At 37.1% G+C, this 62,645-nt stretch overlaps 2 protein-coding genes and 1 pseudogene across 6 annotated transcripts in view; all 3 read right to left on the bottom strand.

Annotated features, from left to right (window-relative positions):
• Positions 1–308: 308 nt before the first annotated feature.
• LOC146464002 (eIF5-mimic protein 1-like) lies at positions 309–17,813 on the bottom strand. Its single transcript, XM_085083810.1, has 17 exons — positions 17,710–17,813; positions 16,842–16,913; positions 15,357–15,442; positions 13,136–13,229; positions 12,809–12,909; positions 11,808–11,873; positions 10,609–10,687; positions 9,929–9,985; positions 8,098–8,207; positions 7,016–7,102; positions 6,827–6,910; positions 5,196–5,261; positions 3,872–3,952; positions 2,694–2,765; positions 2,082–2,148; positions 1,159–1,281; positions 309–433 (listed from the first exon to the last, which is right to left on the bottom strand). Exons 2-17 carry the CDS (start codon positions 16,900–16,902, stop codon positions 396–398), a joined length of 1,272 nt encoding a protein of 423 aa, XP_084939936.1. The 5' UTR covers positions 16,903–16,913; positions 17,710–17,813; the 3' UTR covers positions 309–395.
• Positions 17,814–23,107: 5,294 nt separating this feature from the next.
• LOC146464003 (uncharacterized) lies at positions 23,108–40,235 on the bottom strand. Of its 4 annotated transcripts, none has more exons than XM_085083773.1 (5): positions 37,054–37,445; positions 32,271–32,874; positions 31,380–31,768; positions 31,109–31,271; positions 23,108–26,231 (listed from the first exon to the last, which is right to left on the bottom strand). In XM_085083773.1, exons 1-5 carry the CDS (start codon positions 37,066–37,068, stop codon positions 23,263–23,265), a joined length of 4,140 nt encoding a protein of 1,379 aa, XP_084939899.1. In that variant the 5' UTR covers positions 37,069–37,445; the 3' UTR covers positions 23,108–23,262. The 4 variants fall into 4 exon arrangements, with proteins under 4 accessions (XP_084939899.1, XP_084939898.1, XP_084939897.1 ...); XM_085083772.1 differs by having other exon boundaries at positions 31,326–31,768; XM_085083771.1 differs by lacking the exon at positions 37,054–37,445 and adding an exon at positions 40,045–40,235 and having other exon boundaries at positions 31,109–31,768.
• Positions 40,236–61,252: 21,017 nt separating this feature from the next.
• The window catches only part of LOC146464004 (uncharacterized), a 15,454-nt pseudogene continuing 14,061 nt past the window's right edge, over positions 61,253–62,645 (bottom strand). The window contains exon 4 of the transcript XR_014856741.1: positions 61,253–62,645. This exon is cut by the window's right edge and continues 955 nt beyond it. The product of XR_014856741.1 is annotated as an uncharacterized LOC146464004 (transcript).

Below are 62,645 nucleotides of genomic sequence, written 5' to 3' on the forward strand. Positions count from 1 at the left end.
TTCAGGGTTTTCATCAAGGAGGTACAAAGCATAACCCGTTTATTGTGACTTATCGAGGAAATACTTGCCATCCATTTCCATCCGAGTCATCTGCACCAAAAAAGAAATCAATAATAGTTTCCATGCAACGGTGGGGTGATGGCTAACAAAACTTGACCATTACTTTAACGTTTCCATCACAGAAATTTCAGTTTGTTTGTTTGTTTGTTTTTTGTCTGATTCCAATTGACGCTGCCTCTTTAATGAACGCCTTGTTTTTACAAGACGTGAAAACAAAATTGATCTTATGTATAAATTGAAAAAACACCTTTTGTGCCAATAATACTAGTTTGTTTATTCAAATTCATACACAGTACAATTGATTATTTTACGCCACTCGAGTGGTTTACAAAGCTTTAAGACCCTTCTTCCTCTTCCTCCTCTGATTCCGTTTCTAAAAACAAACAAACAAATGAATGAATAATCTAAACAAGAACAAGAGGGAATTTACGGTCAGGGAAATAAGTTTATCCAATATTTCGTAAGGCACGGCCTTTCTTCTTCAGGGTATTTTTGAGACTGATCCTAACAAAAGACTACAATTATAATTACAATAGATACCTTAGAAACAGGCTAAAGATACATAAACAAAAACGTTACAATTTGAAATATGAAAATACAACTGGTCAATGGGCATGAGCAAAATAATTAACGTTACAACGTTTAAAACGAAAGCAAACGTAACAACAAGAATTTTGAGAAGGAATGAATGAACGAACGAACGAATGAATAAAAATAAATAAATAACGAAAGACTACATTATATTATTGCCTACGGGAAAGTAAAGCGTGTGAACTACGCATGCTCGACGCGAGGCAATTTTGGCGCGCGTTCGTGAAAGTCGTTCGTTTTACCATCCCTAGCCAATCACAACAGACGAAAACAGCGCAATGAGCCAATCAAAATCCGAACTGAATGCATGAAAACGCGTGCGAACAAAGCATGATTGGTTTTGGTTTTGCTTCTGATTAATCGGCAGTGTTGGTGAAGCAAAACCAAACCGAAGGCATAATTACTTTTGACACTAAATCGTAAACCACGCTGTACTTTTTCAGGACTGCTGCTATCCCCAGAAATGTTTATCGGCTCAGTCCCACAAAGGACTGAAAAAAATCTTACCTTCCTCAGCGCTCTGCAACCACTCCACCATCTTCTTCATTTGTTCCAAGAAAACATTTTTGCCTTTTGCGGAATGGGCTCCCTTGTACCACTTGATGATGGTGTCTTCACTAAGAACGTCAGCTAAAGAAAGAGAGGAAAAAAACTGTTCAGTTTGATGCCTAAATCTTCTTAATCTTCATCATACAATAGTGCGGGGGACTATCTCTCGATCTACATGTATAAAAGCACCTGTCATAAGAACTCAAAAGGGTGTGTCAAATAGAAAGGTACATTCTGAGGCCCAACAGGAGCACGGTAGCCTGGGGAATCCAATAAACAGCTCCGGGCGCCTAAATCTTTTGCAAAGCCTGCCGCACACTTAAGGAAAGAGCTGAGAAAACTGTTTTGCGAGGAATCGCGACGCCACGCAAGGTAATCAGCTCAGCTATTTCCACACGTGTGTGGTTGACTTTTCATGAGAATTTCGCCTCGCGAGGCAAAATCTCAAATATCAAACACGACAGATATTTTCCTCACAGCCTCGCGAGGCGAAAAACTCAACCGCACACATGATGAAACAGCTGAGCTGATCGCCTCGTGAGGCAGTTTGCTCAGCTCTTTCCTCAAGTGTGTGGCAGGCTACATGTTAGACTTCTCCTTGTTGACTCCTTGGAATTTTTTTTAGGCAACAGTTTTGATAAGGCCTTGGTTGACTGTGAAATTCAAATACAAATGTTATATTTCCGTATCTATTTTAACCTTAAGCTTTGGATGGATGACATTTGAGCCAAAACAAAAGAATTAACCAAAAATAGGGTCCTCTTTTGTTTTCAGTTCCTCAACGTTTTAGAAATAAGGTACTGTAAGGTACTGTGGTAAAATGTTCAGCCTCCACCATTTTTTTTTTTAGTACAGTGGATTGTAATCACAGAAATTCTTACTTTTGTACAGTAGCATCACCATCTTCTGAAACACTTTCATAAAGGACATGTTGTCATAGCAGTATTCCTGAAAAAAAAAAATTGTATAAAATTGTTCAGGTTGTAGACAGACAGACAGACAGACAACATACGAATCATTGCAGCATCCCAAAACTTACCGCCCATGTTTGTAGGTGTATATAACTTCAAACACTCATTAATAATTTAGTAGCCCATTGACCTATCAAATGGTCGATAAAGTAACACGTGCAGTGGTTTTAAAACCCGATAAAACCTCCTCCTTAATAGTATGCGGTGTTTTTTAGTATGCTAATTTCCAACGTTCACAAAAGCATCATTGTTATGGACTCTCTTGACACACACTTTTCCAGGGATGTTTTTGAAGCAGTTCAAAAACTCGCAGCACGTGTTTTATCGGGTCTGAAACCTGCTTTAAATCCCAACAAAACACTGCTGCTCGTGTTTTAAACACTACATAAACTCACATTTGATCGTTTTTTGAGGGCTCAGATTTAACTGTACAATCAAACATGTGGCCTTGAATTTGATGAAGTGACACTGCTTCACATTTTCTTGCCTGGGGTTATAATGTGCATTAAATTTCCTGATTACCTGGACTTTGACCAAAAGGTTGATCTCAGACTTGGCTTGGGTAGTGAAAGTAGCCAAAAGAGGAGCATAAACCTACAACAACAACAACATATAAACAGATTAACTCCTAATACCAAAGAACAAATTCTCCTATCTTGTCTCAGGGGTTGAATAAGCATGGACATTACAAGGAGAAGTTTGATGCTGATCACTGTTAGGGTCTAAAGGGTTAAAAGCCCAGACAGACTTGACAAAGAAAACAGTAGACAAGATATATATTAAAATCCTGCAAATGGATTAAATAAATACACATTTATAAAATGTTTGCTTTCTGCAAAATTTGTGGAATTTATGCAATTTTATGCTATTCAATGAAAAGAAGACGTCAAACAGATCTTGTACTCTACAGTTGTTCTTAGCTTACATGTAGGGACAACCTGCACCATTTGCTATGTCTTACATGGTTGGTCGAGAGGAGAACGAACAATGAGAACAACGTTCCCAGCCTTAAAAAATAATGCTGCTACAGGTTGTAAGGGTCCAGTCAAAATAGAGCTTTTGGAAGGCGCAGGTCTATTGCACATGTATACACTCGATTGCAAAAACGTTGACACCTAAAAAGAATGAACCGTGAACGATGAGACCCAATTGCTTTGTGGGTATAAGTGTACTAAATTTATTTGCATAATATTCTATTCTCGTGCGACGGCTGACGACCAAAATAAGTTGCACATGGTGAATGATGAAAACTGTCCAAGCTTTCCTTAAAGTGTCCAAGTTGGCCAACAAGGGTCAGTTTGACGGATATACAATTCGCGATTTGCCTAAGTTCAAAACAGGCAATGAACTTAAGCAATATTTGATAGAAAATTATTCGGAAGAATCAAGTCAGCACTGTATTTTTTATTGCAAAGAACGAGAATAGTAAATTATTGATTATGGAAATGAGGTTATTGTTCAAACACTACCCACAAATCTGTTGGGTCTCATCGTTCACCGTTTATGCTTTTTAGGTGTCAACGTTTTTGCAATCGAGTGTATAAGGTGATTTAAACTGTAGACTGTGCATTAAACCATAAAAATGTCAGGTTGAGGTTTTTCTGCCAACTCAGTTGTGGGAGCGAAAACCTGTGTCTTGCCTTTCTCTAAAAGCTTGGGATGGTCACTCAGGGATCAAGCAAAATGTCTTTTCAACGCACCTTGAGATGTTTCAAAGCTTGATCATGCACCAGGTCTTCTTTCTTGTTCCATTCGACGGCTCTCATCAAACCTTTCCACACCTGAACACAAATGTTCACCTCTTTATTATTTTGTTATTTATTTTCAATCAAACCCTATCAATCCCACCACCAACTGGCCACAAAAAACCATGCCGTATGAACAGCCCTGCTAAAGAAGCTGGTTAGGCAACGAACAAAGTGTTGCAATGAGAAATGAAATAGCAACTTAAAGGAGCAAATGAGGATAAGAAGTGCATAATGAAAAAATGATGATCAACGGGATAACAAGGGTTTGTGGTGTAAAAAATAGAGCACCAAAGAGCTCTAACAAGCAGCTCGTTCAAAGGGGGCTGTTTGTTCAAGGTTAAATTTGAATAATTACATGTACTTGGAAATGTCGGTTTTTATGGAGGGAGGAAAACCGCAGAAAAACACTTGGACCAGGGTAGAAAACCAACAACAAATTTAATCACATAATAATGGTCCCATCTCTGGGAATCGAACCATAACAACATTGGTGGGAGGCAAGTGCTCTCGCCACTGCTCCCTCCCTGCTCTCCCAACATGTTTAGTTTCAGTGACCAACATTTTACTTTATTTACAATAGAAATAGCGACTCAGTCTTAATGAAACATTGCCCTTGGCGCTGTTAATTGGGTTGTGGCATTAACGAGGTTCACAAACATATTACTAAACATGAACTTTTTTCAGGCCAATATGCAACGAAATAACAATGTGACTCTAGACATGAGGTGGTTACAAGGAGAGGCTCTACAGAAAATTCCCATTTTGCCAGCCCCGGCCGGAGAGAAGGGAACATAAATCAGACGAAAACTGGGAATCAAGAAAGGAAGGAAATTTGGAAAACCTTTGCCCTTCCTCTTCCACAACTTGGTAACAGACATAATGACAAGGTAGTTCACTTGACAGCTGAAATTTCAAAGGCAATGTAGTCTACTGCCATTGAACCACCTTTCAGAGGGCATTTACATGTACATACAATGGGGCAAGACTCCGGAATGACCCAACTGAAAAACCCAAATAGAGAATTTCAATATTGTACACATGTACAGTCAAACCTCCTGTAAGCGGACATCCTCAGGCCCAGAAAAAGTGTTTAAGAGAGGTGTCTGCTTATGGGAGGTTAAAAATGTAGTGTTTGAATAGATCTGGGAACATGACCAAGTGTCTGCTTGTGAGAGGAGTCCACCTAGGGGAGGTGTCCATTAGCGGAGGTTTGACTTTATGTTTGTATGCATGCGTAAGTGTGTATTATTACTATGGTACGGTTTGTTTATCTTACCAGGTTAACCACGTCGTCTTCAGGAAGTTCTGATTTTTTCATTTCCTCCTTGCAGGTGGAGATCATCTGTGAACCAGATTAACTGATTAATCAGAACAAGCAGCAGAACATTCAAAAGTTGCAAAACACGATGAAAATGCTCTCCAACGTTCCTGTGCACCATTTCACCTTGGTCAGTGCAGGTGAATCTCACCAGTTCAACACATTTATCCCACCAAAATGGCCTTGATAAGTCTCAAAATTGCAGGTCCCCCTTAATACCTTTTCACCCTTCAGTTCTTACTGCAGGGCATATGATCTAAATCATATGTTCATGTCTTACTCACTGCAACTTTAGTTTAAAGGGACTATGTCAGCTGGGGCACATGTGCAGTAGAGTCTGGTTGAAACTAATCTGGATATACAGCGTAATTCATCGCGGGATTTTCACCTTTCCACCATTGCAGAAGCTTTGAAAAATACCGCAACAAACAACCTCTGCAATTAATAAAGAGTATTATTTTGAAAATCAAAAAAATTCAGCCAACTTTCAGAAGATGAATGCGATTCGAACAGACAATGGTATTTCAATCTCATACCTAGAGTCCTCAGGCTTTTTGGTCAGCAAGTGGGCGCCAGGAGAGACTCTGGAATTGTTTTACCGCAGAAATCCTGCGGTAATAAAATTGCAGTATCCAGAGTCTCTCTTGGCAACCAACCACTGGCTTAAGAGCCTGAGGGCTCTGGGTACTAGATTGATGGTATTTGAAAAAGTTGGGCCAAAAATGTCAAAGTGCTTCTTATCAACATGCACATGCACCTGGGGTGACATACATGTAGTCCCTTTAAGCCATAAGCTGAAACAAGGTTTTAGGTCTTCCTGAACAGAGTTTCCAAACCTCCAATGGACATCCACTCTTTGATAGAATTCAGTGAGTTGTTACTAAATTGTTAGAAACGTTGCTTGGATGCCCAATTTTCCATTTTCAGCTAAAGGTTGAGCAGGGGGTGTAACCAATATATTATGTGAGCCAAATTGCAAAACAAAAGTATTTCAGTCTGTGAAAGTTCAAAATTTTAGATAAAATAATTAATACCTTTCAAGTCACCTAGTATAGGTCATACGTGGGCACTGGTGTTTTTAACCTAAGGAGATTCGGGATATTAGCTCTTTAGACTCTTTTAACAAACAAATTAATCATGAATCGCGTTTTTTATAAATTCTTAGAAAATAATTAATGATTGCAATGTAAATCTTATGATGTTGTATTTTAATTCGTTGGTAGTTCTGAGGATGTGTAACATACGCATTATCCTTTATTTAGATATCACCTTATAGTATTTATATTGTATTTTGTTTCTTTTATATATCTCATTGTAATTGGTTTCTGAAAAACCATTAGTGGATGGAATCAATAAAGTTGTATTGTATTGTATTGTATTGTATAATTTAGTATTGTAAGTTCCTGGGGTGTGTACCCCCACCCCTTGGATTAATCAATCCATGGTTCTACCTGGAGGGTGTGGCAATACCCAGGGAATATAATAAACTCCCCCATGGAGACCCTAAGGGTTTGGTAATTCATGTGGAAGATACCCCCCTCCCCCCACCCGGGGAATCATAATTATTATCAACAGATAAAACTCAGTACCTCCTTAACAGGTGTCTCATTGTCAAGCATCTCTTTCAGCTGTTGTTGAAAAGCTCTTCGAGTGCCCACGGCCTGCTGGGCTCTCTAAAAATCAGCAAGTAAACAAACATAAGTGGATTACTCTTTATCTTAATCTGTTCACCCAAGGGGAAAACGTTCTAAGCTAAATTCTCTTTCTGATATACTCACCCGAAATTCTACAAGTTTTTCCAATCCATTAGCATTAAAATGCTTCTCAAACATTTCCTCGGTTTGCTTGTTGGGAGGAAAGAACTCCTGTTGGAAAAAGACAAGTTTAATTAGTTGACTTATAAGGCCCACAAAAACTTCAGCTCTCTCAATCTGTTTTTGTACCTGCAGGCAATGTAAGTCCAAAGGGGTTTGAGGAACATTAAAAGTGAACTTAGCGGAAAATAATCATTCTTGGGGCAAAAAAATTATCAGCTGTTAGAGCATTTGAGGAGGCTTCAGCTACACTATCGCTAGGTTTTCTTCCTCACTACTACCCAAATGTACTGGAAGTTGTTTGTCTAAAAAAGGAGGTTACAAGTCTTCAAAGAATTATCCATGTAAGAGAGGTGTCCATCTTGAGGCAAGTCTCTTTCTAAAAATAAATAAATACATGAAAATAAATGGGGAGATCAGTAGCTTCCACAGAGTTGCTCTTTCATCAACTGTTTCCAGATCGAATTGGAATTTGGGAATGTTGGTTTTAGTTGATGGGGGAAAACTGGAGTACCCAGAAAAAAATCCTTGGAGCAGGGACGAGACCCAACAACAAAATCAACCCACAATATGCTGCAACACCAGGAATTGAACCAGAGCCACACTGGTTGGAGCCCTGCTCCCCGTTTATCTTAAAAAGTCTCCATCTTGGTTGAGTGAAGTTATCTTTGAAAGAGGTTCAGCTTTAACTTTTGAAAGGTGCATACTGAGTGGATCGACCGCCATAATACCGTCAGGTCGCATTGTTCACTCTTTGCACAGGACAAGGTTTTTCTAAACCAAGTGTAATCACTCAATGATAGTATAAACAACAGCAACAACTTAGATAGATAGATAGATACTTTATTACAACCACCATTGCAGCCATAAGCTGAATTACGGGATATTTACAAAGAGATAATAATAACAAAGAGAAAAAAGAAAATTATCTACATCTTAAAAACATGGCTAAAATATAATAACAAAGAGGAAAAGAGAAAATATCTACATCTTATAGACAAGGCTAAAAATAAAAATTTACAGTTTTATCAGAGACAGTAATTTACCAATAGTTTGTTCTCCAACTCAGCCTTTCTAAGAGTTGAGCTCAGACAATTGAAATCCTTCTCCTTCACAATGCACTGGAAGACTTTGGTCACAAACTGCAGGGCAATTCCTGAAGAAAAGAGCCAAATCAGAGAACATGTCAAGGCTGTCGTTAATAGTACTAAGTAAACCTAACTTGGTCTGTGCTTAGAAGATGGTAGTCAGCCATTATAAGCAGCAACTACAGGGAAGAAAGCTGGCTATTTATGTAATTGACAACAGTGCCCATCCGCCGCCACCCCCTCTCCCCCCCACCCAGGCTGAACCCTGAAAATTTGAAATTTTTGAAAACACTGTAGGCCCTACAGTAGACTCAAACAAACTGGTCAAATGCAAATGCACCACGACGCAGGTGAAAAAGACGTTGGTTTAAACTAAGGCTTATTCATACCAAACTACATGTACAGCTTAAGTCTTGACGAAGTCCTATTTCTCAGTATTCAGGGATGTAGCTAAAGTTTTTAATAGGCAGGGAATCCGGCAATGATAGGTGGGTATTTGGGCCGAAGGCCCACTCTAGTGTGCCTTTTGCACACTATATCTAGGGGGTCCAGGGGCATGCCTCCTTTCAGTTCAGGTAAGACAGCAATGAAGGTGTAAACAAACGAAATAAATAAATAACAATCTTCTGACAACATTTAAAAACATTTTGGAGAAAGAAGTAGTGCTTTACAGCCGGAAAAATCGTGTTCACAGCAGGGCAATTTTCCCGGCTTCCGGCTATTAACTACATCCCTGGTATTGTGGCAGTAACTGTTCATCCTGTGGATCTACCATCTCATTTATATCCTCCTCAGATGTAGGTAATAAAGAATTTATTGTCTTTGCTGAGTAGCTTATCATAGAATCAAATTAGCAGCAGTATTGTGAGGTTAAAAAGACAAGGCCATCAAATGCCTGAGGGTAGACAAATGTCCGACCCCCGCATTGCACAATGTTGAAATGACCTACTAATGCCTGGGGGAGGGAGGGAGGGGTGTACTTCTGGAATTGAATTATTTGATATTACGGTTTGAAAATGACCAAAAAAGCAAGATCAACAGACCCTACAATCTTTGCAACCAGGTACATTCCCTGTGGAGCTGCTAACTCCAAAGATGAATGACAAGTTCTGCCTAATGTATGCGTAACTCTTAAAGATATCCCTGGATATATTCTAAACCAATCCGAAGTTTTGGTTGGAGAAATTGTTTCAAGGATCACGTCCCATGGCATATTGACCAGTGGTACATGAGACAAGTTAATCTATAGGCCTGGAATTCTTTATTGCTGCCATATATTGACCAAGCATGAGGTCCATGGGTAGCAATATTAGCCACTGTCATCTTGGTCCACATGGGAAGAGCGAAAATAACACGGACAGTACTTTCTCATACTATTGAACAAGCTTGAATGCATGGCGGGCACTGTGATTTTCCTTTATTTTTCTTACAGAATGTCTAACATATTGTCATAACAAGTTTGTTCAAAGAGGACCCAGCTTGTCTGGGGTAGGGGGGTTATTGAAGACACCACCTGTCTCATGAACATTAACAACAAAATGTTATTGCAGTTGACAAAGGAACATTCAGCTAGCAAGAGTCAGCATTGCTAAATAAACAAGAAAAGTGAGGTTTGAGTCTCATGGTCATTTTTCACTGCTGGATAGAGGGGTGACTATGCGAAAAAGACACCATCTTTTGAGGTTGAGGAAGTGGAGTTCAGGCAGAGATCACCATCTATCTTGTGGTTTGGTGGGTCCTGTTTGAGTACAATAGCTTTTACCACTTCCCTTACAAATAATATAATTACCTTCTTTGATCAGGATTTCATTAAACAGGCTGGTCAGGGACGTTGGTGGTGCCATGCCTATGGAAAGGAACACAAAGAATTAAAAATTATTGGACGAGGTTGAGCAAAAGATTGCGTCAGTATCAGTGTCATATTGTATCGTGTCAGTGTCTCACAGATCAATAATTGATCTGCTCACCACTGAAAAATCATGATATTTTGCTTTATCAGAGATCAATAAATAATAATTTGTTTTATCATTCAATCACCAAGTTTATTTTTCATAATTTTGATCAACTAAAGATGTCAAATCACTCTCTAACAGCTCAGAGAAGCGACTTGCCATTTTCAGACAAGGGCGTGGTTTCAATAATGCACGAACAGAATGTTATTTGCAGAAAAACACCGTTGGACAGTAATGCGAGTGAGCAGACCATTATTTGTAGGCAGTTATTTGTAGGTCATGTGGTTTGCTCTCGGCCAATGGAAAGAAAGAAAAAATGCATCAAATGATAAAATAAATTATTGATGATCAGATCAACTGCAACTTTCTGGTTTGTAAATTTATATTTTGCAACCTTGGCAACAATAAAATTTGAGCCTTTCATTGGTTTTAACAGAACTGAAAATAAATGTAGTGGTTACATAGCAAGTTAATGCATTCCTAATTATTTGTAAGGAAAGTGATTAGAAAAACTGACCATTTGCCAGAATGATTCCAGTAACAATGGCAAGCTTGCTTCTCTGATCTTCTGTGAAGCCTTTGAGAAACAGCAGGATCTGAAAAAATTATACATATCAAATAAATTCATTCAGTTATCACTGACATATACATGTAGAAATAGGGTACCGTAATGGTAGGGTAGTGATAATAATATTTTATCCTCTCTTAAAGAGGAGCTTTTTCTGGATAATGAAACAAACTGGACAGAAACAAATATTTCAAATAGAGCATACAAGGTTAGAAATCACAAAAAACAGGAGAGGCATGATAACTACACTACTGGTGCTGTTACGGTAACGAGTCAAGGTTTTGGCTCTGGTTTTACTTTCTTTTTACTTTTTGCGTACCTTTTGAGCATGGCCACATTAGATCCGGGTATGAGGTGATCTACTGTGTGATCCATAATAATTGTTTTACAAGGAGAAGCAATACATTTTGGATTATATTTAAGCATGTTACTGACTGTGTTAATGTTTGCACAGATTGTGGTTTTATTAAACGGAGGAGCAAGTGGATGACTCAAATCATCACTTAAACGGAGGACTTTCTCAATGTATGAGGGCTTGCTTCTGACAATCAGCTTCACCAAAAATTACAGGTTTGATTGTGAATTTGTACTGAAATAGTATTCTTATTGACCGATTCACTGCATTCCTAACAGTTTTCACGATAAAAGGGCCGATAAATTCGCTTCAAAATTGACCGCAATTCATATAGTGAAAATAGTTGCTCGGAGAGAAAAACCTCTCGGAGCAAGGACAAGAACCAACAAACAAGTGAGGACAAGTCTGGAAATTTGAACCCGAGCCACATTGGTGGGAGAACAGTGCTCTCACCACTGCGCCATACCTGCTTATCCAAGAGCCAACCAGAATGGAATGGAATGGACACAAGGCACAAGAGAAATCTGATAACTGCCAATAAATATTGTTTTTTTTTTTTTGGAAGGGGGGGGGGGGGGGGGGCAGGGGGGCAATCACGAAAAAGACCAGGATCTGACTTAATGACACAAGATCTCACCTTCCCCTCTAGAAAAAGAGATAGAGAGAGAAAGGTCCCACCACAGGTTATTTTTGCATTGCTAAAGATGTTTATGCTGCAAATGTCCTTTGAATTCAACTGGAGCAGATGGCTCTTTGTATCTAATTTAAGGTGGTAATTATTCACGCAACTGACCTTTTTCATCTCCTCTTCGAATGCCTTCTGCAGGTATCTGTACCGTGCAATAACCTTGTTTATCACCTAGGATGTTCATAGACAAACATATAATCAGACAGTACTATGAAATCGAAAGAAAAATACTTAAAAACATTCCAAATTTTCATAGAGCCAGCAGGCATGAAATAATTTTTATGAAACACTGAAGTCTGTATTTACTGTTCCATTCCTTTATTTTCGCCACAAGGTAAATTTTTACTGTTCTTTTCACAACTGTACTACATTTATATTTCCTCTATTTTTATTGTCACATTGTAAATAGCTATTAATATTGCATACTTCTTGTATTTATTCCACACCCACCAGCCGGTTCTGTACTGAAGAGGGATGAAGTTTCATCCAAAACATGTTTACTTTAAAAATTGTCGTAACTTTCATAAAAATATACTAAATATTAACAACAACGGGCGATGACTGCACTCAATTTAATGCCAGGATAACATCTCATTTTGACCAGATAAAAGTCTGCTATCAGCAGCTCAACGTTAATGCACTATCTGTAGTAAGCCACAAGGGCCGGTGGGTGGGTGGGGGGGAGGAAGGGGTCATTTCTGTATGATTCAGAGTAAAAAATGTCATTGAAAAGTGTTAGGAAGTCCACTACATCCAGTCAAAGTAGTTCCATTTTTTAGGCTGTGGATGGAATCCAGAGCCCAGTTGTTCAAAGCCCGGTTAAGCTAATCCTAGATTAACCTGAACTTTCATTCAAGCTAAATTACTAATCGGTAAAGATTATTCCAAAATATTTTTGCCCCTCAGTTGTCTTAGACTTTTCTTTACCTTTAGCTTGCAATAACATTACTTAATAGGCTTTAAAACCAGTTTAAACAAGCAAGATGAAAACTTTGATTAACTTTTAATCGTAGATTAACGTTAATCGGCATTCAAACAACCCGGCCCTGGCCTGTTTATCTGGAATTCAAAAGTTAACAACAGAGGTACTGGACGGTGTACTCTACCTGCACGTAAGTCTTGAGATCGTCATCATTGGCCTCAAACACACACACTGATGTTTTCCATGAGGATTTCTCACCTTCTTCCAATATACTTCCACCGGGGGCTACACAGAATTGGAAAATTTAAAACATTCAATTAACTATCCTTTCACTCAGAGATCTAATTTACGCCCGAAGTATCAAAGTCACAGGTTCTTCCACAATGAAATGCTTGCTGACAATTTTTCCTACGATATCCTTAAGTCCAGGTCAAATGGCAAACAAAGGTGCTGCTACATAGAGACCAAACTTTCTAATACCCGACTGTCCTCTCAAAGAATAAAAACATACCTAAAATGCCTCCAGCTAACAGTATATCGAAGAGATACTCTCCATACAGCCTGTAATTCAACTTACTCCCTGTTCTGTCGAGAAACGACAACACCTCACAAAAAAAAGAGCACAAAAAACGAGTTAGAAATGTGTATGAAATTTCCTGAATTTGTGTAATCACATCTTTGCTATCATCAGGGCTTCTGATAGGGTGCGGAAAAAATTTGGAAATTATGCGGCACTTTTAAGTCTCATTATGCGGCAAGAAAGGTCTATTATGCGGCAAATTATGCGATTTCATTTAAGCTAATTTAACCTTGTTTTATTAGGTCTAAGAGGAGCACAATCCATTTTTTGCTGTTCAAGAAGCAATTAGAGCACGGAGAAATGAAGAAACAGCTGAAAAAAATCATTTCTTGGCTCGTTTCAAATTATTGAAAACAGATATTGCTAATTTGGTCAAGTCAGCGTTTGTTGCTTCCCACCCGCAATTTTTTCCGCGTTCCGCTTGTGTGACTCAGCTTCAATGTGCTTGTCAACCACAGACTTTCGAAGATGATCAACCACTATGTTGCACGAAGAGCAAAACATCTAGGAAGATCAAAGGAGACACTGCTCACAGGGTAAACAACAGACCATCGTCAACATGAAACGTTCCTTCGGGTACTTTCTTGCCCTGTCTTTTGCCGAAATATTTACAGGAAGGTGCGATCTTTTTTTTCTCCTGCGAAGAAGCACTCGGCGTTTTAACAACAAACTTATCCATAATGAGGATGTTTGTTTCAATTAAAACAAAATAACTACATATTGCAAGTGACTATCCAGCAGTTTTCACGCCAATACCTACATTGCAAGTATGAAGGGATCAAATGACATCTTGAAAATATATCAATGATTGTGATTGGTGTATTTACATAAAAGGGTTGTTTATTCTGGGCCAATGATCACTTGTTTAATATTGAAAACCAGCACCAGGTCCCCAGCATGTAAAATAAAGCATAGAACGCCTGTTTGTTCGCTTAATCAACAAACAAACGCTTCCAGGTGATTTTTGACGCCTTTTGAAAGAAAATACTCCTTGAGATAACGCTTAAATTATCGGAGAACTTAACATAAAGCGAGATTTTTGCTCTTTTTTTCTTAAATTATGCGATTTTGTACAAATTCTGCGATTTTTCATGAATTATGCGATTTTTCATGAATTATGCGATTTATTGCGATTTTAGGTCAATTATGCGAAATCGCAACATCGCATAATATCAGAAGCCCTGTATCATACTTGTAAGAGACAACTTGGCCACTTTACTTATAACTTAAAAAGTGTTGTCTCCACCAGATTATGTGGATTTTTGCTATCAAGCCAATATCAAAAGTCTGAAATAAGAATAGCATATGCATGTAATGTTGACCTCTGAGCTATGAAAAGCATGATAAATATCAAACTATTTTGGGATTTCTTTTCTTAGATTTCCTGGGAGAGGTACAGTCTGCATAACAAGTTAGTTGCTCTTGAATTAGATGTGAGGGAGGAGGGGAGTAGTGGGAGGGGGAGGGGGGGACCCAGGGAGGGGGGTACTCCGGGTTTTAAGTGACTGGGATGATCAAAGGATTTTTGGCAGTTTAAAATTCGCAATTCCAGGATTTTTTTGAGTAGGAAAATTTGGCAAGTATTTTTTTGTGTGGCTTGATTTAAGTAGGGATTTTTGGGAGTATTCAAAACAATCTGAAAATTTGTGGTAGTGTCCGCATATCCCGGGCTCGTAGTTCTGCAAATAAAGTACCATGACCAAATTTGTTTTTCAGGTTTTTTTTTTTTATGTTACATGTATAACATATATCATTTAATCATTTCAAGAAATTTTCAAGGCTCATAAATTCAGCATGGAATTTTTTTGGTTAAATTTTTGGTCCCCAGCCCATTCCCCCCCCCCCCCCCTGCCCCCTTTGGGGACAAGAAAAATAAGTCAAGTAACTCAAGTAATTTTTGGTCCAGGTTTTTTTTTTGGGAGGGGGGGGGGGGGGGGGCTTTGATTTTTGCCCCCCATTTGATCATCCCATCACTTGAAATCTGGAGTAGCCCCTGGGCGGGGTTTGTGAATGTGGGGTTTGGGGCACTTGGCAATGAACTTCCTACTTGCCATGACACTTCTTCAAATCAAGAAACTATGCCACAGACCTAAGTACTAAGGAAGTGTGTGCTGAAGATCATACCCTTCTACACCCACAAGATACAACTTACTTGGTCTAGATCATTGTTTCCAATGTCCTGCAGTCCATGTATTATAGCATCGCGAAATGCAAGAGGATCTTGCTTTTCTTTTTCGTCTGTTGAGGAAATTAAAGAATGCAACAAAACAACGATATCAGGTGTTAGCTTAGAAAAATTTGAGATTTTAACAAAAATTCAAAGGGGTGAGAATGCGAACTAACAACAACCTCAAGAAAACCTGCATATAGCAATAGACTTACTGTTAGCCTTTTCATGAAAAAAGATGATTATGCATTGGGAGAATAAACAGCTTCAAAGTCAAATACAGTTCCCCTTCCCATTATTGAATACGTGTACCTTTGAGGTCACAAAGCTAAAAGTGTTTATGTTTGTGAGACTGGGAAAATGACTGATTGTCTACCAAAGAAAGAAATCTATTAATTGCGAATGGAGAGGCATCCGTTAGTTTAACTTTAAACTCTCAAATTTATTTTAACCTAGTCGGTAATAATTAATTTTTATTTGTTCTTGTCCGAGGACCTTCCTCCCTGAAAACCGATGAATGTGACAGGTGTTTCCTTTGTAGATATTTTTATTATTATAATAATCACCTATATTATCATTACAGGAATTTCAACTTTATAATAATACTACAATTTCAATTTAATGGGTTTCAACATCACCTCTACATCTATTGAAATGACAGCCTTTGAAACAGACCTCTGACTTGGTCTTGTAAATGAGGAAGAATTCATTTTCAAAAAGGTTACATATGACATGAATCTTCTGTACCAATACGGGCAGTTTGACGTCACACACAAAATCAATGACATGTAGGCTGATCATGACTAAAGCTACCGAGTGTCAACAATAATGCACTTATTATTAATTTTATAAGTAGGAAATAACATCTTATGCACAAAATATTCAATACTGCCTAATAATCAAACCACAAAAGTACAGGTGCTGGCTTAGAAATAGTTCACACAAGAAGAGGAATACAAAATAATGCAGCTTTTATTTATCCTTTCCACAGAAAAATGAAAACAGATGGTTAGACAATTTCACACAGAAGTTGAGAGTCAGTATGACACCAATCACTGGTTTCACTTTCCAAAGGGCATCAATTGTTTAAAACGTGTGTTTCGTTTTTAGTGGAACTTACTAAAGAGTGGATATGCAAACTAAACATTTTGAGCAGTTAGTTTTCTGTGGTGTTGTTTCAGTACAAAGCTGTCCTGAAATTCTCAAGGGTGAAAATTACGAGTAGTCCTTTGCTTTTACAAAATTTTTCTAGTTTCAATTTAAATGTTCTTAGCACTGAAAAGATTTAATGCTGATCATATTTGCGTTTTGACAGTCATGACATCACCAGCGTAAAAAAATCATTCAGTCATCAACCCACAGGGAAGCTACAGAACCATACGTCAGATTAATTAAACCCAACTTTCAACATTCTCATGTATAATAAAAGGAAGTGCGAAATCAAACAGATAATTTTAACACTATATCTACCTCTTTTGCGGGTCCTTATCCGCTGGCCACTAAGTGTAGGTTTGGGTTGCTTTTGACTCATAAAACAACTGTCTGAAATTAAAGAAATCAACGTAAAGCTGAGCAACAAGATTGTAAAAGGTGAATAGTTGGATCAATCGAGTACACGTTTCTTAGTTCCGAATCAACGTCACCTTTTGCCAATATATAGTTGTAATCTACTCTAGAGCTATTGTGATAAACGGCATTTACAGTAGACAGTTGGCAACGCTAATTAAAGTTAAGTTCAAAATTATGCTAAATATTGAAGGCGACTGATCATGATTTTCAAGCGTTGTTTCTTCCTGTTTTCACGCGGAGCTCCTTCGTGTTCATAGAATAAAACGACGCCACAAAGCATATTCCATTTCCAAACAGTCCAGGCAATTTTCAGGGCAGGGAGCTCCGATTTGGAAGCCAAAGTGTGCCGTGATGCGAAAACATTTGCACAACAAAGACAACAGAACACATGAGCTAAGCAAATGCGGGCAACGAATTTGAAGTTCGGAAATCGATTTGGCGCAAGCCAAGATAGGATTCGATCACAGAATATCTCTCGATTCGATTCGACAAAATAATTTAATTATGAACTAGGACCGGGTAACTGTGATAAACTATCATTTCTAGCTCCTGTAGATAATTATTTAGTATGTACTGCGCCGTAATCGCGAAATGTACAAAGTTAAACTATCCGAATAAGCGTGCGTAGAACTTGAAAATCAGCCACAAGTACGCTTCTTTTTAGCTCAGAACCGGCGAAATTAACCAGGGCGATTTCTACGTGGTAGTCACGTAGCTTGAAAAACTTTCAAAACATTAATCTCAGCCGTGAAACAATGAATTTTCTTACCTGAAAACCGTTTAAGATATGGGCAATAGGAAAAAGTTATTGATGAACGCAGTTGAACCACACTGCTTCGCTGAAAATATGACACCCTCAAAGCACGAGGGATTACGAGCTGTTGGGGGACTGGATCGAATAGCAACCCCGCCTTGAAGTGGAATTGCCCGTGGGATCCCTGGTGGGGGGAGAGTCACACATCAAACGGGCCAAGGTGCTATACAGTCGAAGCTGTCATTGCGACCACTCTCGCAAGCGACCAGCTCTAGTTCTAGCTCTAGTAACGACCACCATTGTGAAACTCCATTTGAATTATAACTGATACTCTGTAATAAAAAGCTCTCGTAAGCGAATGAAAACTTTAAAAACTGCAAAAGCCGTGAACGAAGATCCTGCTTGCTTGTACGTTTGATCTCACAGGAGATCTAATCAGCCAAATTTGAAAAATAGACGATGAGAAGTCCAAAGACTACTGCAAAGCTGACACAACGTAATATATTTTAAAACAATATTTCGGCTGGCCAAACCAGCCTTCTTCAGGTTTAGATGTTACTAAATTATATAAATGAAATTCCAATATTATATTATGGAGGATGTTGCAATACATAGGAGTGGCGGAAATGACCACCTCGTAAGAGACCACTCCCATCATCATCATCATCATCATCATCATCATCATCATCATCAGCCAACTGCACTGCAGTCGGTCATGAGCTTTCTCCAAGCCTTCCGGCCTCTTACCATGCTTCGAATCTCTTCTGGCCTTGGTGGGTATGCCTGGCTGATCGCTGGCAATGTACTTATAAAAAAAATTAGCTTTGGGCGACCGGGCTTACGTTTGCCATGTTTGGGGTGAAAAAAGGGCGTAACTGTAGACCAATGTATTCTCTGTTGACAAATTCATTCATTGACCACTCCCATAAGCGACTGCGACTACTTTTGGGAATTACCAAATGATCTTTTCCTTTGTTTTTAATCCCTCGTGAGCGACCACTAAAACGGATTCTAATACGTATTACGGCAACTCTTCAACTGAGTAAAAGTATACACTTTGTGATCACACTACAGTTATGACAATAATGCTCGTAGATTAATTAAGATCTCGAATCTAAAATTCAAGACGATTTACGGCTGGATTAAGAGTGTCACCCGGAGACCGAGGTAGAAAGTTTATGCTAAAAGCTCTGGTAACTGACCAGCTTCTATTATTTCAGCTTTTGGTCGCTAACGAGATTGCATTCTCGTAAGCGTTCTCATTCCATTTAGAACTTTAAACCCTTCCGGAATGAAACGAAAGACCCTTCGGAGTGGGTCCGCCCGCTGGATGGGGGTGGAGGCTAATACATCATCAATGTTGAAATGATCGATCAAGCTCTAAAGGCAGCCCAGATCAAGTATCTATATCATGGAAGAGATAGTAAATGGTGCTCTATCTCCTCTTCGTGGCCATGCCCTTCTCCACTCCTTTCTTACGCACTGTAACCTTATGTAATACGATCATGTGGAGTAAATAAAAAAAATTAAAAAATGCAAAATTGAGCCATATCTCGGTTTGGAGTTCCGTTTCTTATGCACTGTAGTTTTGACACACAAGACTTGATGTCAGAGTTGCTTATACCAAAGTTGTGCAGAGAGGTACTTAGTGTTTTGCAAGCACTTCAAGAGGGTCTGATTGGACACCACGACAACACGTCATACTAACATCTTTGACTCTGTACCATCAAACAGTTAAAATCGTAGGCATATATCTCATGAACAGTAAAAACTGATTTGTTGCAGTAATTTTCATACAAGTCATACCACAAATTGATTCAAAAGGGCTTCAATCTTGGAAAAGGCAAATACGAATTAACACCACCCCAACAACAACAATAACAATAACATTGACTTTATTTTTACAAAACTGAAAAAAGGCCTTTGTAGCCCACACCCCCCCCCCCCCACCCCCTCAATTTCAATGATGGAAGAATAGAGCGTTTTACTTTGTATGAGAATTCACCATTAATTTTGGGGAAAGTGTCCCAGTTTCATATCGAAGCACTTATTTCATTGTATAAGAGCACATGGACAATTTATGGTTGATTTGTGGCATAACTGATAATCAAAATGGACTACACTGAACCCAACCGGAGGGGGAGGGGGGGTGGGGTACTATAGGGGAACCTTTTTGAGGATGGATGTATATAAAAGGGAAGAGATGTCACCAGTTGAAGTATAGTGAAGAGGAGGGAAAACTGTCATTTAAGTATTTAAAGGGCAAATCAAAATATCTTGAACAGAACCTGCGAATACATAGGCAGTTTAAATTTGTTACGGTAGGTATGTTAATGGGGCAACTTCTCTTTCAAAAATGGTATATAAAAGAACAAGGCGTGGAGCCTCCCCTGATAATTCTTTATTGAGTAGTCCCCCTCCCCATCCCTCTGAGCACTGAGCGCTTAAGGCACGCATTCCTGTCCCCAGGTGTGAGTGTGTGTGTTAATTATTATTATCGTTATTATTATTATTATTATTATTATTATTATTATTATTATTATTATTATTATTATTATTATTATTATTATTATTATTATTATTTTATTATTATTATTATTATTATTATTATTATTTCCAATTTTTTTTTCTATGCGTCTGATATTATAATTATAAAGGAAATAAAGGGAGATGTAAAGAATCGACCATAAGAAGACAATAGAAAAAATCTGAGCCCCAGATGGGATTCTTTACATCTCCCTTTATTTCCTTTAATTTTCTTTTCTCCGTTTTATTTATTTATTTATTTATTTATTTATTTATTGTTTATTTAAAAAAATAAGAAATAATACTTCTTTGGCCTTAATAGGCCATTTCCGAATTGCTGTGAGCCTCACTATGAAAAAGAGGCCAAGTGCAAAACTTTTCATATGAAAAGTAGTTGATTTGCATATGAATGAAAACTAATTTTCACGACAAAACCTTTGCACTCAGCGTCGCTTTCATAATGAGGTTCAAAACAACTCGGAAATGGTCTATTAGCTTTTATTGGCATGAAGGTATGCCCAGAAAACAATAAATCAACTTATTATGTTTTATTCGGCTGTACCGTGGAACATTTGAACAGGCTAGATCGCTTGTTCCCGCCCTGGGGCATTTACCAGTATGTTTTAAAAAATCCTAATACTTGGCGGTAGGCCCGAGGGTGAGGGATGGAGGGGACGTACTGCTGGAAGTGATTGATGCATATAAACTAAGCTTTACGAGCCTTTCCTGCGAAGTCCCGGTTGATGGTATGTATTAAATCCAGAGGGATGAGTCGGATGTCGTCTACAAAGTGCCCAGGTACATTGCAATGCTTCCTACGAGGACAATCAAATAAAGGAAGTGACACACTCGGACACCAACCCACGGCATACGTTGTGTCCCTTGCTTTATTTGATTGTCTTATTAAATTTACTGACACACCGATCGGCCCCAAGGCTGATCCACCTTCCCAGCGCATGCCGTGGGAGAACTGCCGTGCGGTTCCCAGCCAACAGCTTCCACATGTGTGCTGTGGAGCTGTCGCTTAAAGGGGTGTTTTACATCCGCCTCGGCAGTAAAGGGTCTCTGATGCGCGGATTAACCGCCCGCTCTTTGACCCGACGGCTATGCCATGCTGATGAGGCCGAAACAGCTGTCCATTGGCTGCCACTGCCCGGGTGATATGGCTGTGCGCATGGGTAAGATACTGGCCAGGCCGTGGGTTGGTGTCCGAGTGTGTCTTTTGCTTTATTTGATTGTCTTCCTAAGAGGAAAATTATTTGCGCGCGTGAAATGCTTCGAGAACGTGGAGCGCGAAGGGAGGGAGGAAGAGTAAGAAGTTAACATGCAAAATGTCTGATAATCAAATTTTTTTAACACGCCGAAGAGGAATAGCCGTGCCCTTCGAAGTATTGGAAAATATATGTAGATTTCCCTAACCGTACAATCAGCCTTTATCTTTTTTATTGGTTCGTTTTACAATGTATTTTTGATTATATCCTCTAGTACCAGATTTTGTTGCAAACACAGTTACTGGTTTTTAATCAAATCTTGCAGAGTATTCGCGGGAAGTTCTTGAGCGTATAATTCACCTTCGCATACGGTACTTCTGTTTAGTAAATCACAAATAAGAACAAGAAAGCCATAAAGGCTTAATAATTAATAAGCAGCCTTATGTATGCCCCACTCTCGCCTCGATCATTTTTAAACCTTTTTTTAAACCTTTTCCCGGCGTGATGGAGCTAATTGAATAGTTTTAGTAGAAAGACCGCGTGATGTTGTCTTGTTTACCTTTTGTCTGAGTTTCAGGCTTTTCGGAGGGAGGGGGAAGGGATAACGAGTGGACAGACGAGAGTCCTTCCCTTTCTGCCCCCTCCCCTCAGGAAGGCCTGATACTCAGGTAAGTTAGTTTTCGGTAACCTTATTGACGTCATACCGGAAGTTGCTTATAATGACATACCGCTAATTAAATAACTCTAACGATCTCGGAACACCTTTTTAGACGTTTCTCCATTGTATTTTCTGATTCCATTTCGCGTATAACCCCTGCTAACTTGGACTACAATCTCGATCTGCTGTTTCTTAAAGAGCCTTTCAAGGCGACTCTTTTTCACCAAAATTCAAAATACTAACTTTATACATCGATTTCATGTTCATATTTCAGGATAGGGAGCTTCGCTCTAGGACCAGCGAGGTGGCACTAAGCAGACTTTCATTAATTTATTACGACTGTGGGGAGGGGGGGTCAGCAAAATCTTACAGGGCTGAGCTTGCAAGTAATTGCCAACCCTGAGTTAAAAATGTTCCGAACTATATAACCCGTTCCTTTGATCTTACACCTGAATTTTGTTAACCTATCGCCACCACCACCACCACCGACCCACAGGCACACACCAAAAACACTTCTGCTATAAAGAACTATGAAAGCACCAAAGACCTCTTTCCGCCGAACAAACAGTTTTTAATATAAACTCTATAGTCTTGAATACTGCTTGTGACGGTAGTTTTACTCTTGAATGAGAAAACTGATAACACATTCGAAAGAATAACAGAAGAAGAAATTGTCAACCTCACACTATAGAGGCACAAAAACATGGAAGTACAGAAGGACAAAAGTAATGATTGGAGACAGGCTTATTTTCCAGAATATTGTTGCCTCTTCTCTTTTTAAACAGAAAATAGAGCCTTATCACTTGGCCGCCATGTTGAGTTTCAGGAGAATAAAAAGCTTTGTTTTTGCACGGCAAGCCTTGCACTGAGTGCGCGTCTGGCGTCTGGCCGAGTGTTGCCGTGCAAAAACAAGGCTTTTTACTCCCCCGAGACTCAACATGGCCGCCGAGTGATAGGGTCTATTATCTCTAGGAGGTGAATACAGGCTTTGCTGTCTATGACAAATGAACGCGAAGCCCTCACTGTTTAATTATTCTTTAATTACATTTTCCAAAAATCAATTCGGAAATTCGTACCAGTGAAACAGAACTTATGTGGAACAAAAGACAGTTTTGCAATCAGTTATATCCTTCTACCAACGTACTTCAATACCGGGTCAGTGCCGCAACTGTTTTAGCAGAGAAAACGTCTTTTGAAAAACAGGCCTTGTTTAGTTACTTGAAAGCTTGGTTGTTTTAGTGCTTCACACAGACTGGCAACACCGACATCAGTGATCCTATTTTCAGCCAGATCTAGTGTCGTTACTTTGCTGCTTGGCTGTTTTAGTGCTTCACATAGACTGGCAACACCGACATCAGTGATGCCATTGTCACTCAGATCTAGTGTCGTTACTTTGCAGCCTGGCTGTTTCAGTCCTTCACATAGAATGGTAACACCTACGTCAGTGATACAATTGTCACTAAGAGATAGTGTCGTTACTTTGCAGCTTGGCTGTTTTAGTGCTTCGCAAAGACTGGCAACACCGACATAAATGATACCGGGATTAGCACCCAAATCTAGTGTGGTTACTTTGCAGCTTGGATGTTTTAGTGCTTCACATAGACTGGCAACACCGACATCAGTGATCTCATTAGCACCCAGAACTAGTTTGGTTACTTTGCAGCTTTGCTGTTTTAGTGCATCACATAGACTGGCAACACCGATATCAGTGATCTGATTAAAAGCCAGATTTAGTGTGGTTACTTTGCAGCTTGACTGTTTTAGTGCTTCACATAGACTGGCAGCACCATCATCAGTGGTCAAATTACTATACAGATCTAGTTTGGTTACTTTGCAGCTTGGCTGTTTTAGTGCCTCACATAGACTGGCAACACCGACACCAGTGATCCCGTTACCACGCAGAACTAGTTTGGTTACTTTGCAGCTCGGCTGTTTTAGTGCTTCACATAGACTGGCAACACCGACACCAGTGATCCCGTTACCACGCAGAACTAATTTGGTTACTTTGCAGCTTGGCTGTTTTAGTGCTTCACATAGACTGGCAACACCGACATCAGTGATCTGATTATCATACAGGTCTAGTTTGGTTACTTTGCAGCTTGGCTGTTTTAGTGTTTCACATAGACTGGCAACACCGACATCAGTAATCTGATTACCAAGTAAATGTAGCGTGGTTACTTTGCAGCTTGGCTGTTGAAGTGCTTTAAATAGCCTGACAACACCGGCATCAGTGATCTGATTATTTAACAGAGAAAGACTGGTTAACGTTTTACACAATGATCCTTGAATAAAATCTACACATTCATTATTCAATTGACACCTCTGCAGCCTTAGCTCGGTGATGAAACAAGAATCCTCTTCTAACAATGCAGACATCCGTCTTAATCCAGATGATATCATGCTGGCTTCAATGATTAATCTCTTAATGGACATGAATGGCCTCTGCTCAGAAAGTGTCATTTCTGAGTCAGCGATTCCCAAGTTGAGGGTGCCAAATGTTGGCGTTCCAGACGGCAATGTTTGGTGTCTTGTGCTGACCTCCTCTTCATTCAATGCACTGATTGTATCGAGAAAAAATGATATGGCAATACAATCCACGTCATTTATCTCTTCAAAACAAATATTTTTACCACGAACAGGGTGTTGGCGGTAGTAATCTTTAGCGAATTCTTTGTCATGATATTCATAGAGACATTTTGCTTGAAGAAGGTGTTGATTACTTTTACCAGCGTTTGGCGAAACTCGTTCAAGTAATTTTTCCATAAGCTTCCCATCTTTTTCTTTTGACAAAATACCGGCCATAAACTGCATGACCATCGTGGACACAGTTTCTCCCGGAGGAATTTCCCTTCTCTTTACAAACCAACGGGCAGCTAAATATTCCTGAAGAGTTAAGTGAGTAAAACAAAAATGTTTTGTTGTTCGAGAAAAAGACACCCTGAAGGGAGGACCACTGTGAAGGATACCGCTTTTCCTCAGGCTTTCAACTTCTTTGGAACTGAACTTTTTCATTTCTTCCCCGCCAAAAAGGAACTTTTTCTCCCCAAGCAACTCGGCTGCAAACTTCGACAGTTCATCCAGAAAGGTTTCGTCAAAATGAGGAACTTCGTTTTTGTTGTGTTTTTCCTTGAAAATGTTGAACACTTCAAAATAGAGATCACTTGCTGAGATGGGTAGATCTTCAGTACTCTTTGATTCCTTTAGAACGTACTCAATGTATGAACACATCAGAGCACAAAGCACGGGAATGTGAGCAAAACTGATGAGATTCTCGTTCTTCGTGATATGCTCCAGTACAGTGTTCTTCATGATTTCGTTCTCTCCGAAATATTTCTCATTGTATTTTCTCACCTCTTGTGGAGAAAACCCGGTAATTTCCACCTTCCGATCGAAGTGGATTCCACTGATTTTGTCAGATTCATCAGGTCTTGACGTTACCATAACAGCAGACTTTCCTAAAATTGTTCCTCTGATTAGTTTGGCACATAGTGCAGCTACCGGCATTTTCTCTCGACAACTGTTTGGATATCTTTCATGCGCATCGCCAGAGATATAAGCTTGTTGAGAAAATTCGTCAAAACCGTCGAGAATAATCAAAACTTCTTCGGGGTGATTAACAATGTATTCAAAAAGCGAGTCGTTGATATTTGATTGGTCATCTAATATCGAGGAGCGATTTAAGATCTCTTTCAAGGTAAGCGTTTCTTTCTCTAGTAAATTCAACTGACGAAATGTCAACAAGTACGCAAATTTAAAACTAGGCATTTGCGCGTCTGTAAGTGACAGAAACAACTTATCGTTAGCCCAATCTCGAAAAAGCTTTTGACAGAACAAGGTCTTTCCGATCCCTGCCTTTCCAGTGACAAGAATGGATTTGGGATTTTCGTTTTCTTCGGTGGAGCGAATAAACAATTCTTGACAGTGTTTGACTCGAGTTCCGCTCACTTGACCATACTGCTTGAGATGTGCCCTTCTTTCGGCACCTCCGACTTTAATAGGCTTTCGTCCATGTTGCATGACAAGATTAGTAAATATTTCGTCTGTTTTCATCTTGGCGACAGTAGGAATATCCAACAGTTTGGGCTGCAACTCTGTTTGTCTTTCTATTGATGCTTTTAAGGCTGCTGAGTAGGAATCAACTTCTGAAAAACAAAAGAAAAAGTATAATAATTTAACAGATAAAAATTGTATCATTTAAAAAAACGCACCTGCTTTCTGGTGCGCAGAGAACTGTATTTAACCAATTAGAGAGCGCGCCATATGAGCAGAATTTCAAAACGTGATGTATGTACCAACTGTGTGCCTCATGTTTCTGTAGAGAAGAGCATCTCTGTATCGAAAAAAACTAACTTTCATACAAGTAAAAGCTTTGTAACTCTATGTGGCAATATGAAAGCTTCATCTAGCCAAAACGTACAAACTCATTATTCGCTACCCTGTGATTATCGGCGTACAAGCAAAAATTTTTTAGGGGTTGTGTGGAGGGGGGAAGGAGGATAGAAGTTTATTTGACCGAATGAAAGTTGTTGGCCGCTAATGCAAACAGACAGCGGTGTCCGGGCTATGTAACTGCTATTTATAACAAACAACCAGATGGAGCTGCCACATGGCTTGTGTTAACGTTGTGTTTACAGGCTTGCACGATTTTCATGTCTCTGTAGAATCTACTTATTAATGTAAGCTGTCACGTACGCCGTTGAAATTTCAGACTCTAATCCAGGTAGGCTTTAAGTGGTTAAGTTGAGTAACTTAAGGCATGGAGGATAAAATGTTAATCCCCATCTTACTCCCGCTCCGCGCCGGTCCCCGGCCAAAGTGCTCGTGTCTGGGTGTTTTTTGTTGTTGTTGTTGTTGTTGTTTTTTCTTTTTTTTCTTTTTTTTTTCTTTCCTTTCCTCCTCGCGAAAAAAATTACTTGAGCTTGACTTGTTGGTATTTTACTGTGTAGGATTGTCAACAATGCCGGACTTTCTTTGAATTTTTTTCCATTTTATTTCTATATTTAACTTAGACTCAAGTGGGATTATTCTCCACAAAAATTCAATACTTTCTGGGCTGTAAAGAAAATAAATTACATTGTTTTTCTTTGTGGTAAGTTGGTACCAATTCTTTCTACAGGCTTTGGATGGTTACACATTCTCGATAAAACTTTTTCCAGTTGCCTTTTCCATGCTTCCAGATAAGGTGGAGATAAAAATAATTTTGCTGTGAATTTCTTTGGTAATTCAAGTCCTTTTCTTTGACCCCCCCAGGCCCCCAAACCCGTCCCGTACGCCTATGCTTGGGATGGTTGATAAAGAATCTGGATTGACATAATGGTGATTGAAAGAATTATTTTTCCTGGGAAACTATATTTTGGTGGGCCTTTTTTCTCACAACGTTCAATTTTTCTGTTTTCGTACGAAAAGTTGATTTGTTAGCTTTTATGTTATCTTTGTGTTATTTTATCGCCTTTATTGGTTTCTACAGCACTTTGATTAATTTAAGGTTTTTGAAGAGGCGTTTAATCTAAAAGACATATTTGAACATTGCTTGAGAAGCATAGATAACTGCGGCGATCTCTCATCATTCGGACTTTTATTTTTGTTGTTTCCTCGGCAGGTTACATAAAACACAATTTGGATATGTTTCAAATTTCTTTAATCATGCCTCAACCATGGGCGCATTTGTCAGTCATCTTGGATTTTTTTTTTTTCGATGTTCAAAAATGACTTGTAGCGCGTCCAATACTATGAATATGCAGAGAATATCGGATAAGTGGTGCAGTGGATATGTGAACTCCTTAATCGTTCCGAGTTCGAGTCGCAGATTGTGCATTAATTTTCTTTCTCCTTTTGAACAATCGTTTGTTTTCGTTGTGGTTTCCTTTTACTTACAATCGACTGAATTCATTAACACATCAAACTCGTGTGAAACAATATTATCCCCCTTTATTTTATAATGTAATTATATAAACTAAATTCGAATTTGATACAACATTACGGCTTTATAATGACGGCTAGTTGGGAGAAAATATATTCCGTATTGCGCAGAGTCGCGAAGCGATGAAGCCCAATACGGAATATATTTTCTCCCAACGCCGTCATTACAAAGCCGTAATGTCGTCTCAAAATCGAATTTAGTTTTTTTGTGGCGATAACAAAATTTTTTTTTGAAGACAGTAAACGGATAAAGTACAAATCGTGCGCTGATTGAAAGAGAAATTATTACTTCAGTCAAACTGTAGCCATGGTAATATCCGTACGCGAAATGTTTTCTCGGGGCGGGTTTTTTGAATTTTTGGCTTTAATTTTTGCCTCCAAACAAAGAAAATGCAAAAATTTACAGTCGATATAAGTACCTACCATTGATGAAATAGACGAGCAAGTAGGTTTAAACATTTTACCAGCAAATTTTAGTGAAAATTTGTTACCGCCGAGATATAAACAACAACATGAAAACAGTAATGAATAAACCTCAAAACCAGAAGCAAGAATTAAAAAAGCCATCATACAAGTACCAATAAATGTAAAAAAGAGCATTATTATCCTAGCTTAGATGCCGTTGAGATTTAAAACTTTGAAATAAACCAAGCGGCGCTTGCGCTAGCTACAACAAGAAGATCAAGTTGACAGACCCGAACCATGAAAGACAACGCGACAGAGTTCTTGTAGCACTTTTTACGCGGGATGCCCTAAGGGGCATACCGTGTCTAAAAACGGGTCGATTTCTTTTTTTTGTTGTTGTTTTCTTCGTCGTAGCCACAAATGTGTACATTAATTTATTCATTAAACCCTTCCCTCTCCTACTCGGGATGTATTTTTCTGATTGTCTTCAACAACAGCAGGCCATTCAAAATCCATTCTTGTGGCTTATATCGCGACGGAGGGGACCCACTCAGCGCTACCTGTGTGACGTCAACGCATCATTTGATATATTTATTAAAAACCGATTAAATTGTAGCGCCATATTGTTAACATGTTCTGGACTCAAGTGTGCCGTTTTCAAACGGAAATTTCACCATTTTAAAGCGGTGAATCGAAAGAATAACTTCTAAGAAGCACCCGACATTTAAAACGGTGGAAATTGGTGAGTTCCTGGCGAAGGAATCGTGCTTTGTTTGACAGTAGGGAGTTTACGAAGCCACGACGCGACCCCGAGGAAAACGTAGACTAAAAAATAAATTTATATTTTACCTACGAATCTCGCGATACTTTAAAGTCATTTACTCTGTTTATCAATGACAAAACTATTCCAAAACTCAATCCGAAACACAGCGATAAGATTTGAAATAAAAATTCAACATTTAGTCGTGGTGGTGCACGTTCTCCAAACAACGCAGCATTTGGTCATTTCACGTTGTTGTTTTGCAGAGGACTGCAAAGAAATGTACAAAGATTTATAACGCACGTGCACAGCTTTTGTTCTGTTAATTAATTCTTTTGTTTGGTGACGTTGCCGTCGCCGTTGCCGTCGTGGTTTCGTAAACTCCCTAATCTTAGACCACGACGCGAGACTGAAAAGAGGTCATTGAGAAGCTTACGTTATCGTCATGGAATTCCCGCAATTTCCCTTGAAACCCTGAGTAGCGTAACACAAGGCAAACAACGTAACGCGATCGTCGTGACTCAAACGATTCCATTAGCAAGGATAGTTTTATCAATCGGCGAAGCATACAGTTGGAATAAATGAATCAGCCCCAGCATCACGCGTAATGCCAGTATAGCAGGCATCTTGTTTTCTTCATGGTAGCCACAAATCGGTACATTAATTTATTCATTAAACTCTCCCCTCTCCTACTCGGGATGTATTGTTCTTATTGTCTTTAACAAAAGCAGGCCAATCAAAATCCATTCTTGTCACTTATATCACGAGGCAGGGGACCCACTCACCCCTACCTGTGTGACGTCAAAGCGTCATTTGATATATTCATTAATCTCGGATTAAATTTGTGGTGCCATATTGTTAACATGTTGTGGACTCAAGTGTGCCGTTTTCAAACGGAAATTTCACCATTTTGAAAAGGTAAATGGAAAGAATAACCTCTTAGAAGCACTTGACATTTAAAACGGTGGAAATTGGAGAGTTCCTGGCGAAGGAATCGTGTTTTGTTTGACAGTTTTAGACCACGATGCGAGACTGAAAAAAGGTCATTGAGAAGCTTACGTGATCGTAATGGAATTTCCGAAATTTCCGGTGAAACCCAGACCCTGAGTAGCGTAACACAAGGGAAACAACGTAACGCGATCGTCGTGACTCAAACTATTCCATTAGCAAGGATAGTTTTATAAATCTGCGAGGCATACAGTTGGAATAAATGCATCTCGCGTAAATGCCACTATAGCCATCTTGTTTCTAGAGATAAGAGACACCAGAAAAGAAACTTTCGGCGAAGAATATGAAATGACTGAAATAAGTGAAATATAGTAGGGGCATCCAACAACTCATTTCGATCTCTTAAATTGTTTAGAAATTCGGATTTGCATTTAAAAGGAATCCCACGTTCTTTTCGGTGAAGCGTCAGCTCAAAGTTTTGTAACATTGGTATAAACTAATGCCGTTGGTTCCCAGACGGGCAAATATCTCGTTAACAATACCAAATGACGCTCAGCCAGCTGTCAGCAACAGCACGTAAATTCAGGGGGAAAGATTCCGTTACCTTAAACTATTTTGCGACTTAACCTTTCAACTAAAACATCCGAAGAGATCAAACTGTATTAGCTTACACAAAAATGACTCTAAAAGGCAAAAGGAACTGTTTGTTTCACTGACGTCATTCTTCATCAGGCGATCTCAATTTATTCTTGAGAAATGAATGCAAGAGTTTGAATGATTTTCAAACAGCCAACAAGCAAAATGTTCCAAATATTGTCTCGTTTGTTACCAGCTCGTTTTGTAGTCTTTAAGAGACATGTTTGTGTAAGTTAATACAGTATGATCTGTTTACACGCTTTAGGACGGTTGTAGGACAATTTTAAAACCAAATTAAACAGGTCCTTCTGGAGATAAACCTCTGTAAACGTCTATTTCTAGTTAGCTAACCTGGTTTGACATCCTTCATTTTAAGGCTTTCAGCTCCTTGATCCAAGTTTTCCACCATTTCTGTCACTGCAGTTAGGCCCCGCTCCAGTTGCTCAACTTTGTGTTCTACCTTGTCCGTCCTTGCAGTTAGGCCCTGCTCCAGTTGCTCAACTTTGTGTTCTACCTTGTCTGTCTTCGCAGTTAGGCCCTGCTCCAGTTGCTGAACGTTGTGCTGTACCTTATCTGTCTTTGAAGTTAGGCCCTGCTCCAGTAGCTCAACTTTGTGTTCTACCTGGTCCGTCCTTGCAGTTAGGCCCTGCTCCAGTTGCTCAACTTTGTCGTCTGTCTTTGCAAGTCCTTCTTGTAACGCCTGAACTTGCATCGATAGTAGTTCGTTGACGGCTCTCTGACAACGGGAAAGTCTCTTCAGAGTCTCCTCCACCTCTTGAAGCTTTTCCTGTTGTTGCATCAACGTTTCATCATGTTCATCCAGCCTGGTTTCGTGGAAAAGTTGAGAATCTTCAAGCACGGTAACCTGTTTTTGCACTGAAGCGAACTGTTTGATTTCTTGATCCATTACCGACTGAAGGTTTTTGATGTCGCTTATGAGATTATTGACATTTTGTTGCACTAAAGTCAGAAGGTCTCTGTCCACAGCATGTCCCATACACAACTGGCGCCCTGCATACAATATGAAGGGATTGTATGATTAGCATAATATATTGAAGTATTCGCACCGTCGATTTCAGTAACATTAACTCTACTTTGAGGGTGTCAGATTCATTCAGGCTATGCAAACGTGCTTTCGAGAAATAACCTTACCTCAAATGCAGAAAGAACCGTTCCTAAACAAATCTTTTTAAAAATTATCACTTAACATATTTTCATATCAATCTATCTACTAACTTGTAGAGCACTGAGTGTAACTTTTTTTAAACGTCGTTCCAGTACAAAGTTCTTATTTGTGTTAGCCGGCTGTATTGTAATAAGCACACTCCTCTTTGTGGTCAGTTTTAGTTAACTGGGAAAGCGTGGGTAAAAAATAGCTTATACTTTCGCCCATTTGTTTGATTTGTTTTCTCGTTCTTTCTTTCGTTCGTTCTATTATTTATTCATTTATTCGTTTTCTTCATCCATGCAAAGGAGAGGCTAACGCTTGACAAATAGAGTTCGCTTGCTATACCTTTAGTTTGCCAATCATACAGATCTTCCAATGTCTTCTTCTCCTTCTTAGCAGTCAAGCCCAGACTTCTCACCAATGCTCCTAGCTTAGCAAAGCAATCATCGAAGAAGGTGTCAGACCATTCACTGCCATCAAAATGGCCCCACTTGTTTCGGACATTTTTTCTGACATCATCAGCAGATGTCTGAGTGAGTGCAGATAAAATATCCTTTGGTTGGTAGTAGGAAATTCCCAATAAGTTCAAGATGGCGGTCATGTCCAGCGACTCATCAAAGGCAGAAAACATAGCAAGATAATTCGGCAGGTATATCTTGGCCAGGTCAACTGAACTGTTGATAGTAAAACAGTAGCTTTTCTTGTCATTGCCATGAAGTACACTGTTGTTATTAACGTTCTGAAATTTCAGTTTTTTAAGGTGTGGATGAGTGTTGGCGTAAGGATAAGTCAGTGTCTTCAGAGTACAGCCTGGGGTCAGGTGTTTGTCCAAGTCGTTATAATGAGTGTCCATTCCTCCTTTGATAACATCTCGCAAAACTGGAGCGACAACTTTGTTCATAGCAATTCCTACAACAATCCATCTCTTCTCTTCATCAGAGACCATCATCTTTAGTAAAAAGAAGGATAAAAAGAAAATATTAATCAAAGAATGTGTATACTGACGTGGTACTAATAGTATATATTTTTTGTAATTGATGTGTGGCCCCCGTGATTCAGTTTTGCTCTTTCGCGGACAAAAATAATGAGTTTTTTTTCGACTAAACTTGACTTTTTGCTGAAAATCGGGGACAGCAGGGGCACCCAATAGTTTATTTCGGTGGATATCAAAGGAGGAAATATGTTGACAAAAAATACGAAAAGATGAGAACTACCTATTTCCTAAAACCAATAACAGCTAATAAATTCGGGAAATAAGATCTCGTTGCCTTAAACACTAGGGACTGACATTTGCACCTAAAGCATCTAAACACATCAATCTGTATAAGCTTACACAAATGTTTCTTTAGAAAGGCCAGAAAACGATCAGGGAACACAGGGGACAACATTATTACTATTTTTCTTACACGTTCTCGTTGTGCTCTGATGACTTAAACCATGTTACGAAAACTGAGCTACAGTTTAACTATGAAGCCAAAAAGAAGGGAATGTTTGTAAAATTTCAAGAATCGACAGTGATTGATCACGAATCACTGAGAAATAGTTCTGTTATCAGTTTTACTTTTTCATGACACGTTTCTATTTACTTAACTTTATAATCACTACATAGTTTCAAATTTTAAACAAATCTTTTTGCACTAAAGTTGATTTTTCCTTACAGCCTTTGCTGTCTGCTTACTTGCATACAACATTACTAATACTATTATAAATGAATACTTCTGTTCGCCGGCTTGTTTTTTCGTATAATGTTGCATACATAAATCTTCGTTCTCCTGCAAAATTAAAGGTAATTTTGAAATTTACCATTGCGCGCTGATTGCAGATATTGACTTACTGATCACGAAAAGTTTTTGAATTATGAATTTACTTGTGTGAGTTCGCTGATTACTAACTTGCTTACCAAAAATGCTCAGTATAACACAAAGTTCTGATCGAATTGTGAAATGTAGCTGACTTCGCGCTGATAGGGTTTAATGCGCTGGTATATTGTGAAATAAGAGTGAATTCGATTTGTAAAATATGGAGTGGGCTCGTAAAACGAAGAGTGGATTTGTAAACATGTTGTGGGTTTCTACGGACGTGGATGTTTAAAACATGGGGTGAATTTGTAGGATAAGTCTTGAAATTAGCCATAATGTTTTCAATTTGGTAACTCCAGAAAAAAAGACTTGCTTATCCCTATGTTGGTGATACCTGCGAAATGCCAACGAAGTCGGCAAATGTCACGAACGTTCACATTTTTCCTCAAGAGAACAGAAGACAAAAAGAGAAAAAGGTTTCCTAAACGAAAACGTTTAGTAAAAATTGACGATCAAACCTTGCCTTTTTTGTTAGGTCGATTACCAGTAGTGCTTAGGCATCAGTTCGGCAAAGTCTGTAACGTCATGCACCAGTAATGATCTAAAGCTATGACCTCTAGTTTCCTTCGCATTGAATTATTCGATCTGTTTGTCATAGCGTAATTTCTTCGCCGTAATTTCTCCAATTTCCACCGTTAAGGCCCGGTATAAACTTCGCATTTTACATGTGCCGAATTTAACATCTATCTGGGTGGACTCAAATTATTAAATTCGACACTTGATTTGACGTCGAATTTAAAGAGCCGCATTTAATTCATAACAAAGGTGTTGTAAGTTTCGTTCCCAGCCCTTTCTTGCTTCGAGTATTTTCCGGCGCTATTTCAGCAAACATGGCGGATAATGGAGGCTTTTCGCCTTGCCTTGGCTTATATATGTCTCAGCTCGTTTTTGTCAACAGAAGAAGAAGACTCGTTACGCAAGTGGCGTTAAACTACGTTCTAGGAAGGAGAAGCCTGCTTCTGGAGGTTTCTCTTGTTTTGCTGTTTTGCCCTCCATCCTGGAGTCTTCTCGTCATTTTCAAAAACCGAGCATGTCATACAAAATGGAATAGCCCATTTTAAACATGTGTATTTGGTGAAAAAAAACAACAACAACAAGAGCTGCACATCGCATGCGATTCCGCCATTTTGTTTCTCCCGAAAAGCGCATGGATAAAACATAATTTAAAATATTTCAAAATAATGAATGCATTCGATTTGGCACATGTGAAGTTCGACGTATAAAGCAGCAGTCGAACGTCCGTCGAATATTTGACTGGCCGAGTCAATGATGCGGCAGAAGTCACATTTAATTCAGATCTGTCGAATTTAAATGATTTAGGCGTGGAACTTCACATGCATTTAATTGTTGAATTAGATTCGGCACATGTGAAATACGACGTTAAACAGGACCTAAAACTGTCGAGTACTCCTTAGAAGCTATTCTTTCGAATTACCTCAAAAGGTAAAAACCTTTGTTTTCTTCCTGAAAAAGGCAGATTAGAGTCTTAAAATCATGCATGTGGCGGCCATTTTCAAAGAAAGCCTCGTCTTTCCAAGCCCCAGAACGTGCTTGACGTCACACAGATATGGATGAGTGGGTCCCCTCGCTCATGATATAGGCGCCGATAATGGATTTTGATCAGGCCGTTCTTGTTGAAGACGATCAGAAAAATAGATCCCTTCTAGGAGAGAGCATAGTTTAAACCAGGTTTAATCAATAAACTAACGCACTGATTTGTAGCTATCATTAAAATTAAAAAAAAGAAAAAACCCAGCCGAAGTTTAGGCACGGTCTTCCCTCAGGGCATCCCGAGTAAAAAAGGAACGCCACCGAAATTTCGACACCGTCTGCCCTGAGGGCATCCTGCGTATCTAATATGCACATTTGTGACTACGAGAAAAAAACAAAAGATACCCGACCCAATTTTCGATGCGGTCTGCCTTCAGGACATCCCGCGTAATTATAAGATTTTTGTAACATATCATCTCTTCGATGAACTATCGATGCTGGTTTCGTTTGCTACAATTCAATCAAGCAGTGCACATTCCCCAACCATGAGAGACAGATATTTTTAAGCTGTTACATAATTAACACCATGAAATTAACATATATATTAAGCTTGTTCCACTTCATGAACGAAATTTTGTTTCCGTGCCAAATCACGTATGAGAATATTTTCATCTTCATGTTGAGCTTTGACGATAAAAGTTAATTTGCTTCCAATAATCTTAGACAAATGTAAAACACTTTTCCGACTAAAACTCGAGAGGTTGATTCCACACGCCAAAGGAACTTTTTTCCAAGAAGCCAGTTTGTTCCAGACATTAATAGATACGCAGTCGACCATCACTTATCACTTATCAACAACATAGTTTCGAAAAGCTTTTGTATCAAAGTTTCGAAACAAACGTATTACCTTGAATCGATTTCTCCGACCTCTCACGAAACGTCCAATTATTAGAGAATGGCTGTACGTGAGAGTCTCACGTATTTGATTAATTAAACGGGAACGCGGGAATTAAAGTGCTCGCAAACAGTTAGCATGTAAAGTGGTCTCATGATTAATGCATTTATGTTTGGAATTTTGCGAGCCGCGTGATTACTTAACTATCCAGCATTTAGTCCTTATCACAGACGGAAACACACAATCACCAAGCTTACCAAAAATGACAATTTGATTTAATGTTATGGGTTCTTACACCGTAATGTGATCCACCACAATAAATCACACTAAAGAGTAAATATTCTAAAGAGGATGACAGTGATTTATGTCTGCGATTAAAATAATCATCAACTTATTTTGATTAAGTGCACATTTTTGCATACTAGATATCTGTTCTTCGGCTTGCAAAGATCGGCCGGTTGTTCTGCAGATTCCAAAGAAAATAAAGTTCTGAAAGTTGATTACAGATTTGTGGTCGAGATCGCGGGTTGTTACAGATAATCGGTCTTTCCGTAAGCGGATGTTTGATTTTATCAAAAGTGCTGATAAGGTATTAATTTGGCCACCTTAAAAAGATTCTCGCTTACTGACTCTGACGAAGAGCAAACACTCGCAAAGTCAGTACTCGAATCATTTTACGGTGGCCAAATTACCTAATATCAACTGTGTTGATACAACCAGACATTACTTTCTACTCCCCACCAATGCAATACAACAGTTTCTTTAGACACTAACCGCCTTTACGAAAACGCGAGACTTGAACAAAGTCAATGTCTAACTTTCCATTCAATGTATTTCAAAGGTAAACCGTTCACTCATGGCGAATACAATACAGCCATCCTACCTTACTTGCGGACATGTTGTAGTTTCTGAGCTGTTCACGAAGAGCGCGTTGCAATTCTTACACCAAGACTTGTTCGCCAATTTAACGATTAAACGATTGGATCTTACCGGGAACAGGCTAAGGAGTTATTTTTGTTCCTTTACAACGAAAACAAACAGACACCACAAACAAACTAAAACCAAGTGAATAACGTAGCTTTTGGGTGCGACATTAGAAATCGACTGAAATTAGCATATAATGCGCCAGTGACTTTCAAACAACGCTGTGTGTGGGAGTTCATTGGCTTGGAACAGTTATTTTATTAATAGTAACCGTGAAAATTGCTATTCAATTTTTTTGATACAGCTAATTACACCGTGTTCGGTTTGTTTAGCGGAAACTTAACAACGCAAAATGAAGAAAACTCGTGTGAAAAGTGAACGGAACTTGTTAAAGGTGTAGGTGAGACGTGGTCTGCCCTCAGGACATCCCGCGTAATTCAGGATAGGATTTTTGTAACAGATGGTCCCTTCGATGAACTATCGATGCTGGTTTCGTTTGCTACAATTCAATCAAGCAGTACACATTAGACAACCATCAGAAGCAGATATTTTTAAACTGTTACATAATTAATTCAATGAAATTAACACATATATTAATCTTGTTCCACTTCATGAAAGAAATTTTGTTTCGGCGCAAATCACGCATGGGAATATTTTCATCTTCGTGTTGAGCTTCAACGATAAAAGTTAATTTGCTTCCAATAATCTTAGACAAATGTAAACACGTTTCGGTCTAACACTCGAAAGGTCGATTCCATACCGCAAAGGAACTTTGATCCAAGAAGCCAGTTTGTTGCAGACATTGATAGATATACGCAGTCGACCATAACTTATCATCAACATAAGACCAACATAGTTTCGAAAAGCTTTTGTATCAAAGTTTCGAAACAAACGAATTACCTTGAATCGATTACGCCGACCTCTCACGAAACGTACAATTATTAGAGAACGCAACTACTATACACTGACTGACATGAGAGTCTTGGGTATTTGATTAATTAAACGGGAACGCGGGAAAGTGCTCGCATACAGTTATCATGTAAAGTGGTCTCACGAAAAATGCATTGATGTTTGGAATTTAGCGAGCCGCGCGATTAATTGACTTTCCAGCATTTACAGTAGTCTTTATCACAGACGGAAACACACAATAACCAAAGTTAATTACCAAAAATGACAATTTATTTTAACGCTATGGGTTCTTACACCGTAAATGCGATCCACCACAATAAAACATACTAAAGAGTAAAGATTCTAAAGAGGATGACAGTGATCTATGGCTGCTATTAAAACAATCATATGCATCAGCTTATTTTGTTTAAGTGAACATTTTTGCATACTAGATATGCGTTCCTCGGCTTTTTTTTAGCATTTGATCGGCATACGTTTAAACTGACAACAAGTTGAGCAGCGATCGGCCGGTTGTCCTACAGAATCCAAAGAAAACAAAGTTCTGAAAGTTGATTACAGATTTGTGGTCGAGATCTCGAGTTGTAACGGATAATCGGCCTTCCCGTAAGCGGATGTTTTGTTTTATCCAAAGTGGTGATTAAGTATCAATTTGGCAATCTTAAAAAGATTCTCGAGTGTTGACTCTGACGAAGGGCTAACGCTCGAGACGTCAGTACTCGAGTCATTTTACGGTGGCCAAATTACCTGATATCAATTGTGTTGATAAAACCAAACATTTCTTTCTACTCCCCATCGATGTAGTGCAATACATGTAGTTTCTTTAGACACTAACCGCCTTTTCGAAAATGCAGGACTCGAACAAAGTCACCGTCGATCTTTCCATTCAATGTATTTCAAACTAGACTTGACAATATGAGCCACGCACCAACTATTGCAAGCGTAGCTTTAGCTACAGCGGGGCGCTATTATGGAACAGTCTACCCGTCAATTTACGGAAAATAGATTCTCTTTGTCGCTTTAAAAGACAAATTGATCGGCTTTACAACAATTGTCAGTCAGGGTCCCACACGGCAATCTAGTAAAACAGTATTTTATTTTAACTTGTGAAGTTTTTAACACTTTCTTTTTATAATATAATACTGAAGGTTTTACCGTGGATAAATAAATAAAGTATGAGTATAACGAGGGAAAGTGCTCCCATACAGTTAGCATGTAAAGTGGTCTAGCTCGTGAAATATGCATTTATGTTTGGAATTTTCCGAGCCGCGCGATTACTTAACTATCCAGCATTTAGTCTTTATCAGAGACGAAAACCGACACAATAACCCAAGTTACCAAAACTGACATTTTTTTTTAATGTTATGAGTTCTTACACCGTAATGCGAACCACCACAATAAATCACACTAAAGAGTAAAGATTCTAAAGAGGATGGCAGAGATCTATGTCTGCGATTAAAACAATCATCAACTTATTCTGATTAAGTGCACATTTTTGCATACTAGATATGTGTTCTTCGGTTTCTTTTTTTTTTTTTGTTTGGAAGATTTGATCGGAGAAGTTTTAACTGACACCAGGTTGAGCATAGATCGGCCGGTTGTCCTGCAGAATCCACAGAAAATAAAGTTCTGAAAGTTGATTACAGATTTATGGTCGAGATCGCGGTTTGTTACAGATAATCGGCCTTCCCGTAAACGGATGTTTGGTGTTGATGAGGTATTATAAATTTGGCCACCTTAAAAAGATTCTCGAGTGTTGACTCTGACAAAGGGCTAACGCTATGGCGCTTTTTTCACGCTCGAAACGTCAGTACTCGAATCATTTTACGGTGAAGAAATTACCTAATATCAACTGATATCAACTGTGTTGATAAAACCAAACATTCTTTTCTACTCCCCACTGATGCAGCACAACAGTTTTTTTTAGACACTAACCGCCTTTTCGAAAAAGCGGGACTTGAACAAAGTCACCGTCGATCTTTCCATTCAATGTATTTCAACGGTAAACCGTTCGCTCGTGGCGAATACAGTACAGTCATCCTACCTTACTTGCGGACATGCTGTAGTTTCTGAGCTACTCACGAAGAGCGCCTTGCAATTCTTGTGCTACGTCTTGTCCGCCTGCACCAAGACTTGCTCGACAATTTAACGATGAAACGTTTGGAGTCGGCCTGGAACAGACTAAGGAGTTATTTTTGTTCGGCTTTACGACGAAAACAAATAGACACCACAAACAAACTAAAACCAAGTAAATAACGTAGCTTTTGGGTTTGACATTAGAACTCGAATGAAATTAACATATAATGCGCCAGTGATTTTAAAACAACGCTGTGTGTGGGAGTTCATTGGCTTAGAATAGTTATTTTATTAATTGTAGCCATGGAATGTTAGCGAATTCTACTGATACAGCTAATTATACCTTGTTTCGCTTGTGTAGCTGAAATTTAATCTTCGAACTGCATACTGAACTTCGTTTCAAAAGTGAATGTTGGTGGATTTAAATTAAATCTTTGTTTTTAAATAACTTCATTAATATTGCAGTCAACCGAAGAAGCGGAAACGACAGCAATCTGCTTGCAGAGCAGCTTTTTTAAAGAACCTTTATGAATGCCTCTTTCATCGTTGTACAAAACTGAATTGGACTTATGACAATATTTCATGTTAAGTCAATCCATCATCGACAAAACTGATCCCAACTTTTGTTTGATCTTTCTAACTTAAAGGACACTTTTCTGATAATTTATTAGAAATACGTAATATAATTTGTTGACCAATATAGATGACGGATGTGCGATAATAGTGAAGTAGTATAGGATATGATGGTATAGGCGCATTTCCGAAATTGCGCTGTTATTTTAGACTCATTTACAAGCGAAAACATGGACACCGCAAACCTGCAAATAGCAAAAGTATTGCATTTTAAAGCAAATAATTTCCCAAGGTCAAATCCAAAAAGGCTTAAAGAGAAACCGCTTATATATAATATGGAGAAAATTTCTATTATTGGAAGTTATAAAAATCGTTTTAGCGAGGAAGAAACTTCTTTAGCAATGGCTATTAAAATTAGATGCTTGGATAAACATTTGAAGGGATTAAATATGAAAGAAATTTATGATGTCATGCTTGATATTGTTAAAAAATATGGTGATTTTTGTTTTAACCATAGATTTTGTCTTTTTCATGAGGAAAAGAATAGAATACATTTTGATATTCATGGATATGATTATGGGGCAACTAAATATTATCGAACTGACATTGATAATCTGAAACAAAAAATTGAAAAAAATTTGGATTTGGATAACCTGTTTAATTACGTTTTGAGCCGTTATAAAGGTTTGGGATGGAAAGGTGTTCATTACATAAACATAATAATAAGATCTAAGGGTAAAGTTGTTAAACCATTAGAAAATCGGAAAAAACTGGTTAAAACTGGTTAAAGAAATTGCTGTCAATAGCTTGTCACTTCGTCGTTCCTTTTTTTCTTACGCGTAAGAAACGGATTCACACCATTATCCAAACACTGTTTCACTATCTCGGAAATGGTGTAATGCAGTGGGACTTTCTCGCTTACGTCTAAATTTAGTCCATTGTATGGTCATATGACAGTCGTATGAGTTTCTAGCGAATGAAATGATTACACAAAATTTTCCACAGCTTGTATAAAATTCTGTGTAACTTTCACAGCTTGTATAAAATTCTGTGTAACTTTCACATCATGTATAAAATTCTGTGTAACTTCCACAGCTTGTGTAAAAAATCTGTGAAATATGTCAGCCATGAAAATGTTATCGTGGTTATTTTTTTATGAAAATATGAGCTCGAGTTTGAGTTTGAGTTTGAAAATGTTTAATATTTAAACGGTTTTGCATTTTGCATAACAAAGGCTTCTTTTTTCATTTATTTTTTTCTTACATGTATTAAACAATATTGTGTACAATAATATATTGTATAGTAGAATGAATTGTGATTCAGAAATACATGAAGGTTTGAGGGATTTTGGAGAGTCTTGTCCTTTCTGTCATGAGCAGTTTGAAAATCGTCAGTCGAACGAACGCGAACAATGTTGTATTAATGGCCATATAATTCTTGATAGAGGTTATTCAGTTTGTAAAAATTGCGGGCAAGTTGCTGGCTATAAAGTAGTAAACGAATATATTAACTTCCGAGAGAATCTTTATCGAGTTCGTACAAAGAGCGTTTACAATCGAAAATATCATCTTGAAAATATAATCGATGATTTATTAGCAGCATCGATGATTCGTATTAATTATCAACAGAGGGTAAAAATACATCGTATTTTCGCTGAAATAAATAAAATCCTTCCTCATATTAATGGGAAAAGGAAACGTATTATCAGTATAAAATTTTTATTGGAACAAATTTTAAGAGCCATGGGATTAGAACATAGTCCGCTTGTTTGTATTAAGAGTGACCGAACATTGGCTAGTTATAAAAAATATTGGGATAGTGTATTGGATTTGATTGGTGGTGAAATAGGTCAGTGAAATAACTTATCATACATCCTTGCTTGTTTATCAACAATCGGTGTGTTGTCTAAAATATAATCATCAGCATGTTGTAGTTTTTTCAGGAGATCATCATCAAATTCGCCACTTCTAAGGATTTCTTTTATAGATATTAACAAGTGCCCGTATCTTTGATAGGCGTAATGACATTGATATGTTTTTATATCGACATTCTTATGCTTCAAATATATTTGAATGAAAAGTGAAACAGCAGTAGCCGCAACAAGAGATATACCTGAAGTGGGTATACTACTGGATATACCACCAGCAGCAATAATTGCAGAACTGATGTTACCGATTAATTTCCATTTTCTATAGGATTTATAAGCTTTTTTGTAAATCCACATTTTTTTGTGATATGTTTTGTAATAAGATTTCAATTCATCGATTTGGTCAGATGATAATGTGTTGCTGACGTGGTTAAACTCTGTTACATCAATCATAGTCTTCTATAATTATTGTCACACAAAATTTTATGATTTTTTAAGAGCTTCATTAATCGTGCTGATTATTGACGGTTTTATTTTAGCACGCATCATATTCTCCAATAGTCCTTTGATGTCAGAATCCAATTGTACCAAAGATTGTCTTATACTATTGTCAATCAGTGGTTTGATAGTATCCTCTGTGTGGCTCTGGAGTTGACTAAGAGATATTGCATGATTTGGTTGTGTTCCATCTTTGATAATCAGATGACGGTCTTCTGTGTCAAGGTGACCATCATCATTGACGTGAATTGGTTCTTTCCATATGATATCTTGCTGCATTTCATGTCTGACTGTATATTCGAACATATTTCCGTTTTCATCTTCTACGTATGGCATTGTATATGATATGATTATATTAATATTGCTTTGTGATAAATAGTAAAATAGATGTTTCTTAATTTTGCACATTGCAGTGAAACAATAGTATCGAATAATCTATTTACAGTTATCCATACTGTGTTAGCATCTTGAAAATCAAAGTTATAATTATTTTTTTGATTACTTAGAAGTGTTATAATAATTGTATCTGTGACTCTTTCATAAGTTCTTCTCATAAGTCTTATATCTGTGATCCATATTTTTTTATCGAATCTGAGATATGCACCTTTTGTGACGAAATAACCATTATGTATAACATCTCCGAAAATCCGAACTGGTCCATTTTTTTTCTGTAGAAATTGTAAATTTACAGCTTCTTTATCATCTGTAGGATCAGCCAAATTTACGATTCTATTATTATTCATATTAATATGAGCGTACATCTCATTTTTCAAACCATCATAAACTCTTGGATCAACACTGTCACTCCATCCTTTGATTCCATAAATAACCAAGTATCCTTCTGGGTTCTGGACTACAGCTCTACCATGAATTACCAATGTTATACGATCAGGTGTGTTTTTGCTGTTGTTATTTATCTGAACAAGTAGTTTGCCGTACGTGTCGAATGTTCGATAGACTTGTTTGTGAATATAGACAGTTGTTCCCTGAGTTGACAAGATACATTGGTGGATTCAGGCCAATAATACTCGAATACCATTGTGTAGGTACCAATAGGTAATGAATAAATGTTGAATGAGATACCACTTCGATAATCATTAGATCCATCAGTGTCCTTAATCATTGTGATTGAATAAGCTTTTTTATTTTGATGAGCAGATTCTCTGAAGTTTTCTTCAAACCCGTCTACCCTTATATTATACTCCGAAGCTGATTCATCTGTGTCATACAGGTATTTGAACTCGTTTGTTTTGTGACTGCTAATCAAATGTGATTCAGCAAGTTTATCTTCAAAATACTTTTTATTTACACCGTCTTTATCATTGGCTGGCTCTTTAACATTTATCAACTTATGATCATCCAAATTTAAATCAGCAGTCATTGAATTGGTCCCATCTCTTCTCAGGGTGGTGTTCAAACTGGTATTAACTAAAGTTGAAACAGTATTGATAACATAGGTATCTCGATTGTCAACATAGTTTTTATCAGCTCTGAGATTCAGCTCGGACACCCGAGCAGCAGCTGATGGATCGTTCGATAATTTTAGAAATTTAATTACATGACCACGCATGTCTAGATCACCACCCATTGCAGCAGGATTTAAACGGTTAAGAAAGTTATGATCAACGTAGTATTTATTAACAGCATCAGTATTATCAACAGGTGGACCCATATCTTTTATCAGATGTCGATCCATATCAAGATCACTATTTGAAACTTTTTGCAAATATTTGGTATCACAAAAACCTAAATTAACAACATCATAGGTATTTTGTATATTAGCACCAAGATTGGTGATTTGTTTATTACCCATATCAAGGTTACCAGTCATTGGTGATGATCCATCCTTTTCCAAATAACCTGATAAATCAGGTGATGGTATTTTTTTAACAGAATCATCAACGTACTTTTTATTCGCTGCTTGATTGTCATTATCAGGTTTTAAGACATTAATATCAAAAAATGTTTTCCGTCCGGTAATATGTTGTTCTGTTGATGTGACCATTATTTCGCTTTTAGCTCGTCCACCATAACCATCAAAGTTTTTCAAATCTGGTATATGAAGATGAATGTTTTCATAAGACTGATGCTCAGTCATTAATCGAACATCATTGGAGCTACCAGCACCGTCTGGTGTATCTTGTAAATATATGCTGTTGGTATGAACACTGCCAGTATTGCTGTAAATTACTGCTTTATTATTAACGACTCTACCTGGTTGAGCTCCCTCAAACAATTGAATCTGACTCTTTGTGACAGCATCATTAGGATTAGTGCCTTGTTTGACATTAACCATTTTTTTGTTTTCTAAGTTATAATCACCACTATCTGTTAGTATAAAACCAACGCCTGGAGGTCCTTGAGGACCTTGTTGTCCTATTGATCCAGAACCTGGTGTAGAAGTTGTTTCATCATTGAAAATTCCCATTATACTAATTGATTAGACTGTTCACTAACTAGTTTAAATTTCCGTAAAAGTTTCTTTTTACAACTTTCATAGGTCTGTCCACATAGAGAAAATAATATGGTCTTTTGGTGGCTTTAATATATGTTCCCTTATCAACTCCCAATTCACGGGATATCAGACTCTGTTCATTATTGCTTGGGAAGTTGTAGACACAGAAATGTGAACAGTTCAACCTGATGTCCTTTGGCGTCTTGTAAAATGATTGACTAAGGTAAATTACAGAGCAGTTTTTATGCCGACCTCTTATAAAATAATCGATTAATGGTTTTTGGTTTTTATCACAAATAAATTCATCGAATATGACAATCTTTTGTGATTCATCATCCATCAAATTCTCAACTGGAACTATCTGATCATTGCTATAAACTATCACATCATAACCAACACTATTTGATATATCATTTAGCTTTTGAATCATATCTTTATACTTTGCTTGTTCTAGATTTTTTGCATAAAGATGTATCTGATCATAGTATAATAATGGTCTCATAAGCATGTGATAAAGAAGATTAGTTTTCCCCGAACCAGTATTACCACAGATAAGCATCCGAAATGTATCATTTGGCATGAATCCATACAACCGTTTGAAATTATTGTTTTCATTTTTATTGTCATAGTTTGGAATATCCATTATAATATTTAATTAGACAATAAAAATGATGGATTTGTATATGATTTCTGAAAGATAAGTTGAGATAAGTTGAGATAAGTTTATGTAAGCAAATAGTATAATGGACTTACAAAGATTAAAACAAACATCTGAAGCCAAGATTAAGGCTGGAATTTTAACTAAAGAGGTAAGAGACACGTTGAAGGAATACAAGAATAATAAACAAGATTTACAACAGGGTTTATCAGAAACGTTCAAACCAATAATTAAAGCTCAGGAAGAGACAAAACAAACAATTGATGACAAACAGAGTTTTGAGCAATTAGACAAAAATCAAAAAGCAATCACATCAGCGCTTGTATTACCGTATTCAGAACAAGTGAAAAGGTTAGAATTGCCAGGACCAAGCGGTGAACAATCTCCACAAATGATAGCTAATTTTAATAAAGGATTCACAGAAGAAGAATTAGCAACAATACAAAAATATGAATTACCATTACCAGGCAATGTTTTTTTAGAAACCATTAAAGATCCAACAACTGTTAAAAACGTGTTGAATGAATCTGGTAATGTCAACAAAAAAATAGGACTGCGAAAGGGACAGTTGTCAGCAACAAAAACAGCAAAAAAAAAAATAATAAAGATAAAATAGCCAAATATGATGAAGAGATTGCAACTATACAAAAATACAGACAGCGAATAGGTTTTATAGAAGAAGGTAGAAAGACTCTTAAAACAGGATCCGGTTATAATCAACCAAAGCGGAATGCGTATAAGATAAATCAATATGGTCAGTATGGTGGTCTCATGATTGATATCCCCAAATTGATGGGACAATTACGTCTTATTGCATCAAAAGATGGACAAAAAGTGCTTGATAAGAAGGTTGATTTTGACACTATTGATCTCCTCACAAAGAGATTCAATTCAAAAAAGAAATACAGTGATATAGCCAAAATGTTTTTCAATGAATTAAACCAACTGAGTGAAATTCCAATCCATAAAACCAGTAATAAGTTCAAAATATAGGATCAGGAGTTGTCTATTTCAATAATATAAATGACCTACTTGACAGAATGGAATTACTTGGTGGAAGTATACTAGCTGGGAATAATTCTGTTGAAAATGAATTTTCACAGATAGCCCATAAATTGAATCAACTAGGTTCGATTTCCAATAAACAACTCATTGAGCTGTTGAAGAATTATGTATTGTAATGATATATATGCAAGAACGAGAAATAAAGATATCATCCGTTAATCGTCAAAAAATAGGTAGGAGTCAGCCTGAAGACTTTTCAATCAAGTTTAATCCACCAATTCATCTTGACAGCAATATGAAACATGAACTAGCAGTTAATCGTGTGTCAATGACTTATTCATGGCATAATATCAATAATAAAAACAACAATAATAAAATCAAATACTCCAAAGATAGTGGAGCCAATTGGGAAACAATCACATTTGTTGATGGTATGTACAGTTATGATGATGTCAATAATTATATTACACAAGCCATTAAACAAAACGATGATCAACCAGCTAATGGTGTGGCTGTCAAACTGTATTTTGTTTTATCAAGTTATCGTGTCGTTGTCGAACTTGGAAACAAATGGAGATTAGATATATCCAATTCAAAATTCGGTGATATGATCGGTTTTGAGCCCAAAATAATAACACAGACTGAATATAGCAGCAAACTTCCAAATATAACCAATAGTATTGATGACATTAACATAAATTGCGATCTTATAACTGACAGTATCAGCGATGGAGTATCAACAAATACACTAATAATGATCCCAACAGATAATTTAAGAAGATCATTTCCATTTACTTTTGAGCCAAAAAGATCTTTATTCAGTCCAGTATCAAAGAATATTATATCCGAAATCAGAATAACGGTAACGGATGCATTGAACCGGTCTATTGATTTAAACAACATTGATTGGTTTATGAGTTTGATCCTTCGTTCTAGTCCTGATATTGTATAATTATTTGTATAATGCGACAAAGTGAGTTCAAAAGAAGATTTGACCCAGAATTGGGTCGTTATGTTAGAAAGAATATTTATGATGAATCAATTGTTGGAGGGAATATATTCCAATCAATTGCATCAAAATTATTCGAAAAAACAGCAAAAGAATTAGCTAAAAAAGGAGTTAAAACAGCAGCTGAAAAGGCTGTTACAAAAACTGGAGAACATATTGGTAATAAAGCCGGAGACAAGATAGTTCAGTTATTGAGTAAAAAACAACCCTCAATTTTGTCACCTACCAGTGTGTCCACTCAGCCAAAGGTGACAAAACAACTTTCTGATATGGAAATAGCAGATCGAGTGAATAAGATAATATCTGGTGGGAAAATCAGAAGGAGGAAAATTGTGTAATATAATAGTATAATGAAATCATTTAGGAATCCAAAATATTTAGAACGTTATGAAGATGTCTTTTTCGAACTTGATACACCACTGAATACTGGTGATCCAGGAAACGACAATTCTCAGAAGAAAACCGGATACAGGTTTGTGGTTGACAACACAGGTGAGGTAACACCTTTCGACTGGTATAATTCAAGAATCGCATTGACCTTCAAAGTACAAACAATGGCTAATGCTAATATTGCGGCTGAGGATCATAATGGAATTGTTAATGGATCCCATTCATTCATCAACAACTTCGATGTGAAGCTAAATGGTCGGAAAGTTTATGACTGTAACGATGCAAATCATGCTGTCAACATCAAGAATCTGTTGGAATATAGCTCAGATTATTCTCAATCAACTGCAACAAATGAACTATTTTATTTGGATGCAAACCGACACGCTGAAGAAAGGCCTGCTCAGGCAAATTACAATAAAGGGTTTGCTGCAAGAAAAGCACTTTTGGGTTTATCAGCAGATGTTACAACAGAAATTACTCTTAATCGTTATTCATTTTTTGAGGCACTACGAGATGAACTTCTTCCTTCAACAAAATTGGAAATAAATCTACAAATTGAATCAGATAATAATCTTATTTGGCAAGCTGGGGCTGCCTGCCGTGTTATGATAATGAGGATGCAACTGGTTGTGCCAAGAATAACTTTCAATTCAGAAGGACAGTCATTATATATTGATCAGTTTATGAAACCACATAAGTGGTCCTATCTCTGTGAAAACATCGAACGATCAAACAGTACTAGACTACGATCTGGCACATTTACAATATCAACTGGCATCGAACGACCAAGACATGTGTTTGTGTTCATCATCAATGATGCCAATATTGGTGAAGAAACGACTAATCCTTTCTTGTACAACACATTCAATGTTGCTAATGATCGAGCACTATCTTCTGCTCATCTGGTTGTTGCGAATGGTAATGAATATCCTGATGTGCACTACAACCCATCAACTGATATGACGCGTGTTTACCGAGATTTACTGAAGTATGTTCATGCAAACAATGAATATGGACAAGGTACACTTTTGAATACATCTAATTTCAAATCATTATTCGGGTTTTTATACTTTGATCTAACAAAACAAAAGACGGATATTAGAGATGGAACAACGAAACTGGTATTTCATTATGAACTATCAGGTGCCACAAATGCAAACTATTCAATTTATGCCCTCACTTTATACGAACAAGATGCTGAACTTGTACAGAAAGACGGCAAGCTTTTATTCAGATAAATATAATTTTATCTACACATATCATATATAAGATATGACTAGCTATCATTCACATGGTGTAAAATTGTCTCAAGGACAAAAACAAAAATTAGCAAAAGCATTGAGAAATAATTCAGCAATAACAATCAGATTATCACATGATGAACTAAACGGACCTGACCAACTTATGTTAACCAAAACCCAAATAAATAGATTACGAAAGTCAATGGAAAATGGTACTGGTTCTGATATCAAAATATCAAAAACACAGATACGAAAAGCAGTCAAAATTGGAGGGAGCCTATGGTCATCATTATTCAGTCTTGGTGCTAGGGCACTTCCAGCTGTGACAAGTCTAGCTTCAAAAGCTGTTGGTCCACTGGCTACAGGAGCATTATCTGGTCTTGCCAGTCTTGGTGTTGATAAGATATTCGGAAAAGGGCAGGTTGGTGGGTTCTTAATTCCGCAAAACAAAGTTGATCAATTGATAAAGTATAAAGATTGGTTGACAAATGAACAAAAGAAACAAATCGTTAATGCAATTCATACTGGTGGACAGATTGTTATTAAACCAACAAAGAGTCAATCAGGCGGTTTCTTGGGTCATTGTTGGCTTCAATTGGTGTTCCTTTATTTTTGAATGCATTAACAGGCAGAGGGTTGCAAGTGGATAGATAGAGATCAAGACGGTCTGTACCAGCTTATGTTCCAAAAAATACCAATGGTGGTTTGGTTCTTCCCGCTGATTATAGACCACCTCCATTTTATGGTACTTGGAAACAACCCATAGGCATGGGAGTAAAAAAAAAAAACCTCCAAAAAAGGAAAAGGGTTACTACTGGGAAAAAACAGTCCTTTCAAAAACATTCCACTAATCGGGGACATATTGTAGAATTTATTAATACTCCGCTTAGCAATCTTGATCTTAATAATTGGGTTAAACAGCTTGGTATCAAACATTTTAGAGGAGTATTCAGCAAAGATAAATTACCCATTTCCATCAAAAACAATGAAGTGGGGATCATAAATCTTGATGATTATATCGGATCAGGCACACATTGGGTTGCATATCGAAATGGAAACAAATATGCTGAATATTTTGACAGTTTTGGATTGCCCATGCCAAAAGAAGTGGAAAAATATCTTGCAACAAGTGGTAAACCTTTGATATATTCATCAGATGAAATTCAAGATCGAGATTCTGTATTATGTGGATATTGGTGTCTCTATTATCTGCTTGAAAGACAAAAAGGAAAATCGATTCTAGAAACAATTCATAATACCAATTTACATTTGAATACCACTGATAGTGATAATCATGAATTCATAATAAATTATTTTAGAAATATTGTCTAATATATATGTATACATGGTAAAATCGTATTGTGTTAAACAGAAAAAACAAACTGAATGTGTTGAACCTTCTGGTTATGTTAGAACAAAAAATAATCGATTAATGTTCTTTTGTACTTGTGTAGAATGTGGAATAAGAAAAACCAAATTCGTTAAACAAAATCAGGGAAACGGAACAGCCCGTCCAAAGGGACGGGCATAATGGATACTTTAGCATCAACTGGTACTGATATGTTAATTCAACATGGTATCCCATGGTTGGGTAAAAAGGCTGTAGAAATGGGTAGATATTATGGATCTGAAGCATTGAGAAATCCCAAACTACAAAAGAAGGCTCTTGATTATGCTTTAGAAAAAGCTACTCCTTTTATAAAGAAGACAGGTTCTGAAATACTTGATCAATTATCTACTAAAGTACGTCCTAATAAAAAATATGTCACTGACAGAAAGGATCTCGATGGGGGAGCAATTACATATGATGACCTATTAACTGATTTAATGCTTACAAAAATGTCACCTACATTAAAAAAAAGGAAAATGAATGATCTTATTAAAAAAGGTGGATCATTTGATATCCACAAAGCAATAGGAAAACTTCCAAAACCAAAAAAAGGGTGGACATTACCTGGTCACAAATATACGGGTCCATATAACGATCTTGAAAAGCAAGTGAGATATAACCCATCAACAGGGGAAATGCTCGACATATACGATCAACCCACAGGAAGAACAGATGCAATAGCAATGCAGCATGATGTTGATTATTCTGTATGCAAAGATGATAAAGTGTGTAAAAATAAAGCTGATAAAAAGATGGTCGAAGCCTTGGATGATGTACCTTATGACGAGAGACAGTGGGGGCATTGGTTGGCTCGAAATATGATCAATCCAAAACAAAAACTGGGACTTGGGACTCCAAAAAACGTCAAAAGCCGTCGAGTAACTGGCAAGAAACATTAGCTGATGAGCTGCATAAACCCATAAAGCGTTACTTTACTCGACGGCGTGTTATTGTTAATCATGTTGATGAAATATGGGCTGCTGATCTTGTTGAAATGCAACAGTTGAGTAAATGGAACAAAGGTTATAAGTATCTTCTCATGGTTATAGATATCTTCAGTAAATACGGCTGGATTGTTCCGTTAAAAGATAAGAAAGGTGAAACTGTAACCAAAGCATTCCAACAGATTTTCAAAGAAGGGGATAAACCAGAATATCTATGGACTGACAAAGGCTCAGAGTTCTACAACAAACATATGAAAGACTTACTCCATAAACACAACATAAAACTCTATTCAACAGAAAAGGAAGAAAAATCATCAGTGGTGGAAAGATGGAATAGAACAATCAAAACTAAGATGTGGAAGCAGTTCACTGCTCAAGGCAATACAATGTATCTGGATATATTACCCATGTTGTTGAAACAGTATAATATGTCTAAACACAGTTCAATCAAAATGACACCAACAGAAGCCAGAAAAAAGAAAAATAAAGGAACTGTTTACTTTAACCTATATGGTGATATAAAGCAACCAAAATTGCCTAAGTTTAAAGTAGGTGACAAGGTCAGGATATCAAAGTATAAAAGAAAGGTATTTGATATAGGTTATACACCAAATTGGACTGAAGAAGTGTTCATTATCGATAAAATCCAATACACCAATCCAATCACTTACAAACTGAAAGATCTCAATAATGAAGAGATACAAGGCAGCTTTTATGAAGCTGAATTGTTGAAAGCAAAACAAGAGGTATTTAGAATAGACAAAGTCATCCGGAAAGATCACAAGAAAAAACAAGCTTTAGTGAAATGGAAAGGATATAGTGATGACTTTAATTCTTGGATACCGTTGAAGTCTTTAATGGTTTAAACATAAATCAATTCAATAGTGTATGGATAATATAGATTGGAAAAAAAAACTTTTCAATGAACTGGCATATTCACATAATGACGCATACTCCTGGAAGTGTATCATTGAAGATTTTGATGAATTAAATGCTCTTGTTGACTTCTCATCAAATGAAAAAATTTTTTATGATCCTTATTGGAAAAATAAATTATTATACATTATTAAAAATAGTAGCTACCTTGACTATAAGAAAATTTACGAAAAAATAACAGCAACTAAAAGTAGCGTTTACGATGATGAAATTGATGATTATTCTGAAGATCTTATGTTTTCTAAAAAAAATGCATTTCAGAAGAGTCTTCTGACTCATCTGACTCTTCTGACTCTTCTGATGATTCAAATGATGAAATAGATAAAATGTCAGAAAAGACTTTGAAGTTTTTTTATTAGAGTCAGATAAAGTTATAAATAAACTGAAGAAAAAACGTAAAAGACTGTTAAAAAAACTAAATACTAATAAACATTAATTTCTCCACAGTTGTTTTCTATGATAATTTCTATTTTGATTAAGCATTGTTTGACCACACTTTTCACATACATATTTTCTTTTAGACCACTTTTCTTCATCCAATAATAACCTTTTTCTTTTTTCTCCTGTTCTTGATGATTTGATATAATCATCAGGCATATCTTCTTTGTCCACATATTTAAATTTGTAAGAGATACCATTCTTTTTCGAAATTCCATTTTTGCAGTTGTTAATGCCTTCGCAAACCATTTTCACTATCCCTGCATTAATACCTAGATTTTGTTGAACAGCATACATACTATCATAATATGTCACCTCATCAGTACTAGAATTAATGGCTTTCACGAATTTTTTATTGATATGATTATTAACCACAAACGAATAATCACGATTTTTTGCTGCTTTTTTATCATTATCACTCTTTGATAATAGTTGTAAATTGGATAAACGGTTATCATCTTTGATATCATTGATGTGATCAATCACTTTTCCTCTCGGAATTCTCCCATTAAAGCATTCCCAAACAAAACGATGAACATAATTTATTCTTAACATTTGACCATTTTTTCTAACCAGACATTTCATATATCCATTATGAGTTTTATCAACCTTTGATGGTATTTTATTATCAATGTTTATTATGCTTCCATCATCAGAAGCAGCATACAAATCATAAACTGGATGTATTAAATATTTTTTATCAGATATTTTTATACCTTGTTGACTCGGTTTAATTATACCACGACTCATTATAATATATAATAGTAACATTTCTTTAAACCATAAATCCGCTTAAAAATGAAATTTATATATTATAATAATGATTGTATCACCATTAGATCCGATCACGAATGAATTTCATTATCATATGATCAGAGGGTTGCTTAATTTAATTGAGCAATTTTGTAATGCCCATATGCATAACTATTCATACCATCATTGTGAATATATCTTTTGTCATCAAAACATGATAATGAAACTTTGTTTAGTGAAAAACTCTTGAGGATATGCAAATCACTTCTAATCGTTTTCATGTTATGATACATTTGCTCGTTGTTGAATAATATATTTTTGTAATACTCATGTTTGATGGCTTTTTAATCACATTTTTCGCAATACCTTTTGCAGTTTTATTGTTGGTACCATCATCTTTGATGTATGAATACATTTTACTACGTAAACCAATGAATTCCGTTATTGGTTTGCCAGCCGCTTCATCTTTAAACTTACCTATTACCTTTTTATTACTAGCATCATAAAACGGATTATCTGTTGGATAATCACTGTTATCAAATTTATCTTTATCAGACCAAAAATCTTTGTAAACATCATTCGCTCTTATTTCATACGTTAGAGAATCAGTGTCTGTAAATAATAATCTTGCTCTGTTTCCGTATTTGGATTTGATGTAGTTATGATGAAAATCATATATTAGTGTTTTACTTATATCTAGAATACACATCCCAACATATGCTGGTCTATTTAAGGTTAATGTCTCTTTGATCTTATGAACAGCCACAAGATTCTTGTTGAAAATTTTACTGGATACGAAGGTTGGTTTTGATGTTAATCGAACAAGTTTCTTTTCATCAGTGACTAACCTCACATCAACTCTTTTTCTGAGGTTTTCCATTGTTTTTCCAAATACACTATTATTCATCAGTTTAAAAAAGTCTTTTTCAAAACTATTTTTGGCATTAGTTCTTTTAAGAGTGTTGAAATCTATGTATTGTTTCAGCCATGGAGATTGATCAAATTCAAGTACTCTATGAACCTTGGTTATTTTCAAACCTAGATCAAGATATAAATGCAAATTTCTATAATGTAATACATAGTTCCGTTTTTCAGACAACGTTGGAATTAATTTATGAACTTGACCAATTGAAATATTATACTTTTCTTTTATCAACCTGCAATAATTCGACAACATATCCTCTCTTACACAAACTTGTTCTGGTGCTAATGGAAAGTCATTATGATTATCATGTAGTACGTTTGGATAATCTAAATCAACTTCCAATATTAATCCCTTTTTTGATGAATCTGAATACTTAGCTAAGTCAAGTTCATCGATTTTATTTTGAGACATCCATTTGAAACCTCCTGTTGGAAGACATTGAGACATAGCCCATCCATATAAATTATTTGCATCAAGATACATAATGTAAGAAGATGGTTCTTTTTCATCATACTCTTTCATGTAGGGATTATTTGCTTTTCCATATCGATTGGCAATGTAACTGGTACCACCTCTTAGACCTTTTTCAATAAATTGGAACATGTCAATATCAGTCATAAGTTCTAATTTGATACCAGTCATTTTTAACATAGCATCCCAACTCAAACCTGGACTTGTGAAATAATGGCATGGATCTAACTTATAATATTCCAAACACGTTTTCCTAAAATTTTCAAAAACATCTGCTAATAAAAGTATGTCACTGATTAAATAAAGATCATGATATACTCCCATATTTTCTATTTTAAAGGTTTTCCAAACTTTTTTTGCATGGTCATAATCTTCATCTGAGATATGCTCACTATTCAATTGACTATAAAACTCTTCTTTTGATGGTAATTCAGTCATTTCAAACTTATCAAAGCTATCCATGTAATCATATGGGTAAACACCTTTCTTTGTCATCAAATTGAAATATTTATCCTTTTTGAAAAATTCTCTCGTGTATTTCAAAGCATCTTTCGGAAGATTATTAACAAGATTAGCGAGTGATTGACTCATGAACTGAAAACTGTCAATAAATACCAAACTATTTCCCAACATAACAGCCATATATTTTTCCATGTTATTTGGAATTGCATTGACATTCATTTGACACTCCTCACCTTTTCCATTCACATATGTATGTTTTTTAACAATTTCACCAATCTGCTGCATTATGAAATGACTATCGTATCCTCTCAAATTATGAAAAACCACAGGTATCTTGCTAGTTAATTTAAACGACAAATTGCAATCTTGATGTGCTGAACCTCTAAACAATCCGGTAATATGACAATGATCTCTGACTCTTATATCTTTGACATTATACAACTTACCACAAATATGACACTTATCAGCTTTTTTAAATTCTTCTTCATCAGCATTGGTCATTTTTAACGGCTTGTTGAATTTGTATTTGACAATTTTTTTGCAGTAACGTACTTCTTCTAACATTTTTTCCAAAAATTTGTAAACAGCATTTTCACCTCTATAATATTGAACATCCTTGGTATACTTATCATCGTAGCAACAAACAACTTTATACCCATATCCACAATCTGTATGCTTTTGATAAGCATCTGTAAAAGATTTATCATTATTCTTTTGGCAACCATGTATCCGTTCTGTTAAAGCTTCAAAGTCAGCATATATTACGAATGGAGCAGGTAATTGCTTGTGGTAATGGTTATATTGTAAAATGTTATGATCTTTACTGGGCATTTTAATAGCTTGTGCTCCATTTATTGCAATACAGTTTTTTCTATGGACATCAAGCACATCTTTCGTGCTAAAACATTGTAAACAATGCATGCAAAAATGTTTCTTATTTCCATGCTTGGTTTTGTTAAACATAAATCTATTAAAATCTTTGATGTACACAAAGTGTTTATTCTCATTTTCGGTTATAAGCAATAATTCCATATGACCTTCAAAATTTTCTTTTGAGATGAAGAGTGGATATGGTTGCTGATTCTCATAACCGAAAACATTGATATTGATTTTATTTTGTAATTCAATTTTATTTATCACCTTGATGGATACAGGAAATTCAATTCCATCATAATTAAGATTTTCGATGAATTTTCTATCTGATTTTTTAATACGCTGTGGGTCTTTATCCATTGGACATAGATGCCTCACATGACACCATCTAAAACATTCATTGTCTTTTTTCTGCAGATTAATTAATCCTTTACGAGGGTGTTGTAATTCAATTGGTAGTTTCAGATATGATGAACCCTTTGTTGGTTGATAATGTACAATATTTATATAATGATTGTTGATTGATTTAATGACCCATCCTGAACCCTCTGATATCCATTTAGCTATCTTATTCAAGAATTGTTCTCTAGACGACATTAATGCTTCATCAATTTCTGTTTGGCTGTTTGGTTTGAGCATTACTGTTAAAATAGGCTTCCTTGGATATAAATACATCACCTGTTGTTTTCCCAAATTCTACTTTTAGAGTTTCAATAAACTTTAGACCCTTCATTGTCTCTAATATGTTTTTGAGATAAAATCCTAGTTTTTTTCTAGTTTTCTGTAATTGAACTAAAGGGTCTGTTTCATCTATTATATTGACCGCATATGATTCAGTAAAACGTTTCAAAGCTTTATTCACTTGCTTTATTTTAATTCGGGGAGGTGGAACTGGCTTAATATTTTCCTCATATTCTTTAACCATTTGCTCAACACTTCTACGCGGTGCTGGAATAGGTCGCTCCATAATTTTTGAAGCAACTTTAGTGCGAGGAGCTGGAACTGGTTTGTTTAGTTCGATTAATTGTTGCACTTGTTTCGTTAATGCAGCAACATTCTCATTCTGCTTAGAAATAATTTGTAATAATTCAGATTTTGATAATTTTTCCAATGAATCCATATATATATGATTAGATTTTTTTTCTGGAATTTTCTCCATATTATATATAAGCGGTTTCTCTTTAAGCCTTTTTGGATTTGACCTTGGGAAATTATTTGCTTTAAAATGCAATACGTTTGCTATTTGTAGGTTTGCGGTGTCCATGTTTTCGCTTGTAAATGAGTCTAAAATTACAGCGCAATTTTTTGTCACAATTTCTTGGCGCAATTTCGGAAAATGCGCCTATACCATCATATCCTATACTACTTAGTGAACACGTCAGTTTCACTTTCGAAGTGTCTTTTTCACGGTTTTCACAAGCGTCTTTATATTTTTATATTTTCGTATCAAGGCGTTCAGTAGTGTATCGCTTGGCTTGATTTTTCACGTAATATGTCAAAAACGAGGGCGAGTGCTTTATCACGGGTTCCAAATACTGAGAAACAGATGAAAGCACGAGGCCGCAGGCAGAGTGCTTTCATCTGTTTCGAGGTATTTGGAACCCGTGATAAAGCACGAAGCCCGAGTTTTTGACATGTCTTCTCAAATGAAACAATAAGAAATTAATCTCATTAAAATGCAAATGTTTCATCTCAGATGAAAACCTGGTGGTGTTTCATCTGGTGTTTCATTGGGGTATCAAGATTCATCCACCTGACCGAAATGGAGGTCATTTATTGGCTTTTGACTGCATGAATTATTAATGAGTTTGAGAAAGAGAATTGAATACTGGAAAATTGTTTCTGGGATAATGGTAGTCCGGAGGTTGGTTCCTAGATAAAGGTGGAGGGTTGCCCTCAATACATGATGAATTTTGAATTGCCGGATCGGTCAAGTTTTTGGCAAGGCCTGCGCCCACAGATCAAACGCCTATATGCTGCCGGAGATAGAGAATTGTGCTCAATCTTCTCGGCCATATTCCTGCTTGGAGGTCCGCCGGTTTTTTATTTTTTTTTTTTAATTTTTTTTACTGTAGTTTTGACACACAAGGCCTGATTTCAGAGTTTTCAGTTTATACCAAAGTTGTGCAAAGAGGTAGTTGTTGTTTGGTATTATTATTACTATTCGAAACAAGTATCTATATCATGGAAGAGATAGTGAATGGTGCTCTATCTTCTCTTAGGCCATTTCTCGGTTTGGAGTTCCGTTTCTTTTGCTCTGTAGTTTTGACACACAAGACTTGATGTCAGAGTTGTTTATTCCAAAGTTGTGCAAAGAGGTGCTTAGTGTTTGGCAAGCACCTCAAGAGGGTCTGATTGGACACCTCGACAACACGTCATACTTACATCTTTGACTCTGTAGCATCAAACAGTTAAAATCGTAGGCATAAATCTCATGAACAGTAAAAACTGATTTGTTACAGTAATTTTGATACAAGTCATTCCAAAAATTGATTCAAAAGGGCTACAATCTTGGAAAACGCAAATATGAATTAACACCCCCCCCCCCCTCCATTTCAATGACGGAAGAATAGCGCGTTTTACTTTCCATACGAATTCACCATTGGTTTTGGGGGAAGTGTCCCAGTTTCATGTTGAAGCACTTATTGTATTGCATAAGAGCACATGGACAATTTATAATTGATTTGTGACGTAACCGATAATCAAAATGGACTACACTGAACCCTCCCGGGGGGGGAGGGTAGGGTGGGGTGAGCTACTCCCTATAATGAAACTATACGGGGAGACTCCGCCAGAAAGGGGAACCTTTCTCAGGATGGAGGTATCAAAAGGTAAAGATGTCACCAGTTGAAGTATAGTGAATGGTAGGGAAAACTGTCAGTTAAGTATTTAAAGGACGTATCAAACTATCTTGAAAGGAACCAGCGAACACATGGGCAGATTTTTACGGAAGATATGTGAATCGGGCAACTTCTATTTGAAAAATGATATATGAAAGGCAAGGCAAGGAGCCCGTCGTCCCCCTGAGAAGTCTTTATTAAGTAGTCCCCCTACCCATCCCTCTGAGCACTGAGCGCCTAAGGCACGCACGTGTGTCCCCTGGTGTGTTTGTACAAAAGAGAATCCATCTCTTGGTGTGTTTTAATTATAATTTCTTCTTCTTCTTCTTCTCTTTTTTGGTTTTCTTTTTTCACCGCGTTACTTGTAAATCACTGATCATGTTCCACTTCTTTTTGTAAATTCTTGACTGGTAAAAAACTTAATGAACCTTGTAAACTAGCTTGTTATTTTTTTGTCTTAGTAGCATTAATCAGCTATCAGTTTGAAATTGAAATAAAAGTTCCAAAAAAATCAATACAACATGTTTAAAAAAAAATCCTAATATCTGGAGGAAGGCCCTAGGAGTAGTGGGGAATGGGCGGGGCACACTGCTGGAAATGACTTTATGAGCCATTCCTGCGAGGTCCCGGTTGGTGGTATGTATTAGATCCAGAGGGATGAGTCAGATGTCGTTTACAAAAGGACCAGGTAAACTGCAATGTGCAAAATTATTTCTGATGGAGTGGTACGGTGATGTTCTTTAAAGGCTTCGTAAGAGGAGAATTATTTGCGCGTGCGAAGTAAATGCATGGAAAACTTGGAGCGCGAAGGGAGGGAGAAAGAGTAAGAAGTTAACATGCAAAAGGAAGAAAATCCGTAGCCTTTGAGATATTGTTATCAATATATTTGAATTTCCCCAACTGTACAATCAGCCTTGCTCTTTTTTGTGGTTCGTTTTACAACGTATTGTTAATAATATCCTCTACTACAAGATCCCGTGGTTTCATGTTATTGCGGTGGTTGTCCTTACACAGTTACTGGTTTTTAATTAAATCTAGCAGAGTTTTCGCGGAAAGTTCTTGAATGCATAATTCACCTTCCCATACGGTATTTCTGTTTAGCGAATCACAAATGAGAACAAGAAAGCCATAAAGGCTTAATAATTAATAAACAGCCTTCTTTATGCCCCACTCTCGCCCCGATGATTTTTAAACCTTTTCCCGGTGTGATGGAGTTAATTGAATAGTTTTAGTAGAAAGACTACGTGATGTTGTCTTTTTCACCTTTAGTCTGAGTTTCAGCCTTTTCGGAGGGACGGGGGAGGGGTAACGAGGGAAAAAAAGAGGATCCTTCCCTTTCTGCCCCCTCCCCTCAAGAAGGCCTTGTTACTCAGGCAAGTCGGCTTTCCGTTACGTACGTTACTTGACGTCAGAAGTTACATCAGTAATAACATATACGCGACGTTCTCAGTAATTATTTATTCTTTATTTACATTTCCAAAAATCAATTCGGAAAGTCCTGCCAGTGAAAGAGAGCTCATGGAGCAGAAGATCACTAATATCCTTCTACCAACGTACTTTAATACCTGGTCCATGTTGTCGTAACCGATTTAGCAAGGAAAACTCCTTTTCAATGGGATTATCATACAGATCTAGTTCCGTCACTTTGCAGCTTGGCTGTTTTAGTGCTTCACAGAGGCTGGCAACACCGACATCAGTGATCTGATTACGACTCAGATCTAGTTTGGTTACTCTGCAGCTTGTCTGTTTTAGTTCTTCACATAGACTGGCAACACCGACATCAGTGATCTGATTATAACCCAGTTATAGTTTGGTTATTTTGCAGCTTGGCTGTTTTAGTGCTTCACATAGACTGGCAACACCGACATCAGTGATCTGATTACCATACAGATATAGTTTGGTTACTTTGCAGCTTGGCTGTTTCAGTGCTTCACATAGACTGGCAGCACCGGCATCAGCGATACGATTATCAAACAGAGAAAGACTGGTTAACGTTTTAGACAGTGGTCTTTGAATAAATCTACACATTCATTATTCAGTTGACATCTTGTCAGCCCTAGCTCGGTGATGAAACAGGAATCTCTTTCTAATGATGCAAATATCCGTTTTAAACCAGATGATATCTTGCTGTCATCAATGAGTAATCTCTTGATGGACATGAATGAACTCTGCTCAGACAATGTCATTTCCGAGTCAGCGATTCCGACGTTCACAGTGCTAAGTGGCAGCAATGTTTGGTGTCTTGTGTTGGGTTCGTCTTCATTCAATGCACTGATTGTATCGAGAAAAAATGATATGGCAATACAATCCGCGTCATTTATGCCAATAAAACAAACTTCTTCATCACGAACAGGGTGTTGACGGTAGTAATCTTTAGCGAATTCCTCGTCCTGATACTCATAGAGACATTTAGCTTGAAGTTTTTGATCACTTTTACCAATGTTTGGCGAAACTTTTTCAAGCAATCTTTCCATGAGCTCCTCGTCTTTTTCTTTTGACAGAATACCAGCCATAAATTGCATGACCATTGTGGATACAGTTTCTCGAGGAGGAATTTCCCTCTTCTTTACGAACCAACGGGCAGCTAAATATTCCTGAAGAGTTAAGGGAGTAAAACAAAAATGTTTTGTTGTTTGAGAAAAAGACACCCTGAAGGGAGGACCACAATGAAGAATACCGCTTCTCCTCAGGCCTTTAACTTCTTTGGAACTGAACTTTTTCATTTCTTCCTCGCCAAACTTTGACAGTTCATCCAGAAACGTTTCGTCAAAATGAGGAACTTCGCTTTTGTTGTGTTTTTCCCTGAAAATGTTGAACACTTCAAAATAGAGATCACTTGCT

Source organism: Pavona decussata, unplaced genomic scaffold (assembly GCF_977016875.1).
Source record: "Pavona decussata unplaced genomic scaffold, jaPavDecu1.1 SCAFFOLD_170, whole genome shotgun sequence".
Taxonomy (NCBI): Eukaryota; Metazoa; Cnidaria; class Anthozoa; order Scleractinia; family Agariciidae; genus Pavona; species Pavona decussata.

Bases quoted from the DNA above. Each gene is read 5' to 3' on its own strand.
- LOC146464002 (XM_085083810.1), bottom strand. From the start codon at position 16,902: ATGAGTCAAAAGCAACCCAAACCTACACTTAGTGGCCAGCGGATAAGG. The intron at 7,103-8,097 runs GTAAATTACTGT...TTTTTCCAACAG, and splicing joins AGTTGGAGAACAAACTATTG to GAGTTCTTTCCTCCCAACAA. The intron at 5,262-6,826 runs GTACTGAGTTTT...TCTGGTTCACAG, and splicing joins ATGAGACACCTGTTAAGGAG to ATGATCTCCACCTGCAAGGA.
- LOC146464003 (XM_085083771.1), bottom strand. The intron at 31,769-32,270 runs GTATAGCAAGCG...TATTGTATGCAG, and splicing joins GTATGATTGGCAAACTAAAG to GGCGCCAGTTGTGTATGGGA. The intron at 26,232-31,108 runs GTTAGCTAACTA...TTTGTTTTTCAG, and splicing joins AATGAAGGATGTCAAACCAG to AAGTTGATTCCTACTCAGCA.